This window comes from Canis aureus, chromosome 2, assembly GCF_053574225.1.
Source record: "Canis aureus isolate CA01 chromosome 2, VMU_Caureus_v.1.0, whole genome shotgun sequence".
Classification (NCBI taxonomy): domain Eukaryota; kingdom Metazoa; phylum Chordata; class Mammalia; order Carnivora; family Canidae; genus Canis; species Canis aureus.
Window position 1 is genome coordinate 31,733,650 of NC_135612.1, and position 72,089 is coordinate 31,805,738.

At 37.3% G+C, this 72,089-nt stretch overlaps 3 protein-coding genes, 1 long non-coding RNA gene and 3 pseudogenes across 5 annotated transcripts; 3 read left to right on the forward strand and 4 right to left on the reverse strand.

Moving 5' to 3' along the window:
• Positions 1 to 1,822: 1,822 nt before the first annotated feature.
• Positions 1,823 to 2,825, reverse strand: LOC144289780 (olfactory receptor 6C2-like). The gene is given in 2 exon segments (XM_077858138.1): positions 1,823 to 2,516; positions 2,518 to 2,825. Coding segments are annotated over 2 exon segments (1,002 nt in total).
• A 13,582-nt stretch (positions 2,826 to 16,407) lies between these two features.
• Positions 16,408 to 18,165, reverse strand: LOC144290327 (olfactory receptor 6C2-like; annotated as a pseudogene).
• Positions 18,166 to 19,389: 1,224 nt separating this feature from the next.
• On the reverse strand, positions 19,390 to 21,965 carry LOC144295676 (uncharacterized). The gene is made up of 2 exons (XR_013362749.1): positions 21,799 to 21,965; positions 19,390 to 19,629 (listed from the first exon to the last, which is right to left on the reverse strand). It is a non-coding gene; the product is annotated as an uncharacterized LOC144295676 (long non-coding RNA).
• Positions 21,966 to 32,170: 10,205 nt separating this feature from the next.
• LOC144290335 (olfactory receptor 6C2-like) lies at positions 32,171 to 32,998 on the reverse strand. The gene has a single exon (XM_077859468.1). The coding sequence runs from the start codon at positions 32,996 to 32,998 to the stop codon at positions 32,171 to 32,173; it is 828 nt and encodes a 275-aa protein (XP_077715594.1).
• A 4,046-nt stretch (positions 32,999 to 37,044) lies between these two features.
• Positions 37,045 to 44,921, forward strand: LOC144289781 (olfactory receptor 6C3-like; annotated as a pseudogene).
• An 8,892-nt stretch (positions 44,922 to 53,813) lies between these two features.
• Positions 53,814 to 55,463, forward strand: LOC144290343 (olfactory receptor 6C1-like). Of its 2 annotated transcripts, XM_077859489.1 has the most exons (2): positions 53,814 to 54,700; positions 55,448 to 55,463. In XM_077859489.1, the coding sequence occupies exons 1-2, from the start codon at positions 53,814 to 53,816 to the stop codon at positions 55,461 to 55,463; spliced, it is 903 nt and encodes a 300-aa protein (XP_077715615.1). The 2 variants fall into 2 exon arrangements, with proteins under 2 accessions (XP_077715615.1, XP_077715607.1); XM_077859481.1 differs by lacking the exon at positions 55,448 to 55,463 and having other exon boundaries at positions 53,814 to 54,752.
• Positions 55,464 to 59,998: 4,535 nt separating this feature from the next.
• LOC144290353 (olfactory receptor 6C3-like) lies at positions 59,999 to 60,936 on the forward strand (annotated as a pseudogene).
• Positions 60,937 to 72,089: the final 11,153 nt, after the last annotated feature.

The window sequence follows — 72,089 nt, forward strand, 5'->3', positions numbered from 1 at the left end:
AATCCGTGAGCATGGAATATTTTTCCATATCTTTGTGTCTTCCTCAATTTCTTTCAAAAGTGTTTTATCGTTTTTAGGGTATAGATCCTTTACCTCTTTGGTTAGGTTATTCCTAAGTATCTTATGCTTTTGGGTGCAATTGGCAAAGAAGAAGTCAAACTCTCTGTCTTTGCCAATGACATGATACTCTACATAGAAAACCCAAAGGACTCCACCGAAGATTGCTAGAACTCATACAGGAATTTGGCAGTGTGGCAGGATACAAAATCAATGCCCAGAAGTCAGTGGCATTTCTATACACTAACAACGAGACTGAAGAAAGAGAAATTAAGAAAACATTTCTTATATATGACACTAAAAGCATATTTATTAATAAAGAATCGAAAAAATAGACTTCATCAAAATTAAACATTTAGCAGTTTTGAAAGTCCCCCTTTAAAAAATTTTTATAGAAGATTTTGTAAAAGAAAACAAATAAAAAATAAAAAGATTTTGTTTATTTATCCATGAGACACACACACACACACACACACACACACACACACAGAGGCAAAGACACAGGCAGAGCAAGAAGCAGGCTCCATGCAGGGAGCCCGACGTGGGACGTGATCCCGGGCCTCCAGGACGAAGCCATGGGCCGACGGCAGGCGCCAAACCACTGAGCCACCCAGGCATCCTCTAGAGTCTCCTTTAGAAAATGAATAACAGCCAACAATCAAGCCACTGACTGGGAGAAAATGTTTACAAATCGTACATCTGATAAATGACCTGTATCACAATATATACAATTCAATTAAGAAGATAAGCAACCGAATTAAAAAATGGGCAAATGATTTGAATAGAAATTTTATTAAAGAAGATGTACAAATGGATAATAAGCATCTGAAACTCAATATCATTTGTCTTGAGGTAAATGCAAATTAAACTTACAATCAGGGCGCACCAGGGTGGCTCAGTGGTTGAGCATCTGCCTTCCGCTCGGGGCATGATCCCAGGGCCCTGGGATTGGGTCCTGCATCCGGCTCCCTGCAGGGAGCCTGCTTCTCCCTCTGCCTGTGTCTCTGGCTTTCTCTCTGTGTCTCTCATGAATAAATAAAATCTTAAAAAAAACTTACAATCAGGTGCTTCTACATATCTCTAAAAATAGCCATAATAAACAAAAGTCAAAATCAAGCATTTGTGATTGTGTGAAGAATTTGGACCCTTCATACCTTGCTATGAAGGAATTACTGGTGGAAATATGAAATGGCAGAAATTTGGAAAACAGCTTGGTCGATACCAGATAACTCAACAATTCCACTTGTAGGTACAAAGAAATGAAAACGTTTGTCTCATAGTGACATGGAAACAATTTGAATCTCCATCAATTAGTAAGTGAATAAGCACACATGTGGTATATCCATATAATGGAAAACTATTTACTCGAAAAAGGAATAGTGAGAAGCGCTACAACAGGGATGAACCTTAGAAACATTATGGTAAATGAAGGAAGATAGATAACAAAATACTACGTAATATATGTTTCCATTTATATAAAGTGTCCAGAAAAGGCAATTTTATAGACAGAAAACAGATTAGTGGTAGCACCAGGGATTAGAAGTGATGATTGACTGACAGTTGTCATCAGGGAACTGTTTGGATTGATGGAAGTGTGCTGAAACTGGATCATGGTGGTGGTTGTGAAACTCTATTACTTTTCTAGAATTTATTCAGTAGTAGACTTAAAATTGAAGACTTCTATAGTGGTTAAATTCTATCTCAATAAGACTGTTAAAAGTGGGTATGTGGAGTTTTTTGTTTTTTTTTTTTTCATGTTGATCTTTTAAATCACTAGTCCTTTAATTCTTTGAGATAGATGCAGCCCTTTTGATTCTTTGAAAGCTTGTACCACTTGCTTGTTCCTCAGAGTATAAATAAAGGGGTTCATCACTGGGGCAACTGAGGTGGTAAGCACTGACACCACCTTATTAATAGCAACCCCTTCTTTTGCATGAGGTTTGATATAGATAAAGATGCAGCTTCCATAAGTAATAGAAACCACAATTATATGGGAAGAACAAGTAGTAAAAGCCTTTTTCCTTTGCTGGACAGAAGGAAATCTGAGAATTGTCCTGATGATGTATGTGTAGGACAAAATTACACACACCAAGGTGAAAATGAGTGTCAACACAGCCAGGACCAAGACAAATCGCTCGATAAACTCTGTGTCTGAGCAGGTAATCTTCAGGATGGGAGCAGCATCACAGCCAAAGTGATCTATGACATTGGAGTCACAAAACTCGAGCTTGAAGCCCATGATATAGGGTGGGAGGACGATGAGCAGAACTAACATATACCATCCAATAAGGAACTTGATGCAGACCCTGTTGTTCATGATGGTCATGTAATGCAGGGGTTTGCAGATGACCACATAGCGGTTATAGGACATGGCTGTGAGGAGGCAAATTTCAGTCACACCCAAGACAATAACAAAAAATAATTGAGTGGCACAAGGATTATAGCTAACTGTATTGTTAATCAAGGGTATACACATATATCAGAATACAGACAGTGGTAATAGAGACTTCTAGATATGAGAAATTCCGGAGAAAGAAGTACATAGGAGTTTTCAGACAAGAATCTACAAATGTGAGGGTGATGATGGTTAAGTTTCCAATTACACTCAGCAGATAGGTGATGAACAAAAAGACAAAAAGCAGAATCTGTAGATTTGAGTCATCTGTCAGTCCTACCAGGATAAACGTTGTTAGCACTGTATACTTTTTTGTCACCGACCTCTGACTTTTGCATATTCTGTTGGTAAAAATGAGACAGAAATTGGACATGAGTAGAGTTCAAATAGTTTGAAAATGTGGGTAGAGTGAGGATGCCAGGCAAACCAATATTATTTCATTTGACAGTAGGATTGCTTTGGTGGCTTGTGCTACTCTGAGATTCAGACAGGAGTGTGACCAGAATGCTGGTATTAAACATTCTTACCATTATATCAATGATGTCTCTGGCATAAGGACTTCTAGATTAGAAAAACAACCAACTCCCCAACCTCCTGCAAAAAATAAGCAAGCAAGCAAACAAACAAAACCCCTGGGAATGAACCTCTTTCAGATGAAATCAGCTATGTAGAAAACAAAAACAGTCACAGAAACACTATCACAAATCATATAATGGTAGCAGAAGAACAGCATATCTACATTGGTTTGGGTATGGACTCTGAAGCTTGATTTTCTGGGTTCAAATTATGATTCATTCAGCATATGACTTTAGGCAAATTCTTAATCTCTGCACTTTGGGGTGCTTAGGTGGCTCAGTTGGTTAAGTGTCTGACTCTTGATTTTGGCTCAGGTAATGATCTCAGTGTTGTGAGATCGAGCCCCACATCAGCTCAGGGCTGGGTATGGAGTTTGCTTAGGATTCTCTCTCTGCCCCTCCCTTGGTGCCTCACATACTCTCTTTCCCTGTCTTTCTCTCGCTTTCAAAAAATAAATTAATAAATAAACATTAATCTTTGTGCTTCAATTTCTTCATATGTACACCGTGGAGAATAATTGAACTTATTTCATAGGTTTGTTAAAAGGAACTAATGAGCTAATACATTTAAACCACTTGGAAAATTGGCATGTAATAAGCACAGTATAAGGGATTCTATTGTTTTTATTATTATATACAAGGTTTTAGAATTATTGGTGATAAGCCTTCTGGTCATGAATACTACAAAACTTTTTTCAGTGGAATGTAAATAGAGTTGGTTATAATGATAGATGTGAAGTTCCTAAAGCTCCTCTTCAAGCTTCTCTATTAGTCTGTCTTTCCTGAGCTCCTTAGGCAAATATGATCATTTAAAATAACTACTGCCTTGATAAACTTTTCACTTTCAAAACTGGAAAACAAAACAAAACAAAGCATCATCTACATAACAATGAGGGTGCTATTTTATTAGCTATCATTTTCTATTTCAAACACTTTAATGACTTCTGTCTGAACTTGGAATGAAGCTCAAATTCTCTACTATGGCCTGCAAATTCCCACATGCTGTATGCATTGCCCTGCATATTTCTCCCATCTCAGCTTTTTCTACTTTATATCTCATTAAGCAAGTCCCATTTTTAGTGGCCTTTTTCAGTTCTGCCAACTTCATGTGTCTGTTTTCCATATATTTTTTTTTAGGTCTCACTGACACTATACCCTCTTCAAGAGGAAGTCTTAGTGCTCTCTAAACAAACATGTGAATTTGGGGCTTTTAGTAATGCACCACTTTACTCTTTGTAATTACCTATTTTCTTTTTAACTTGTTAATCTCTGTCCCCTTACTAGACTACAAGGCCATGAAGGTCATGTTTGTTTTGTTCACTATGCTCAATGGCGTGTCCAGGAATGTGTTTGGTACTCAGCAGGAGTTTAATAAATGTTCTTCGGTAAATAAGTAGGACCAAGCATTTTATACATGAAAATAATTTGCTGATTATACTTTAGCTGAAACATCATTCATCCATTTCTAGTTATTGCTTATCTTTGATAATAGGTCTCAAAACCCATGAAAACTGTTTTTGACATCAGATATGATGTCTGACAGAAGACCTTATCTTGACATAAGGTAAAAAGATCATTTTTACCAGTACATCCCCTGAACTGACTCCTGGCCTGTTTACTTATGCCAAAGATTATATCAGACAATATTTTTTGCATTATTTTGGATTAGTATGCAGAATCATTTTGTGGAAATGAGAGGCTAAAGGATTGAATTCCATAGGGTCCATTCTAGCTCCTGACACCCATACCTCTAATTCTCCACTAGGAGGTTGATTGAGGCTGCTGGAAACTTAATTCCTGGATAAACACAATACAGTTGCCAGGGTTATTTTCTAAATGGTAGTGGTGAAAGGTTAGGATTTGAGAATCAGTCAGATTAGGGTGCAAACAAAGGTTCTGAAGTACTCCACTTCCTTCAGTTTCATCATACATAAAAAATGCAGATATTTACACCTTTTTCTTCATTGAGTTGTGGTAAGGATTAAGTAAGATTAAACACAAAGTTCTTAGCATAGCTTTAGGGATATTATTAATATTAAATAAACGCTGAATTTTTTTTGCTCTTTCTTCTTTTTACCTTAACAGGAGTTGTTTCTCACATGGTGCTTGATGTTTTTTCCTCTTTGGTTAGATGAACTTTGGATCCCTTTCTACTCTTTTCCTCTGCAACCTTCTTAATATCTCTCCAAGACTCCCATAAAGTCTTGGAGAGATTTGTACCAGCTTGATATTATGAAGATTTCTGGAATCTCATGAGTAGTGTTTCCTTGGCAAGTCTACTAATTAATAGGGTTCTTACTGGCAGTAATATACTGTATGTTCTCTTCTTTCCAAGTCCATTTAGTATTTGTCATTTACTCTTTGCGATTTATAGAATAGCATGCTGATGATATTTCTAATTTATCCACCTCTTTTTTATTTGAACTTACTCCCCAACTGCACATAACCTTCAAATTCTCTTCTGGGCTGGTCTTGACTGACTGACTTTTCAAAAACTTGTGCCATTTCAGAATAACTGTATTCAAAGTACCCTATATCCATCTTTTCCACTTCTATTTGTGTTCTCCTGTGTCCCCTCCCTCCCTCCCTCCCTCCCTCCCTCCCTCCCTCCCTTCCTTCCTTCCTTCCTTCCTTCCTTCCTTCCTTCCTTCCTTCCTTCCTTCCTTCCTTCCTTCTTCTTTTTAGAGTGGGAGAGAGAGAAGGAAAGGAGGGAGAGGGACAGAGAATACCAAACAGGCTCCACGCTCAGTGTGGAGCTAGGTGTGGGGCTTGATCTCACAACCCCAAGATCATGACCTGCGTGGAAATCAAGAGTTGGACGCTTAACTGACTGAGCCACCCAGGTGCCCTACTCTTTCCTTCTCTTTAAAAAATTTTTTTCAGTATAGCTGACACACAATGTTACATTAGTTTTAGAAGTACAACACGGTAATTCAACTTCTCTATATATTCTGCTATGCTCACCACTAGTGTAGCTAACATCTGTTACCATACAGCATGATTGTTGACTATATTCCTTGTGCTGTGTATTTTGTTCCCATGATTTATTCATTCCATAACTGGAAGCCTTATCTCCCACTCCCCTTCACTTATTTTGCCTATCCTTCCACACTTTTTCCCTTTCTTTCTCTCTCTCTCTCTCTCTTTTTAAAAAGAATTTATTTATTTATTCATGAGAGACACAGAGAAAGAGGCAGAGACACAGGCAGAGGGAGAGCAGGCTTCATGCAGGCAGCCTGATGTGGGACTCGATCTCAGTCTGGGATCATGCCCTGAGTGGAAGGCAGACGCTCAACCACTCAGCTACTAAGGCATCCCCTTACTTCTTTCTTAAAAAAAGATAAATAAAACTTTAGATTGATGGATACCAGTCCCCTTTATATATTATTACCTGTGGATTATGAACAGCTTAAATGCAGCTGATATTGTTGGCATTTTGTTCAATCCCCTAATTTTGAGGTTGAGAAGTTGTTAAGTTATTATTATATTAATATATATGATATATATAATATAACATAGATTATTGCTGGCTGGCTTATTAATGACAGGAAAATGAATTTGTGTCCTGAATCCCAATTATATATATCTATTTAATTATATGGATGTGAGAAGAAAATTTCAGGAGTCTATTTTTCTGGTCTCCAGATTTTCAAACTCTAATGTGTTCTCCAGCTTCTTCAGTAAGTAGTCCACTTTTTTTTCTGTCCCAGGGTCTCTACCATTCTTTTGGAAAACCTAGTAAGTAAACAATTTGCTATATGAAAGGTTAAATACTTAAGTAAATGTGGTTATAACCTTCTTGTTACTGTAGAATTAGAAAATGGATCAATGCTAAGCTTTCTAAAGCTGGCAATAATTTTGAACTATCAATTCTAGAGATATTTTTAATTGAAAAAGACTTCTGATGATGAAATTCAATCACATAAGAGATGCTTCTGGGTATGGAAATCCATTTTTCTCTCTTCAAATTAATTTTCAAATCTTGCTAGGATAACAGCTAACATTTCTAGAACATTTATTAAGTGACAGATATTGTGCTAAATGTTTTATGTGGTTTATCGCAATTAATCTTCACAGCAACTCTCTGAGTTATGTCGTATTATAATCTACATTTTATAGATGAGGAGCTTGAGGCTCATAAGTTCTAGGTATCACCTAAGGTACCATCTGGGGTATTATCCGATCCACCTAGGGTAAAGTAGGGATATGGAAACAAGTGGTTTGACTTCAGAGACTTAGCTTCTAAATATTTCAAAATAATGCCTTTTAATTTGTTTACTTTACTCAAGTATAAGCTTATCATGATTGGACAAATGGAGAGGACATGGATAATTGACTTCTCCTTGCTTTTGTGCTCCCTGACCCCCACCTTTTTTTTGGAAGAGATAATCTTTTATATGATGCCACCTCTGCTTCCCTAACCACAGTTAACTATTTCAGTTAGTTAACTATTTGTACCAGAATTAGAGGCAATAGTAGGAAGACAATTGCTCTTCAACAATCTAAAATTAATCACATTATAGCTAACCAAACATTTCCCATCTGTATTCATTGTCTCTAGGGCTCCTGATTTCTCTCTTTATTTAAATGGAACAGGATGCTCCCAGAAGACTCCAATTAGTTTTTTGCAAGAATGGTTTTCACCTGGTTGTTGGAAAATATTTCTGAGAAATTGCCTTGAAGTGTATTTCCCTTGAGTCTAAGGAAACATGGTTTTTCCCTTCCCAGTGAGGGATGGACCATGTGCTTTTGCATTGTATAGCTCTCTCCTGGTTTTCAGATAATATTACAGGGAAGTACAACAGTCTCTGGCTCTTGCTATCTGCTACAAGGCACCATCCCAAGGAAAACAGAGTCACTCAGATCCTGATCACAGGATACCAAATGTTAAAGGTGATAGGTCAAGTCTCTGGACCCCAGCTGTCTTTCTATCCTATCTACCTAATTCCATCTCTTACTTTTGATATAGGTTTCAAATGCCTTCAATTGATATCTGACTGAGTACTTATTACCCCGGGCTATGCTTTGGGCCCTAAAATTTTTCTTAGTTTTTTTCTAAGATTTTTCTAAAATTTTTCTTAGTTTTCAGTATTTAATATTTCTTCATATCCCAATGTCACCATTGAACAATAGCATATAATAGCATATAAATGTCTTAATGTGTTGATTGACCACTAACTTAATGTGTTTACACACATGGGGACCGACGTGTTGTAAAACATAAAGCACATGAAAGAAGGTTATATTCTCAGCCTGGAGATTAAAACTTTGTGTTATAGAATATTGGAGGAGACATTTTTATTGTATTGGATTGAGATAAAGGGCTTCCTCAGTATCTTTCATAGGTGACTTGACTGTATCCTCTATAAATCATCTGTTTCTGTTATTAACCTATGTACCTCCCATGAATGGTATTCAAAGATCTTACAGAAAGTCATGTCACTTACCATAGAACAAGGTAATATCTCAAAATTACTATTGATTCTTCTAGAGTATTGTCAATGTTACTTAGCACCCAAATTTTATTCTATTAGTTCCCAGATGGTGAATATATGTTAAAACCAACTTAATTATATTTACCTCTCTTATGGTCTTTCATGGCTTCTGAGCATACTTTAACCAACGTCCTTAGTATGACTCAAAGCTTGACAGGAATAATGGCTAGAAAGTATTAAGTGTAGGGCTTATCACATTTTTTCTGTATACCCCCACACTAGCTCTCACAAAAATTCTTTAAGTTCTCCTCAGGAACTCATACCCATTAATTCCCAGTCACCTTTTCTCTTAAGAAATTTAAAGGACAAAAATTCCAAATATACAGTTTCATTCTCTCAATAGGAAAAATCTTCATGTATTCTGGTTAAGTGAGTTCTTAACATATAAGAGCTCTCTGCACTCTGGGAAATCACTATTCTAGCTTTTTTGAACAGGGAGACAAGGACTCCCACTAAATTTTACATTTACAAAAATAGCAATAGTTATATCCATTTAGGATGCAACAGCTGTGGAGGGATCAATTAAGTGAACGAAGAAAAGATTCCCTTGAGAGTCCAGGTTCAAAAGTCACTAGTTAATCTACAGTGTAATGAACTAGAATGAATTCTTTTCAATAAAAGCTTTAAGTATCTATCAGAAGGAAGAGTGTCTTTGGAGACAGGAAGATGTAACAATAGGTTACGTGCAAAATAATGAGTCAGATGAACCGTCAGAAGGTTAGATTAGAAGGTTAGATTCTCTCCATATGCCTAGGGATATTTCAGCTGAACTCAAGAAAGAAGCTGCTCAGAATTTGCTGAGGGAATCTGGATTTGGATGAAGTCCTATCACTCTGTGTCATAGTGGAAACAGTTCCCTCCCTCTATCCTAAGCAGCTTTCTCTTCCCGTGACCATTCTTTGTTAAGACATCACAAACAATCAGGGAAATTTGTGTTCAGTTTTCTCATTTTTGACTTAAGTTTCAAGATCAGTTGCTGTCCATGTTGGTCAAAGGGCACAAACTTGGAGTTATGTGGGATGAATAAGTCTCGATCTAATGCACATTATATGAACTATAGTTAGTGATACTGTATTGACTCTCAGAAATTTGCTGAGTGCTCTCCGTGTGCATGCACACACATACACACACACCTACTCACACATACAGAATTAATGGTGAGAAGATAGGTTAATTAGCTTGACTGTTGTAATAGTTTCATTATGTGTATGTATACCAAATTATCATATACACCTTAAATATATAAAATTAAATTTAAAAAGGTCAGCTGCTGTCCAACCCAAAACAAAAATTGATGCAAATAGTATAGGATTATTACTTTATATATATGATTTTGTTTATATATTTAATCAATAGTTTTTATAGAATATTTTTCTCCATTCAGTACACTATTATATATTTGATTGAGGTAAGATAAATGTAGGAGTATCTAATGTTACATAACATAGTTACATAAAATATAGTTTATATTTTAGCTAGGTAAATAATATTAATTGAGCTCTTCTTTGCCCTAGTTCTGTGCCAAATACTCTTATTGTATTGTCTTTTATAATCTTTATGACATTAGTATGTGGATTATATGACTATCTACATTTTATGGTTAAAAATTGAGAAGTTGAAAATTAAGAAGCTAAATAATTTTCCCAAGGCCATGTATTTGCTAAGAGAGTTTAGACTTGAACTCATGTTTGCCTTATGACAAAGTCCAAGCTTTCTAAGTGCACTATATTATCTCTCTACTTCAAAGAACAAGGGCTTAAAGATAATCTGATTAATGATGGGCAAGAAGGGGGTCATAGTGATTAACATTTTTCCCCATAACTCTAGCAGAAACTTACCTCAAAATAGATGTATACTTTTTGAGGAATTGAATGTATTTCAATGATTAACCCAGAAGGATCAAACTGTTTCTAAATAACTTAATTGCATCATAGAACACAAGAATATTTATAGAAATATTTATAGAAACACAAAAATTTTGAAGACCCAACAAGGCAAAAATCACCATGTGTAGAATCCAATAAAAGTTATCAGACATGCAGAGAAGCAAAATGTGTGTGTGTGTATTTTTTATATGCACATATATTCTTATTTTATATATATATAATAATTTTACACACATAAAGCATGAGGAAATAAATTAATTGAAAGTGACCCAACCAGACACCAATGTTAGAATTGCCAAGCAAGAACTTTAAAACAGCTATTATAACTTCACTCTATACATCCAAAAAATTAAGTAGAAACAAGGAAAGTATAAAGACTCAAATCAAACTTAGAGATGAAAACTACAGCATGTGAAATAAAAAATAGACTGGATAGGTTTAAACACAGATTATACTTGCAGAAGAAAATATTGGCAAACTTGAAGGCATACTAATAGAAACTATCCAAAATGAAAGAGAGAAAAAATAATTTTTAGAAAGTAGCATCAGTGAGCTGTGTGACCACTTTGAGTAGCCTAAAACACATGTAATTGGAGCCCTTTGGGGATTGGGTTAAGGGCAGAAAACAATTTTTAAAGAAATAATGGCTGAAAAATTTCCAGATTTTATGAAAACTATAAAACCTTAACCAAGAATGTCAGTGAACACTAAACAGAAGAAGCATAAAGAAAACTCCCCCAAGACACATCATAATCAGATTTGGATCCACAGATACAAAATGAAGCAACTCAGTATTGATAAGTATGTGGGTAAATATACATGACATTTTTTGGTAATTTAAAGATCTCTTTAAAGATAATTGCCCATTTTATTATGCTAAGTGAAATAGGTAAATCAGAGAAGGATAATTAAATGGTTTCACCTATATGTGGAGTCTAATAGCACAGAGGATCATAGGGGAAGGGAGGGAAAACTAAATGGGAAGTCATCAAAGAGGGAGACAAGCCATGAGAGACTCTTAACTATAGGAAACAAATTGATGGTTGCTGGAGAGGAAGTGGGTGGGGAGATGTGGTAATTGGATGGTGGGCATTAAGGAGGGCACGTGATGTGATGAGCACTGGGTGTTATATGCAACTGATGGATTACTGAACTTTACATCTGAAACTAATGATGTATTATATGTTGGCTAATTGAATTTAAATTAAAGAAAAAAGAAGGAGAAAGATAATTGTCCATATAAATGAAAATACATTTTTGCGTTTATGTAATATGTACAATAGACTGTGTTACAACAATAGCACATTCATTTTGAGTTTATCTTTGTGTCTTGTGTAAAAGAATGGTCCAGATTCATTCTTCTGCACATGGCTGTCCAATTTTCTCAGCACCATTTATTGAAGAGACTGTCCTTTTTCCAGTGGATAGTCCTTCCTGCTTTGTTGAATATTAGTTGACCATAGAGTTGAAGGCGCATTTCCGGGTTCTTTATTCTATTCCACTGATCTGTGTGTCTGTTGTTGCGCCAGTACCACACTGCCTTGATGACCACAGCTTTGTAGTATAACCTAAAATCCGGCATTGTGATGCCCCCAGCTCTGGTTTTCTTTTTCAATATTCCCCTGGCTATATAGGGCCTTTTGTGATTCCACACTAATCTTAAAATGATTTGTTCCAATTCTCTGAAGAAAGTCCATGGTATTTTGATAGGGATTGCATTGAACGTGTAAATTGCCCTGGGTAGCATAAATATTTTCACAATATTAACTCCAAATGGATAAAAGACCTAAATGTGAGACAAGAATCTTTCAAATCCTAGAGGAGAACAGAGACAAAATCCCTTTTGAATTTGGCCACAGCAACTTCTTGCAAGATACATCTATGAAGGCAAAGGAAACAAAAGCAAAAATGAACTATTGGGATTTGATCAAGATAAAAACCTTCTGCACAGCAAAAGAAACAGTCAACAAAACTAAAAGACAACCTACAGAATGGGAGATTTGCAAATGACGTATCAGATAAAGGGCTAGTATCCAGGATCTATAAAGAGCATATTAAACTCAACAGCAAAGAAACAAACAATCCAATCATGAGATGGGCAAAAGACATGAACAGAAATCTCACAGAGGAAGACATAGACATGGCCAACAAGCACATGAGGAAATGCTCTGCATCACTTGCCATCACGGAAATATAAATCAAAACCACAATGAGATACCACCTCACACCAGTGAGAATGGGGAAAATTAACAAGGCAGGAAACAACAAATGTTGGAGAGGATGTGGAGAAAGGGGAACCCTCTTGCACTGCTGGTGAGAATGTGAATTGGTACAGCCTCTCTGAAAAACTATTTGGAGGTTCCTCAAAGAGTTTAAAATAGACCTGCCCTATGACCCAGCAATTGTACTGCTGGGGATTTACCCCAAAGGTACAGATGCAGTGAAATGCCGGGACACCTGCACCACGATGTTTATAGCAGCAATGTCCACAATAGCCAAACTGTGGAAGGAGCCTCGGTGTCCATCGAAAGATGAATGGATAAAGAAGATGTGGTCTACGTATACAATGGGATATTACTCAGCCATTAGAAATGATGAACACCCACCATTTCCTTCTATGTGGATGGAACTAGAGAGTATTATGCTAAGTGAAGTAAGCCAATTGGAGAAGGACAATCATTATATGGTTTCACTCATGTGGGAAATATAAAAAATAGTGAAAGGGATTATAGGGGAAAGGAGAGAAAATGAGTGGGAAAAAATCAGAGAGGGTGACAATCCATGAGAGACTCCTAACTCTGGGAAACAAACAGCATAGTGGAAGGAGAGGTGGGCGGGGGGATGTGGTGACTGGGTGATGGGCACTGAGCGGGGCTCTTGAGACGTCGAGCACTGGGTGTTATGCTATATGTTGGCAAATCGAACTCCAATAAAAAATTTACAAAAAATATGTAGCAAAAAATGTGTGACAACAGAAGGGGCAAAATGAAAGTATACCATTATAAGATTCTTACACTACATCTGTAATGGTGTTAACATTATTTGAATGTAAACTGTTATAAGTTAAAGATCTATTAACCCTAAAGATGTTTTGACCCTAGAGTAACCATGTAACAAAACAAAAACCTGGAATGCATAATGATAAGTTAAAGAAGCCAGTCTGAAAAGACTACGTACTACATGACTCCAACCAAATGACATTCTGGAAAAGGCAAAACTTTGGAGACATAAAAACAATCGGTCATTACCAGGGATGAGCAAGTAATTTTGGGGCAGTGAAAATAGTGATCAGCACTAACGCAGGAAAACATAAGAATCATGTCAATTGAACATGAAGCATTAGACTAGTTTTTATTTTCAGATGACATGATCATCAATATAGAAAGTCAATGGGAAACACAAAATTGATGCTAAAACTGTATCTTTGGGGTAAATCCCCAGCAGTGCAATTGCTGGGTTGTAGGGCAGATCTATTTTTAACTCTTTGAGGAACCTCCACACAGTTACCATTTGCTTCGACGTGGATGCAACTGGAGGGTATTATGCTGAGTGAAATAAGTGAATCGGAGGACAAACATTATATGGTCTCATTCATTTGGGGAATATAAAAAATAGTGAAAGGGAATAAAAGGGAAAGGAGAAAAATGAGTGGGAAATATCAGAAAGGGAGACAGAACATGAAAGACTCCTAACTCTGGGAAACGAACTAGGGGTGGTGGAAGGGGAGGTGGGCGGGGAGTGGGGGTGACTGGGTGACGGGCACTGAGGGGGGCACTTGACGGGATGAGCACTGGTTGTTATTCTGTATGTTGGCAAATTTAACACCAATAAAAAATAAATTTATAAAAATAATAAAAAATAAAATAAAACTAATAAGTGAGCTTAGGACAGTGACGAGATACCAGGTCAATTTATAAATATTAATTGAGTTTCTATATACTAATAATGAATAATTGGAATATAAAAATAAAGAATACAGTTTACATAAAAACATGAATTACTTAGGGATAAATCTGACAGAAGTTGTGTGGTTTTTGAATGCTTAAAACTATAAATCAGGGCAGCCCTGGTGGTGCAGTGGTTTAGCTCCTGCCTTCAGCCCAGGGTGTGATCCTGGAGATCCCAGATCCAGTCCCATGTCAGGCTCCCTGCATGGAGCCTGTTTCTCCCTCTGCCTGTGTCTCTCCCTCTCTCTCTGTGTGTCTTTCATGAATAAATAAGTAAAATTTAAAAAAATTATAAATCATTGTAGGAGGATTACGGAAGGCCTAAAATGGAGAGAGAACGTATTCATGGATCAGTAGACTTAATAGTGTTAAGATTGCAATCACAATCAAAATTCTAACGGGCTTTCTTTTTCAAGAGAGAATTTAACTAGCTGGCATTTAAAATTTGTGTGTAAAAGCAAAGGACCTAGATAGACAAAACAATGTTGAAGAAAGAAATTTGGAGGGCTTATGATTCTCCATGTTAATTGTCTATTTGTGTCAGGAGCAGTATATTTCCAGTTATCTAGATTTAAACTCTCCAAGTGTTTCTTTTCACTTTATATTAATCAGTCAGTAAGTAACACTAATTATTTCTAATTTTTATATCTGCATTAAACATTTTGCTTAGGTAGAAAGATTTGAAAAAAAAAAAAAAGATTTGCCCAGGAGTTTTGAAGTATATTCTCATTAATTGGTTTAATCTAGTTTTTTTAAAAAAATTATTTATTTATTTATGATAGTCACACAGAGAGAGAGAGAGAGAGGCAGAGACACAGGCAGAGGGAGAAGCAGGCTCCATGCACCGGGAGCCCGACATGGGATTCGATCCCGGGTCTCCAGGATCGCGCCCTGGGCCAAAGGCAGGCGCCGAACGCCAGCGCAGCCCAGGGATCCCTAGTTTTTTGTTTTTAAAGAAATACTGTCTGCTTACATTTTGTGTGTGTGTCTGAGTTCTCTTATTTGTAATGCAAGAATGATAATGGTAGTTTGTTCATAATAATGAATAATAACAATATATTGATGATAGTGAGATACAACATATACTGGTTTTGATTCTATTATTACTATCCGTGTTTCTTAGAATAGTGCCTGGGACATAGTAAATAGCATAAATGCAATTAACTATTTCACTTGATTACAGGGAATTCTCTCTTGTATTGAAAGCACAAATGATCTGTGCCACTTATGTGGCATTTCAGTATCTTTTGCCTCATGCAATTTCTTGTATTGTTAACTTTTCATGGCTGTATATTTTATATACTGTTTTGTTGTGGCAGATTCACTTTGTTGTATTTTGTACACTGCATAGAAAAATGTTGGACCTACATTCAAATATTTATTAAACTATATACAAAACATGCGTTGAAGCCCAGAGAATTTCTAGAGCTCCATCTCAGGAGAAATGACGACTTGAACAAGAGACATTAACTTTCTGGGGAGCTTTTTTAAAAAAAACTTTTTTTAGGTTTTTTAATATCAAAAGTAACAACATTTTTTTTCTCTCTTCAGAGCAGCCTCTTTGGGATCAATTGTACTGACAATACATTCTCTGGGGGTCATGATTCTGAGAGACTAATAAAGATCCTTCATTGCCATCTTCAATAACAAAAGTTCAAGAGATGTTTAAGAGAAGTCATTCCAGGGATACTGGTGAGGGTAGTGAGGAAAGTGCAATGGGAGGTCAAACACAGGTCACCAGCAGGTTAAAGAAAAGAATGAGAGAAGCGAAACAGTGGGTTGAATGACGTCCTTGCAGTGAGGAGCCTGCAGGAGAGATCTTTAAATTTTCTTTATGCTAAAAAAATAAAAAATAAAAATAAAATTTTCTTTATGCTGAGTGAAATAAGTCAATCGGAGAAGGACAAACATTATATGTTCTCATTCATTTGGGGAACATAAATAATAGTGAAAGGGTATAGGGGAAGGGAGAAGAGGTGTGTGGGAAATATCAGAATGGGAGACAGAACATGAAGACTCCAAGCTTGAATCAAGCAGTGGACATTGCTGCTATAAATATTGGGGTGCAGGTGTCCTGCCATTTCACTGCATCTGTATCTTTGGGGTAAATCCCCAGCAGTGCAATTGCTAGGTCATAGGGCCACTCTATTTTTAACTCTTTTTCACACAGTTTTCCAGAGTGGTTGTACCAGTTCACATTCCCACCAACAGCTTTTTTTTTCACACTATACCTGGATTGTATCTTCAGTAGTCAGACTGTGCTAAGCAACCAAATGCCCCTTCTCAAATTAGCAATATTTTTGATGTTTTAGTCAAGGCTCCTAATCTCTAACATTCTTCTTTTTTAGAAATTGAGGTAAATTGGTATATATCATTATATGTTTCAGGTATACAGCATTAAGATTGACATCTGTATACATTACAAAGGGATTACCATCACAAATCTAGTTACCATCCACCACCATACACTTGGCCTCTTTCACCTATTTTGCCCATCCCTCACTAACATTCTTCTTAAATTAAGGGATAATGTAAGTCTGGATATTGAAGAAGTTATCTAAGTAGGACTCAGTTGTGCTGCCCCTAAATTCAGTCTTGTTCTCCTTGAGTCTATGTTTAAACACCATCAAGCAATGACAGTAGAACACATTCAGTACTCGGAAAACTATTCTTTCAATTCTGTAGTTATATCATATTTCATGATATAGTACACTCAAAAAATTTCCGGAATGGGCAGTGGAAACGTTTTTGTGGAAATATTCGTTAACCATTTATTTGGCAAATTCATGGATGGGTTATTCAGATTTAAAATTAACCTAGCCTCAAAAAAATCAATAGTCTCTTACTTCTTTGTGAGAAATACAATCCATTTTACTGTGTCTTTTTTTTAATTTTTTTTTTTACTGTGTCTTTGAAGGCATCTTTCACTTGTTTGTTTCAAAGCGTATAAATGAATGGGTTAAACGAAGGAGCAACTGAAGTAGTGAGCACAGACACTACTTTATTAATAGCTACTCCTTCCTTTGCTGAAGGTTTGATGTAGATGAAGATGCAGCTGCCATAAGTGATGGAAACCACAATCATATGGGAAGAGCAGGTGGAAAAGGCCTTTTTCCTTTATTGGGCAGAAGGGAATCTTATAATGGTCTTAATGATGTAGGTATAGGAGAAGACTACACACACTAAGGTAATAATGAGTGTCAGGACGGCAAAACTCAGAACAATTCTCTCTATTAAGACTGTGTCTGAGCAGGTTATCTGTAAAATTGGAGATGCATCACAGCCAAAATGATCAATCACATTTGAGTCACAGAATTCCAGCTGGAGGCCCAGGCCAAGAGGCGGGAGGATGATTAACAGGCCAGCAAACCAACAGCAGAGAACGAGGGTAGTGCAGACTCTGTTGTTCATGATAGTTGTATAATGCAGGGGCTTGCAAATGGCCACATAGCGGTCATAGGACATGGCGGCAAGGAGAAAAAATTCTGTTGCTCCAAAGAAGACAACAAAGAATAACTGGGTGGCACAAGCATTATAGGAAACAGTATTATCTCCAGTGGTCATAGTATACAGGAATCTGGGAATACAGACAGTGGTGAATGAGACTTCTAAGAAAGAGAAATTTCAGAGGAAAAAATACATGGGAGTTTTAAGATTGGAGTCCACCAGTGTGAGGGTGATAATGATGAGGTTTCCAGTTACACTCAACATGCAGGTGAGAAACAAAAATACAAAGAGCAGAACTTGTATTTTTGGGTCATCTGTCAATCCTAGCAGGATGAATGTTGTTACTACTGTATGATTTCTCATCACTGCCTTGCACCAGGATTTTGCCCGGAGAAAGAAGTGTCATAAGAAGCTAGTACTGGAACCTGAAGGAGGACATTCTGGCAAGCCTGCTTACATGCACTTTCTTCTTTTAGTTAATTTAATTTGTTAGCATAGAGACTTCTATGGGAAAGGTTTAGTATGGATCTTGTGCTTTTAACTAGAAAGCATATTTCCAAAGATGTCAAATAAACACAAAACAAAACATAAATCATATGTCTGATTTACAGTTTCTCAGCAATATTGCCTTTTGTACAGATTTTATTTGTCTTTATCCTGGAGGCAGTTATGTCAGTTTTCAGCTCCCCCCATCCTTATTTTCTTTAGTTTTGTTCACACTATACTGAAATGCTCTATTTTCAAAACCAAGAAGGATCTGTTATTTTGTATTTTTTGTGTTTTAAAATTAAAACTTATTTTTTTTAGCAATCTTAGCATCACAGCAAAATTGAGGGGAAGGTACAGAAATATTCCATATGCTTCCTGCCTTTACAAATGCATAGCCTCTCCTGTTACTAACACCCCCCACCAGAGTGGTACCTTTGTTACAAATGATGAACTTATATGGACACGTCAAAGTATATAATTTACATTATGGTTCACTCATGTTGTACATTGTAAGGATTTGGACAGATATTTAGTATCTTATATTGATCATAATTTGTCGTATGCAGATTAACACTAGAGCATTCATTTATAGTTAGTTCTGCTCTCTGTACTTTGAATGATTTCTAAATAGGGAGATAAAACTTTAAAATACAAAGATGTAGTTTTGTTTTTCACCCCATGTTTAGGCAAATGAAAGTATTTTTAAGCCAGGCTCGGACTGCTTAGGCAGGGGTTTCCTGAAGTGGTATAATGAAATTTTTTTTCTGGAACTTAAATATAAACCCAATTTATCTGTACTTTATATATCCTGTTGTGATGTTTTGGGTCCTGGGATGGAGTCCAGAGGGGATGATCTGTCCAATTTGTTCTTTGCCAGCCTGATTGGCCTGACCAACTCAGTGTTCTTCACAGCACTCAGCCTTCAGAATCTGTCTTAGGGTTTATCTTAGTGACCTCTTTGAACAATTTGTGTTCTTGCCTGCTTCAATTCAACTTTCCTCACTAGTAAATCAGCTCCCTAACCCTACAGCTTATGTTCTCTGAGTTTTGATGTATGTAACTTGCCCAAACAACATCCAGAAACAAATGGACACAATATGAGCCAATCTTTGTAGCCATAGTATAAAGTACCTTACCTTTCTCAGTGACATTTGTCACTGTCCATTTCTGCACCTCCAAGGAGTGTTAAGCCTCCCTATACCCCAATGTACATTTCTTCCCCCCAGAAATCTCTTTAGATAGGTGCTCAGGAAATTCCCTCCCCTCCTTCATGTCAAAACTTAGCCTCATTGAGGTTTGTGTTTCAAGCAGCTGCTTGAAGGTATCCAGGTATCCATCCTGTAAAAAAAAATCGGTAAGTGCAACCTCTCTGGGAATATCAAAGTTAACAATAACTTGATATATTGTCCAATAATATGTCTTAGGATTTTATTGGGGGTAAATGATTGTTAATGAGCAAATTTAGGCATACTCAGTGTTTGTAGGGAAATCCTATACACTTCTACGAGAGTGAAAACTACTTTTTTATGTTTCAAAAAATTGTCCTAGTTGTATCCAGTGTATGTTTTCTGAATAGAGAATCAAAATTATGTTAGGTTACTCTTGCATTGCTCAAGTAAATAATCTACATTTATTCATTAAAATAAATATCTAATAAGCCTCTGTTATTTAAAGAACATAGTATCAGAGAGTGGAGCTCCAATCATTTGCAGGTTGAGCTCCCTCAAGCTTTCTGGCTGCCCGTAGAAGATAGTATTTCATTTTGGTGCATACTCAGTGACATGGTAACACAAGATAACAGTGAAAATATAGCTGTGGATTTCAGATGACAACTATTCCATGCTTGTTACTTGGTAATTGATCTTAGCTATTAGATAGCTATTTATGTTAATAGCTATTTAAATTTTTTTATGTTCACCCAGTTTCTCTAGTTATTTTTTTATTTTTACTAATGTTGGCCATGACATCTGTCCTCATAAGTTGAGTTAGCAGGTTTATTGCTCAGGGTTCACAGACATGATTTTGAAATACAGACAAGCCCTCCCCCCTTAGCTCCTGGGAGAAATGACTCACTGGAGAGATAGTATCTTGTCATGTACTTGCCAGGGGAAGACTCTGATACGCCAAACTGAATGATGAGTCAGGTTTATTTCTGCATTCTTAATTTTCTTCCCCCTCTCCCTTCCACTGTAGGAGAGTTTAAATCCTTGTACTAGTTATTGGTATTGTAACTCTAGTTCTTCCTCTCCTATGAAGTTCTTAGGATCTAAAATTACTTCCTCTTGTCTTATCAAAACATTAATTCTTCTATATTAGTAGGAAAGACTGATGAACTCAGTCATATTAGCATTTGATCATGAATTTAATGTTTAAAATACTTAATATATATTGGATCAGAGTTTATTAAAATACAAAGATCCTTCTTCTTCCTCCATGCTACCTTAGCTACTTGTCCCAATATTTAAGAGGCTTACTGACATTTAATTTTCAAATTTGATGTTCTCTTAATGCTACCTGGCCTTTATTTTCATCATTTCTCCTTCCACTTAAGACTTTTCATGGAGGCATTGAAACTACTTTTGGTATTTGAAGCAATGGAGTTTTGCATCCCAAATACGCAATAAAAAATAGCCTGGTTCTGGGATAGGTTTCTGGTTTTACTATGGTTTATTACTGAATTTTTTTTGTAGTCAACACACAATGTTGTATTAGTTCCAGTTATACGGCATAGTGATTCAACACTTCCATACATTAGACAATGTTCCATGCGTGTTTTGTCTTCGGACATTACCACTCAAGATGCCTAAAGAGCCAAGGTCTGTGGTCACATGACCTCATGGGGAGGAGGCTCTCAGGCTAATTTTTACAGTGTTTATGCAGAGTACAGCTGATTTGAGATGAAGGACACCCCTCAGGAGACCTGATTTCTCCCAGCATGAGACAGAATCAGCTTCTGAGGCTGTAGGAAATCAATGCCATGAGGAGGGATGGCCTACAATGTGCTATCTTTGGTTCTGTTCCACCAGCCATGGTGTAACTTCTGTAGACATATCATGAAAGCCAGAATTCAAGTGGGAAGAATAAAATGCTAACAAAGGGCCCTAGAAGGATGTTGATTTAAGGATCTGAGTCTTCACAGTGACCAAAATAATCTTCCTTGTGAAGCAGCATAGGAATCGGAATGCAGTGGCCTTCTTGGCTCAATAGGTTACGTGTCTGACTGCAGCTCGCATCATGATCCCAAGATCATGTCAGGCTCCCTGTTCTTCAGTTCAGGGTCTGAATAACCCTCTTCCTCTGCCATTCCTATACTCCTTTGTCTCTCTCTGTGAGGATTCCTCATCAGTAATGTCATCCTCAATATTCTCCACTGCCCAATTGCTTTCAAATTTCCTGAGGCCACCTTGACAATATTTTTTTGTTCTTCCTCATTAATATTTTTTATGAACCGTCTCATTATGAATGTATCGGAGGGTGAATCATAGGAGTGGGTGGAGAGTCACTCACTGAGTTTCGGTGGACAAAATCTGGCACCACAGACTTGGCAACATCATCGCAGCAGCAACAATTGAGGTTGTCCTTTGTCAAAGACGCTAGGTAGAGAGCTGACAACTCACTCAATATCAACTATGAACTGCTCAGCTCAAAGAGTGACAGTTGAGAAGAAAGGCAGAGGTATATTTCTTGTCACCATGGCAATGTGTGACATCATAGTGCTTTCAAAATGAATGCAGCTGCACAGCAATCACCTGCTGTCTCGACAGGGGTGTATCTTTTGATTTGTAGAGTCAGGCATTCTTCCTTACATCTCAGCTTGAATTCACTGCTGTTCAGGATGGCTTGATAGTTATGTGGCTAAATTTAGGGGACCAGCTGACATGAGGAATTCTATTCCACCATCTTCCATCCATCTGAAATATGTTTTTTAACGGGCCTAATCCAAACTGATTCAGGATGGTAGTCCATAAAGCCTTTTTGCAAGGTATTCAAGTTTGTTTTGCAAATAAAGTCAGTTTTATTTAGGATCGCCCAAACTAGAGACAATTAAGCTGTCCCTATTTATTTTTTCTTATTTCTTATTTATTTATTTATTTATTTATTTATTTATTTATTATTTATTTTTTATTGGAGTTCTATTTGCCAACATATAGCATAACACCCAGTGCTCATCCGGCCAAGTGCCCCCCGCAGTGCCCATCACCCAGTCACCCCAACCCCCTTCCCACCTCCCTTTCCACTACCCATTGTTTATTTCCCAAAATTAGGTGTCTCTCATGTTTTGTCACCCTCACTGATATTTTCACTCATTTCTCTCCTTTTCCCTATGACCCTTTTCACTATTTCTTATATTCCCCATATGAGTGAAACCATGTATTGTTTGTCCTTCTCCAAGTGACTTACTTCACTCAGCATAATACCCTCCAGTTCCATCCACATCAAAGCAAATGGTGGGTATTCGTCCTTTCTACTGGCTGAGTAATATTCCATTGTCTATATAGACTACATCTTCTTTATCCACTCATCTGTCAATGGACACCAAGGCTCCTTCCACAGTTTGGCTATTGTGTACTTTGCTGCTATAAACATTGGGGTGCAGGTGTAAGAGCCTTCCTTTACACCTATCAACAATTTAACCAATTTGCATGCCCACCTCCATTCCAGTAACAGTTTGCTCTGTGTAGTTAAGGATTTATTTCCTGGTTTGCCTTTTTTTAGGTTACTTTTCTTTAGGCAGTAAAGAGTTACTTCTTTTTCCCTCCCATGTTACATCTTCTTTTTTCTTTTTTTCTCCAGTCAAGAAACATTTATTTAGATAAGAAAGGAGTCCCTAGGGCTTGGGCTTGGGAGGCTGGCCTTGGTTTTAGGCCTGGGACCCAGCAGTCCCAATAGGCTAGGAGGGGCACGTCCTCTTGCTGCAGGTGATGAAGCTCTGGTTCTCGTTGGACCAGTAGAGAACCACAAAGCCCTCTGGCGGAAGGATAGAACCTCTGTTCTCTTCCACGTGGCCCGTCATCAGATAGCTGGTTCCTCTCTTTTCTTTTTTTTTAAGATTTTATTTATTTATGAGAGAGAGAGAGAGAGAGAGAGAGAGAGAGAGGCAGAGACACAGGCAGAGGGAAAAGCAGGCTCCATGCAGGAAGCCCGACGTGGGGCTCGATCCTAGGTCTCTAGGACCATGCCCTGGGCAGAAGTTGGTGCTAAACCTTTCAACCACCAGGGCTGCCCATCTGGTTCCTTTCTTATGGGGAGGCATTGCTGGTAGGGAATGTAAAACTTCAGGGGGGTGTCTGTGAGTGGATAGGGCAAGTCCAGGCTTCTGGTTTTGTAAGCACCAATAAGACTGACAGAGACCTTGAGGGCTTCCCCTGAGCCCCAAACCATGGACTTCACTGTTGCAGTCACCACCAGGTTGCTGGTACAGAAGTTGGTCTGCAAGGTGCCTATCCATTGGCAGGGGACACTGGGTGCATTGGGGCCCTCCAGAGTTGCCTGGCTTCAGATGAAGCCTTTGGTGTCTTTGTAAATGTCTGGACTTGGGGTTTGGGTTGAGGAGTGGGATGCCCTACTGAGCATCCTCCCCAAGGCCCTGGACCTGCCCATCTTTGGTGGTGCCCAGTGGCAGGCTCTTGAAGGAGACAGAGAAGATGTTGGATGGCTGTGACACTGAGGTCAGAGATGAACTGGACCAGGAGAACTGACAGGGAACTGACAATTCCCTTCAGAAGAGATGGGACCCAGGAGTGAATGGGTGTTATTGTCTAATGGGTACAGAATTTAAGTTTGGGAAGATGAAAAACTTCTGGAGAAAAATATTGCTTTGGCTGATGTCAAAAACATTATTCTATGCACTTTTATTTAGGACTTTTTTTGGCTTCAGGTCTCACATTTAGGTCTTTGATCCATTTTGAATTTATTTTTGTCATAGTGTTAGCAAGTGGTCCAGTTTCATTCTTTTACATGTAGCTGATCCAGTTCTCTCAACACCATTTCTTGAAGAGACTGCCTTTTCCCCCATTGGATATTCTTGCTTCCTTTGTCATAAATTAATTGACTTATATTTTGGGTTTATTTCAGAGCTCTTTATTCTGTTCTATTGATCTGTGTGTCTATTTTTGTGCCAGTATCATATTGTTTTGATTGCTACAGCTTTGTAGCATAGCTAACTTTGTTTTTCTTTATAAGATTGCTTTGACTATTTGAGGTCTTTTGTGGTTCCATACAAATTTTAATTTTGTTTGTACTATTAAAAAATTCTGTTGGTATTTTGATAGGGATTGCATTGAATCTGTACATTGCTTTGGGTAATATGACATTTAAACAATATTAATTCTCCCAGTCCATGAAAATGGAATATTTTTTTCCATTTGTTTGTGCCATCTTCAATGTCTTTCATCAATGTTTTAGAGTTTCAGGATAAACTTCTTTAGTTAAGTTTATTCTGAGGTATTTTATTATTTTGGTGCAACTGTAAATGAAGTTTTCTTAATTCTCTTTTTGCTACTTCATTATTAGTGCATAGAAACACTACCTCTCTCTGGGTATTAATTTTGTGTCTTGCCACCTTACTGGAATCATTTATTACTCATAGTAGTTTTTTGGTGGAGGCTTTAGGATTTTTTTGTGTGTATCATGTTGTTTATGATGAGTGACAGTTTAGCTTCTTCACCAATGTGGATGCCTCTTATATCTTTTTCTTGTCTGCTTGTTGTGGATAGGATTTCCAGTACTACATTGAATAAAAGTGGTCAGAGTGGACATCCTTGTATGAGATGTATCCTTGGATGACATTGTGCCATTTGAGACAACATGGATGGAACTAGAGGGTATTATGCTAAGTGAAAAGTCAGACCGCGAAAAACAAATGCCATATGATTTCACTCATAAGTGGAATCTAAAACAAGCAAATGAATAAACAAAAAGAGCAGCGTCAGACCTATAAATACAGAGAACAGACTGATGGTTGCCAGATGATGGGCAGATGGTGAAGGGGAGTGGGAGATACAGGCTTTCATTAACAGAATGAATGTCATGAGAATGAAAGGTACAGCATAAAGAATATAGTCAATGATATTGTAAAAGTGTTATATGGTGACAGATGGTAGGTGTACTTGTGATGAGTATAGTATAATGTATAAACTTGTCAAATTACTATGTTGTACACCTAAAACTAAAGTACTATTGTGTGTCAAACTATACTGAAAAAAAAATTTTTTTCGGAAGCTCTGGAGGTAGATGTTGGTGATGGTGGTGACGTGCATGTTCCTAATGCCAATGAACTGGATACTTAAAAATAGTAAAAATGGCAAATTTTACCTTTTGTCTATTTTGCCACAATAGAAAAGTAAATGTTAAAAAACAAAATGATCAAACACGCCACAAAATATTTTATTTGGACTTTAAACTCTCAATTATAATTTTGGTTACCTGAATAAGAAAATACTTCAATATTTACCCAAGTTGTTATCATTTTTGGTACTCTTTTTCACAATTAGAAATATGCATATATAAAGTTATAACATATTTACACAATAGGGAAACTTTGCACAAATGTGAACTATTCTCTAATAGTTAAAAATGCGTAAACTTACACTTACACAAGATTATACAAATCTAAGGGCAAAGATATAAATGCTTATGCATGTATAAACATATTATAATTTTGTATTTGCATAAATATTCTTTTTTAATAATAAACTTATTTTTATTGGTGTTCAATTTGCCAACATAGAGAATAACACCCAGTGCTCATCCCATCAAGTGCCCCCCTCAGTGCCCATCACCCATTCACCCCCACCCCCCCACTCTCCTCCCCTTCCACCACCCCTAGTTCGTTTCCCACAGTTTTGGGAATTTATATTCTGCCTCCCTTTCTGATATTTCCAACCCATTTCTTCTCCCTTCCCTTCTATTCCCTTTCACTATTATTTATATTCCCCAAATGAATGAGAACATATAATTTTTGTTTTTCTCCGATTGACTCATTTCACTCAGCATAATACCCTCCAGTTCCATCCACGTTGAAGCAAATGGTGGGTATTTGTCATTTCTAATGGCTGAATAATATTCCATTGTATACATAAAATATTTTTGGAAGCCACCTAACCACCTAACAAACTCCTAACACCCATTGCCTTTTAAAAAAAATGTCTTTTATTGGAGTTCAATTTGCCAACATATAGCATAACACCCAGTGCTCATCCCATCAAGTGCCCCCCTCAGTGCCTGTCACCCAGTCACCCCAACCCCACGCTGACCTCCCTTTCCACCACCCCTTGTTCGTTTCCCAGAGTTAGGAGTCTTTCATGTTCTGTCACCCTCGCTGATATTTCCCAATAATTTCTCTCCATTCCCCTTAATTCCCTTTCACTATTTTTATTTTATTTATTTATTTATTTCTAATAAATTTATTTTTTATTGGTGTTCAATTTGTCAAAATACACAATAACACCCAGTGCTCATCCCGTCAAGTGCCCACCTCAGTGTCCGCCACACAGTCACCCCAATCTCCCGCCCACCTCCCGTTCCACCACCCCTATTCATTTCCCAGAGTTAAGAGTCTTTCATGTTCTGTCTCCCTTTCTGATATTTTCCACTTATTTTTTCTCCTTTCCCCTTTTTTTCCCTTTCACTATTCTTTATATTCCCCAAATGAATGAGACCATATAATGTTTGTTCTTCTCCGATTGACTTATTTCACTCAGCATAGTACCCTCCAGTTCCATTCACATCGAACAAATGGTGGGTAATTGTCGTTTCCAATGGCTGAGTAATATTCCATTGTATACATAAACCACATCTTCTTTATCCATTCGTCTTTCCATGGACACCAAGGCTCCTCACACATTTAGGCTATTGTGGACATTGCTGCTATAATCATTGGGTGCAGGTGTCCCAGCGTTTCATTGCATATGTATCTTTGGGGTAAATCCCCAGCAGTGCAATGGCTGGATCATAGAGCAGATCTATTTCTAACTCTTTGAGGAACCTCCACACAGTTTTCCAGAGTGGCTGTACCAGTTCACATTCCCACCAACAGTGCAAGAGGGTTCCTCTTTCTCCACATCCTCTCCAACATTTGTGGTTTCCTTCCTTGTTAATTTTCCCCATTCTCACTGGTGTGAGGTGGGATCTCATTGTGGTTTTGATTTGCATTTCCCCGATGGCCAGTGATGCAGAATATTTTCTCATGTGCTTATTGGCCATGTCTATGTCTTCCTCTGTGACATTTCTGTTCATGTCTTTTGCCCATTTCATGATTGGATTGTTTGTTTCTTTGGTGTTGAGTTTAATAAGTTCTTTATAGATCTTGGAAACTAGCCCTTTATCTGGTATGTCATTTGCAAATATCTTCTCCCATTCTGTAGGTTGTCTTTTAGTTTTGTTGACAGTTTCTTTTGCTGTGCAGAAGCTTCTTATCTTGATGAAGTCCCAATAGTTCATTTTTGCTTTTGTTTCTCTTGCCTTCATGGATGTATCTTGCAAGAAGTTATTGTGGCTTAGTTCAAAAAGGGTGTTGCCTGTGTTCTCCTCTAGGATTTTGATGGAATCTTGTCTCACATTTAGATCTTTCATCCATTTTGAGTTTGTCTTTGTGTATGGTGTAAGAGAATGGTCCAATTGCATTCTTCTGCATGTGGATGTCCAATTTTCCCAGCACCATTTATTGAAGAGACTTTCTTCCAGTGGATAGTCTTTCCTCCTTTGTCGAATATTAGTTGACCATAAAGTTGAGGGTCCACTTCTGGATTCTCTTTTCTGTTCCATTGATCTATGTGTCTGTTTTTGTGTCAGCCCACAGTGTCTTGATGACCACATCTTTGTAGTACAACCTGAAATCTGGCATTGTGATGCCCCCAGCTGTGGTTTTCTTTGCTACTCTTCCCCTGGCCATTCAGGGTCTTTTCTGATTCCACACAAATCTTTTTTTTTTTAATTTTTTTATTTATTTATGATAGTCACACACACACAGAGAGAGAGAGAGAGATAGAGAGAGAGAGACAGAGACACAGGCAGGGAGAAAGAGGCTCCATGAACCGGGAGCCCGATGTGGGACTTGATCCGGGTCTCCAGGATCGTGCCCTGGGCCAAAGGCAGGCGCCAAACCGCTGCGCCTCCCAGGGATCCCTGATTCCCCGCAAATCTTAAGATTATTTGTTCCAATGCTGTGAAGAAAGTCCATGGTATTTTGATAGGGATTGCATTAAATGTGTATATTGCCCTGGGTAACAGTGACATTTTCACAGTATTAATTCTTCCAATCCATAAGCATGGAATATTTTTCCATCTCTTTGTGTCTTCCTCAATTTCTTTCAGAAGTGTTCTGTAGTTTTTAGCATAGAGATCCTTTACCTCTTTGGTTATGTTTACTCCTAGGTATCTTATGCTTTGGGTGCAATCGTAAATGGGATTGACTCCTTAATTTCTCTTTCTTCAGTCTCATTGTTAGTGTATAGAAATGCCACTGAATTCTGGGCATTGATTTTGTATCCTGCCACACAGCTGAATTGGGGTATGAGTTCTAGCAATCTTGGGGTGGAGTCCTTTGGGTTTTCTATTTACAGTGTCATATCATCTGCGTAGAGGTAGACTTTGACTTCTTTGCCAATTTAAATGCCTTTTTTTTGTATGATTGCTGAGGCTAGGACTTCTAGTATTATCTTGAATAGCCGTAGTGAGGGTGGACATCCCTGTCTTGTTCCTGATCTTAGGGGAAAGGCTCCCAGTGTTTCCCCATTGAGAATGATATTTTCTGTGGGCTTTTCGTAGATGCCTTTTTAGATGCTGAGGAATGTTCCCTCCATCCCTACACTCTGAAGAGTTTTGATCAGGAATGGATGATGTATTTTGTCAAATGTTTTCTCTGCATCTATTGAGAGGATCCTATGGTTCTTGTTTTTTCTCTTGCTATGATTAGTCACATTGATTGCTTTATGAGTGTTGAACCAGCCTTGCATCCCGGGGATAAATCCCACTTGGTCATGGTGAATAATCTTCTTAATGTATTATTGGATCCTTTTGGCTAGTATCTTATTGAGAATTTTTGTATGTGTGTTCATCATGGATATTGGTCTATAATTCTTTTTGGTGGGGTCTTTGTCTGGTTTTGGAATTAAGGTGATGTTGGCCTCATAGAACGAGTTTGGAAGTATTCCATCTCTTTCTATCTTTCTGAAAAGCTTTAGTAGACTATGTATGGTATCGTGTTTAAATGTTTGATAGAACACCCCTGGGAAGCCATCTGGCCTTGGACTTTTGTGTCTTGGGAGGTTTTTGATGACTGCTTCAATTTCCTCCCCACTTATCAGCTTGTTCAGGTTTTCTATTTCTTCCTGTTCCAGTTTTGGTAGTTTGTGGTTTTCCAGAAATGGGTCCATTTCTTTTAGATTGCCTAACTTATTGGCATAAAGCTGCTCATAATCAGTTTTAATATCATTTGTATTTCCTTGGTATTGGTGGTGCTCTCTCCTTTCTCATTCATGATTTTATTAATTTGAGTCTTTTCTCTCTTCTTTTTAATAAGGCTGACTAATGGTTTATCTATCTTATTAATTCTTTCAAGGAACCAACTCCTGGTTTTGTTAATCTGTTCCACAGTTCTGGTCTCTATTTCATGGAGTTCTTTTTTTAAGATTTATTTATTTATTTATTTGTTTATTTATTTATTTATTTATTTTTCTAATTGATACAACCATTCTATCTATATTTTTCTTATAAAGTATAGTTTTCATCTCTATAAGTTTGATTTGGATCTTTTTAATATTTTTCTCTTTTTACTTAATATGTTCAATCTTTCTTCACTCTTCATCAATATACAAAGTATAGTCATTACCGTTTTAACCATTTTATTTTAATTATATTATCTTTTACATTTGAGTTCTATTTGTATAGCTTGGTCTCATGATAAGTTGCATTTTCCTGCTTATTTGCATGCCTGGTGAATTTTAATTGTGTCAGGCTTTATGAATTTGCCTTCTTGAATGCTGTATGTATTTTTATCCCTATGAAGATTCTTTAGCTTTATTCTGGTATCACTTGAATTGCTTGGAAACAGTTTTGTCCTTTCAGATGGACAAAAGTTTTGTCCTTTCAGATGTCCTTTCAGTTTTGTCCTTGTTCATATGTGTTCGATTGGACTAGAGTAGCATTTAGCCTAGTCATTTCCTTCCCCAAACTGAGGCAAATCTTTCTGAATAATACCCAGTAAATTATGACATTTTCTTTTTCTTTTTTTAAAGATTTTATTTATTTATTCATTACAGAGAGAGAGAGAGAGAGAGAAGCAGGCTCTGTGCAGGGAGCCTGACGTGGGACTTGATCCCGGATCTCCTGACCAGTATTCAGCTGAATGCTCATGATGGAGCCATCTGTAGATCACCAGATATCTTTTTGTATGCCTATTCCACCTCTTGGTATTCTTTCTCATGAACTTTAGAGTGGTATCTCTTGGTACTTTCTGGAGTACCACCTACATCTTCTTAACTCTGCCAGACTGATTGACTTTGCATGGGTCTGCCCATCACTATCTTCAGAAAGTAAGCTGAAGTAATCACCTCTCAGGTATCACTTCCCTTTTTTGCCTGATGTCAGTTTTCTGGAAAATGTTGGCTTAAATTTATAGTGGTTTGAATTGGAAGAGAATATATGCCCCCAGTTACTCCATTTTATCTTGAGCTTATATTTTTGTGCTCTTTTCCTTAATATAAAACACTCTGTAAAGTTCTAGATTTTTGAAAATCTAGAATGATTAATAATCATAACTTGCTTCTTTGCTTATTCTAAATATTCGTGTAAACATTTATTTTCCTTAGTTATGGTTAAATTTTATTTTCTCTTATAACTCTTTTTATTTGGGGACATTGTATGTTTTGTCCCTCACCTTACAAAATGAGTAGTACTGTTTGCTACCTAATAGATGTTTATTATTATTATTACTATTACTATTATTATTATTAATTATTTGGGGTAGATATTGATGGCAGGAATAGCAGGGAAGGTAGGAGATGAAATGCTATCCAAGATCTTGCAGTCTAGCTTAGACAAGTCAAACACCCATTAAATGCTAATTTGTAGAAATATCCATAATATTTTGCTGTCCTCATATTAGTAGATGGGTTTTGTCATCTCTTGAGTGTGTACTGCCATTATGGCTTGCTTTTATCAAGTAGCTACTATCATTGAATATTTTAGTGGGATATGAGAGCTATAACTTTGGTTATTTTGAAGTATCTGGAGAACTTGGAGAAAGAGAAGTGATTGTCTCACAATTTTAAATTTCCATCTCAAGGTATGGAAAAAGGTTAGAAAACTCTGACTTCCTTAAAATAAATCATATATCTCCTATAACTACAGGATTGAAACTTTTTGAAACCAACTCAAGTCTAATCATGTGGTTGCAAATTGAATTCATAATCTCCAGGGGTTACTTGAGGACACATGTGAGTAGATTTTACTGAAAGCCTCAGAAAAGCAGACATTTATTATCCATCTTAAGAGTTTGATCTCCTCTTGCTTGAAAAATATATAAGTTTTGAAGTAATTTTCTTGCAGGTTAATGGTGAACTTGGTCAAGACTCACCCCACCTTCTCTCATTGCTTGATGCCTAATAACAGGCTCAAGTTCAAACAGACTCCAGGGTGTTGGATACACATTATGATATAGAAGGAAGTAACATGCACACTAAAAGAATTTCATGACAGCTAATTTATATCAACTAAAACCTATGGAACATCTATGGGAATAGATCATAAGAGTGATGTAATCATGGTAAAATGAGAAGTAACAATGGATGTTTTTAATATAAAAATATTTTTAGTTTTCTAATCCTTTGAAAGAAATGCCATCTTTTTAATTGAGTCCTTAAAGGCTTGTTTGACTTGCTTATTCCGTAGTGTATAAATGAAAGGGTTCATCAAAGGGATGATTGAGGTATTGAGCAATGAAGATGAAGATGCAACTTCCATAGGTGATGGAAATTACAATCATATGGGAAGAACAAGTGAAGAAAGCCTTTTTCCTTTGCTGAGCTGAAGGGAGTCTTAAAATGGTCTTGACAATATATGTGTATGACACAAATACACAGACTAATGTGACTATGAGGGTCAACACAGCCATGATTAAAACAAATTGCTCTACAAATTGAGCGTCTGAGCATACAATATTCAGGAGAGGAGATGCATCACAACCAAAATGGTCAATGAGATTGGAGTTACAGAAATCTAGCTGAACTCCCAGGATAAGTGGTGGGAGTATGACAATTAACCCAATCAGCCAACAGCAAAGGACAAGAATTGTGCATCCTCTTTCATTCATGATGATAGTGTAGTGCAAGGGCTTGCAGATGGCAACATAGCAGTCATAGCACATGGCGGTTAGAAGAAAAAATTCTGTTGCTCCAATGAGGATAACAAAAAATAATTGGATGACACAAGCATTATAGGTAACACTTTTGTCCCCAGCTGTCAGGCTGTATAAGAATCGAGGAACACAGACAGTTGTAAATATTATTTCTAAGATGGAAAAATTCCGAAGGAAAAAGTACATGGATTTTTTGAGGTGAGAGTCTACAAGAGTGAGGAGGATAATGATTAGATTTCCAGCAACAGTGAAAATGTAGGTTAAAAACAGAAATAATGAAAGAAAAACCTGTAGTCGTGGATCATCTGTTAATCCTAGTAGGATGAATGTTATTGCAGAATGATTTTTCATTACTGACTTCAGATATATAATGAGTCTGTATTATTAAGTTACAAACCTTGAATCTGAGGAATAGAATATAAAAGTAATATATCAATAAGCTATTTAGAGAAAAGTAGTCCAGCAAGCTAGTAGAAGTGTATTTTAGAACTTTTATTTGATTGTCAGTAATCTGGTGTAGAAGTGATTGCATCATGCTTCATTTCCCTGGACTCTGCTTTACCTTGGTCTTCAGAATATGGTTTATAGAAAACATCCCTCTGAAATTTAATTTCCACTCCAGTTATAGGACCAATTTAAAAGTATACAGAAAATACCACAAGGATTTCACAGTCTCCTGAGATTAGGGCCAGCCATCTTGGTATCTTTAGTCCTCAGTGTAGAGTAGGAAATTCATAAATGTTAATAAATAGAAAAATATGTATACAATTTTTATTTCCCACCTGTCAGGACAGCATATCAGCAAGTCATTCTCATAGGCTATAATAGTATAATACCACCAGTGTCTTAGTTGTATTATTTCCATGCTTTGCAACACTCCTTCCTTTAAATAATTACTTAACCCCCCCCCCAAATCCTGGAAAAGTCTCTACTGTGTGGGTGAACTGGGAACAGTATTACAGAGTTACCATGAAATTTCTTGAGTCTCATACTTCTCCAGAATTTCTTCTTTGCTCTCTTTTTATAATAGACTGAAATATTCGAGTCTTTGTCCTTCCCCTGTATCAGTTTGATCAGTCTCTCTTTTGTTTCCTCTCCTGAATTCCACTTTCAACATCCATCTGTTCTCTAGCATCCCACCCATCCCAAGCCTTCCCAGAATAATGACAAGTGAGATGTTCTGATGTCCTTCCCAGAGAACAGAGTCTTGTCCTTAGGCTTCCATGATCCATATTGGGATTGTGTAGCTTACACATAGATGTTTCAGCTTCCAAATGCCTTCTAAGTCTACTTGCCATCTGCAATAATAACATAAAATCTAGATCCTTCAAGGTGATCAGACATAAGGGAATACCACTTGGGTGAGGAGTTGACTTCTTTGCCTTTGTTCCATTTTCTGAAGACTTGGGAATGCCAAGGGAATTGCTATCCCTATCGTTGGTCCTCAGCACTCTGGCCCAAGGATAGACTCAGCCCGTACTTATTTCCCCAAAGGACAGTTATTATTAGGCATTAATCCTTAAGAAGGCTTAAATATGACACAGAGAATAAAGAAATCTGGTTATTAGGTGTGGATATTCTTAAAAACTGAAAAATAGCCATCTTTTTGAGTTTCCCTACAAAACTGTCTCCCTGTGATGCTTCTTTTGAAGATCCTGTCAAAGAAATGATTGTCACCACCTTCCAGGAAGCCACTGAGTACTTTCTCATTTCTCACATTCCCTACCTATTCATGTACCCTTCCCAGCAATTGTGGCAATACTAAGAAGTGTCAGAGCTGGAATTACTGACCCAGGTCAAACCGGATTAAAATTAAAGTGTTTCCAGGAAATCGATAATTTTAAGATTTTGGGCAATTGCTTATCTTTAGACCATTCTAATAATCACAAGTTAATTAAAATGTTAGATTTTTTTTAATGTTTCCTAGCCAAAAAGTATGTCTGGGGCATCTGGGTTTCTTCAATAAATGACTAGAATGAAATCTCATGAGTCACCAATTATATTGTAATATAAATGTTCTTTTAGTGTGCTGCTCTAAGATATTCCTCACAAAATGTCTTAAGCGTTGTTTCCCTTTGTGCTTAGAGAAGGCATCATTTTTTTTTCCCATTGAGAAGCGTTGCCACAGTGTGACAGGCATTATAGATGCACCATAATAGAAGGCTGCTGCCCTAGACTTATGTGATAAAGAGTGTCAGCAAATAAATAATGCATGCTGATTCAAGATTGCTTTCTTGGACTAAGACATAAAAATTTCCTAAGAGCCACACATATTTTTCGTGTTGGCCAATACACTGACACCCCAATTAATATCACTGGATGGCGCACCATTACGTATCATAAAAATATATAATCTTGTGCCCTAAATTCAGAAGAAATGGCTGAAATAAAATTTGTAAATACCTTCACATCATTGGATGACTACTTTAAGAAGAAGGACTAGCACAAAGAAATTATATTAAATATTGAAGTTTTAGGCCATGTCTATTTTACTTTCTGCTATCAAGGATAATTTTAAATTATAGAGACTTGTTATTTATTATTTTTCCCTTTACTTATTCAAAATTATTTATTTATTTTAGACAGAGAGTGAGCAAGCAGGGGGAGGAACGGAGGGAGAAGGAGAGGGAGAATTCTCAAGCAGACTTCCCGCTGAGCATAGAGCTCTACTGAGGCTTGATCCTAGGACCCCAAGACCATGACCTGAGCTGAAATCAAGTCAGATGCTTGACCAACTGGACTACCCATTGCCCCATTATTTTTTCCTTAAATGTTTCTTTCAAACATTACTTGTTTGAATCCTCTATAATAAAATATGAGCCTAGTAAATGAATATTTACTTGTTTTATTATATTTTATAAAAATAATATATTGAAAATAACATTTGATGCTTTTCTCATTTAACCTCACTTTATCCATTCAATTATTTTCAAGCACTGATGTATTTTCCTCATGTTATTAAATATTCTTCAAAATTAAATTTTACTTGCTTGTCATATCTCAACATATAAGGAACAAAATGATAAAATTAATAGTTTTTTTGGCAGCTTCCACATGACCTTTATTAGAAAGACTCAATTTTACACTAAGGAGCCCGATGTGGGACTCCAACCTGGGACTCCATGATCACGCCCTGAGCCCAAGTCAGACGCTCAACCACTGAGCCACCCAGGCGTCACACATTTTCTAAACCTTATAATATTTTAAATTAATAACAAATGTACTTATTTTTACATTTTTGTGCTATTTGATTGAATATATCAGTAAAAAAAACAGTGAATATCAGAGTCTCCAAATCCTACAATGTAGTTTAATCTAATTAGCGTGACACTAATTATTATTATTATGGATTCTTTTTTGGTACTGAAGCAGCTCAAGATGGACTGGAAATGTTCAAGGATAAGTTAAATAATCATTCAACAGGGTGTTTTAGATGCATCTTTGAAGTTATTTGTAGCCCTCATATTCTAACATCTTATGAAAAAGGGAGAAATAATTGCTGATATCCTTGTTTTGGCCCTTCTCATTATAGCACAACAGTGACTACACTCTCCAGCTGTGTTTGTAGCTAGTCTTATTCTTAATTCTGATATTTTCCAAGAGCACTGCTTAAAAATGATGTTCAGATTCATTATTATGTTATATAGAACAAAATGGAAACTCAGCAATTACTTTTCAAATCCTCTCTGAAAATTTAAGCATGTCTTGTACTCAGATTTTTTAGTAGAAATATATAAACTCACTGCCTTTTTTCAGGGACAGCTTTTATACACCTTCCATGAGTCCAGCTCCCAAACATTTAGGCACAAAAATGACAAACACTTCATATTTACTTTCTGGTGGTTCCTCATCACTTTTTGGGAAATTTAATCTAAAGTTGTTTCTTGAATCTGAGAAACACTGGGTGCTAGTGGTTATAATTTTGAGTTAACTTTGGTATACTTTGAAACTCCACATGCTCTTCTGGGTAGGAGTGACTGCAAATGCAAGGTAATATGCAAGGGCATAGAGAATAGCATCCTTTGCTCTTATCATCACCAAGTCTAACATGGGTCAATGAGAGTTCCTATCTTTCATTGAGCTATCAAATAATATTTTCCTGAATTCTTTAACTGAAAGGATGGACAAACATGGCAAGCAAATGCTAGCAACTCTCCTTGACTATGGAAATCAAAATGGTTTGACCTCTCTGTGCAAAGAAATGATTTGCTCTATAAATTTTCATTAATAGAAATGGCATGGCCTTATTGGTGCACAGGGAACAATTAAGTGAACAGTGAAAATGTCCTTAGTAACTATATTAGAACCACTAGTGAATCTACAGTAAATTTAACTTTGGCAAACAAAACAAAATAGAGAAAAACAAAGAAAAAAATTTAACCAGCACCTGTGGGGCAATGTCCCCAGGTAAAAAATGCAATCATAATAGTATTAGTGGCAGGGAAAAAAAGTCTGATGATAAAATGGCAATCAGATTCTCACTATGTTCTTTTTATATTGTTGAAATGCTGGGGGTCATCTGATGATTTCTGTTGTAGGGCATACTCGTATGATCTACTTGTTTGTCTTCCCCATCTATCTGATTATTAGTTCTTAAATGCTTTCTTTTAATCATTAGGAGAATGAAAGTTTTTTTTCCTACTCATTTTCTCTCCTTTCCCCTTTATTCCCTTTCACTATTTTTTATATTTTTATATTTTTATATTCCCCAAATGAATGAGACCATATAATGTTTGTCCTCTGATTGACTTACTTCACTCAGCATAATGCCCTTCAGGTCGGTCCACGTCGAAGCAAATGGTGGGTATTTGTCGTTTCTAATGGCTGAGTAATATTCCATTGTATACATAGACCACATCTTCTTTATCCATTCATCTTTCGATGGACACCGAGGCACATTCTGCAGTTTGGCTACTGTGGACATTGCTGCTATAAACATCAGGGTGCAGGTGTCCCAGCGTGTCACTGCATCTGTATCTTTGGGGTAAATCCCAAGCAGGGCAATTGCTGGGTCGTGGGGCAGATCTATTTTTAACTCTTTAAAGAACCTCCACACAGTTTTCCAGAGTGGCTGCACCAGTTCACATTCCCACCAACAGTGCAGGAGGGTTCCCCTTTCTCCACATCCTCTCCAACATTTGTTGTTTCCTGTCTTGTTAATTTTCCCCATTCCCACTGGTGTGAGGTGGTATCTCATTGTGATTTTGCTTTGTGTTTCTCTGATGGCCAGTGATGCAGAGCATTTTCTCATGTGCTTGTTGGCCAAGGCTAGGTCTTCCTCTGTGAAATTTCTGCTCATGTCTTTTGCCTATTTCATGGATGGATTGTTTGTTTCTTTGCTGTTGAGTTTCATAAGTTCTTTATAGATCTTGGATAGTAGCCCTTTAACAGATGGGTGATTTGCAAATATCTTCTCCCATTCTGTAAGTTGTCTTTGAGTTTTGTTGACTGTGACTGTTTTTTTTTTTTTTTTTTTGCTGTCCAGAAGCTTTTTGTCTTGATGAAGTCCCAATAGTTCATTTAGCTTTTGTTTCTCTTGCCTTCATGGATGTATCTTTCAGGAAGTTGCTGTGGCCAAGTTCAAAAACTGTGTTGCCTGTGTTCGCCTCTGGGATTTTGATGGAAACTTGTCTCACATTTAGATCTTTCATCCATTTTGAGTTTGTCTTTGTGTATGGTGTAATAGAATGGTCCAATTGCATTCTTCTGCATATGGATGTCCAATTGTCCCAGCACCATTTATTGAAGAGACTTTTTTCCAGTGGAGAGTCTTTCCACCTTTGTCGAATATTAGTTGACCATAAAGTTGGAGGTCCACTTCTGGATTCTCTATTATGTTCCTTTCATCTATGTGTCTGTTTTTGTGCCAGTACCACACTGTCTTGATGACCACAGATTTGTAGTACAACCTGAAATCTGGCATTGTATTACCTCCAGCTATGGTTTTCTTTTTTAATATCCCCCTGGCTATTCAGGGTCTTTTCTGATTCCACACAAATCTTAAGATAATTTGTTCTAACTCTCTGAAGAAAGTCCATGGTATTTTGATAGGGATTGCATTGAATGTGTAAATTGCCCTGGGTAGCATGGATATTTTCACAATATTAATTCTTCACATCCATGAGCATGGAATATTTTTACATCTCTTTGTGTCTTCCTCCATTTCTTTCAGAAGTGTTCTATAGTTTTTAGGGTAGAGATCCTTTACCTCTTTGATTAGGTTTATTCCTAGGTATCTGATGTTTTTTGTTCCAATTGTAAATGAGATTGACTCCTTCAGTTCTCTTTCTTCAATCTCATTGTTAGTGTATAGAAATGCCACTGACTTCTGGGCATTGATTTTTATTCTGCCAAACTGCCAAATTGCTGTATGAGTCTAGCAATCTTGGGGTGGAGTCTTTTGAGTTTTCTATGTACAGTATCATTCATCTGTGCAGAGGGAGACTTTGACTTCTTTGCCAATTTGAATGCCATTTATTTTTTTTTGTTGTTGCCTGATTGCTGAAGCTAGGAATACTAGGACTATGTTGAATGGCAGTGGTGAGAGTGGACATCCCTGTCTTGTTCCTGATCTTAGGGGAAAGGCTCCCAGTGTTTCCCCATTGAGAATATTTGCTGTGGGCTTTTCATAGATGGCTTTCAAGATGCTGAGGAATGTTCCTTGTATCCCTACACTCTGAAGAGTTTTGATCAGAAATGGATGCTGTATTTTGTCAAATGCTTTTTCTGCATCTATTGAGAGGATCCAATCGTTCTTGTTTTTCCTCTTGCTGATATGATAAACCACATTGATTGCTTTATGTGTGTTGAACCAGCCTTCCATCCAGTGGATAAATCCCACTTGGTCATGGTGAATAATATTCTTAATGTATTGTTGTATCCTATTGGCTAGTATATGGTTGAGAATTTTTGCATCCATGTTCATCAGGGATATTGGTGTATAAAACTCCTTTTGGTGGGGTCTATGTCTGGTTTTGGTATTACGGTGATGCTGGCCTCATAGAACGAGTTTGGAATTATTCCATCTCTTTCTATCTTTCTGAAAACCTTTAGTAGAAGGGGTATGGTTTCTTCTTTAAACGTTTGATAGAATTCCCCAGGGAAGCCATCTGGCCCCGGACTTTTGTGTCTTGGGAGGTTTTTGATGACTGCCTCAATTTCCTCCCTGGTTATCAGCCTGTTCAGGTTTTCTATTTCTTCCTGTTCCAGTTTTGGTAGTTTGTGGTTTTCCAGAAATGCATCCGTTTCTTCTAGATTGCCTAATTTACTGGTGTAAAGCTGCTCATTCTCAGTTTTTAAGATCTTTTGTATTTCCTTGGTGTTGGTGGTGATCTCTCCTTTCTCATTCATGATTATATTTTACCAATTTGAGTCTTTTCTCTCTTCTTTTTTAATAAGGCTGACTAATGGTTTATCTATCTTATTAATTCTTCCAAAGAACCAACTCCTGGTGTTGTTGATCTGTTCTACAGTTCTTCTGGTCTCCATTTCAATGAGTTCTGCCTGAGTCTTTATTAACTCTCTTCTTCTGTTGGATGTAGGATCTATTTGTTGTTTTTTCTCCAGCTCCTTGAGGTGCAAGGTTAGCTTTTGTATTTGAGTTCTTTTCAGTTTTTGGATGGTTGCTTGTATTGCGATATATTTTCTCCTCAGGACTGCTTTTGCTGCATCCCAAAGATTTTGAACGGTTGTATCTTCATTCTCATTAGTTTCCATGAATCTTTTTCATTCTTCTCTAATGTCCTGGTTGACCCTTTCATCTTTTAGCAGGATGGTCCTTAACCTCCACGTGTTTGAAATCCTTCCAAACTTCTTCTTGTGACTTAGTTCTAATTTCAAGGCCTTATGGTCTGAAACTATACAGGGACGATCCCAATCTTTTGGTATCAGTTAAGACTTGATTTGTGACCCAGTAAGTGGTCTATTCTGGCAAAAGTTCCATGTGCACTTGAGAAGAATGTGTATTCAGTTGTGTTTAGATGTAAAGTTCTGTAAATATTTGTAAAATCCATTTGGTCCAGTATATCATTTAAAGCTCTTGTTTCTTTGGAGATGTTGTGCTTAGAAGATCTGTTGATTGTAGAATGTGCTACATTCAAGTCACCAAGTATAAGTGTATTATTATCTAAGTATGTCTTAACTTTGGTTATTAATTGATATACTTGGCAGCTCACACCTTAGAGGCATAAATACTCATGATTGTTAGGTCCTCTTGTTGGATAGATACTTTAAGTATGATGTAGTGTCTCTCTTCATCTCTTACTACAGTCTTTGGGATAAACTTTAGTTTATCTGATATAAGGATGGCTACCGCTGCTTTCTTTTGAGGACAATTTGAATGGTATATGGTTCTCCAACCTTTTATTTTCAGCCTGTAGGTGTCCTTAGGTGTAAAATGAGTCTCTTGTAGACAGCAAATAGATGGGTCTTGCTTTTTTATCCAGTCTGAAACCCTGAGCCTTTTGATGGGGTCATTAAGTCCATTCACGTTCAGAGTTACTATTGAAAGATGAATTTAGTGTCATCATGATACCTATTCAGTCCCTGCTTTTGTGGACTGTTTTCTTGGAATTCATCTTTCTTTTACAGAGTCCCCCTTAATATTTCTTGGAGAGCCGGTTTGCTGGTCCCATATTCTTTCAGTTTTTGCCAGTCTTGGAAGATCTTTATCTCTCCTTCTATTCTGAAAGAGAGTCTTACTGAATAAAGTATTCTTGGCTGCAGATTCTTCTCATTTAGGACTCTAGATAGATCCTGCCAGCCCATTCTGGCCTGCCAGTTCTTGTGGAGTGGTCTGCTGTTATCCTAATGCTTCTCCCTATAAAAGTTAGAGATTTCTTGTCTGTTGCTTCTTTAAGGATCTTCTCTTTATCTTTGGAATTTGCACGCTTCACTATTAAATGTCGAGGTGTTGAACGGTTTTTATTGATTTTAGGGGGCAGGTCTCTCTATTTCCTGGATCTGAATGCCTGTTTCCCTTCCCAGGTTAGGAAAGTTTTCATCCATGATTTGTTCAAATACATATTCTGGACCTCTGTTGCTTTTAGCGCCCTGGGAAACCCCAATTATACGTAGGTTTTTCTTCCTCAGGCTGTCACTTATTTCTCTTAATCTATCCTCATCATCTTTTAATTGTTTGTCTCTTTTTTCCTCAATTTCCCTCTTTGCCATCAACTCGGCTGCCATGTCACTCACTTGTTCTTCCACCTCGTTAACCCTCGTCGTTAGGACTTCTAGTTTGGATTGCATCTCTTTCAATTGACTTTTAATTTCTGCCTGATTAGATCTAAATTCTGCAGTCATGAAGTCTCTTGAGTCCTTTATGCTTTTTTCTAGACCCACCAGTAGCTTTATAATAGTGCTTCTGAATTGGCTTTCTGACATTGAATTGTAATCCAGATTTTGTAGCTCTGTGGGAGAGAGGACTTTTTCTGATTCTTTTCTTTTGAGGTGAGGTTTTCCTTCTAGTCATTTTGCTCAGTGCAGAGTGGCCAAAAACAAGTTGTATTGGGAAAAGGAAAAAAGAGAGGAGAGAAAGAAGGAGAGAAAGGAGAAAAAGAAAAAAGAAAAAAGGAGGAAAAAAAGAGAAGAAATAGAGAAAGAAAAAGAAAGGGAAAAAAGGTGGGGAAAGCAAACAGAAATCAAAAAGCAAAAAAAAAAAAAAAAAAAACACGGGGGAGTATCTTCTGATTCTGTATACTTTAAGTCCCTTGACTTCCCCTGGAACTTGTCCATCTGGTTGGTCTTCTGGGGGAGGAGTCTGCTGTGCTGACTTTCAAGTGTTAGCACTTGGGGGGGCTGCTCTGCCTCCTGCCTGGTGCAGGGCTCAGTGGGGGGTTGTTTACCCCCTGAGGCCCCAGGAGGAACAACCCCAGTGGCCGTGGCCTGCTCTGCAGCCCTAGAGTCAGCTCCCGCAGTAACTAGGGAGCTCTCGGTCTGCAGGGCCTGGAGGCCCCGGGGCGGGGCCGCTGATCTGCTCAGCTCAGGGCAGGAGTGTCCTTGCGGTCCTGTTCGCTCCCGTCCTCTGCCTGTCCCGGGGAGGCACTTGGGGAGCTGCTCTGCCCCCTCCCTGGTGCAGGGCTCAGTGGGGGTTGTTTACCCCGTGAGGCCCCAGGAGGAACAACCCCAGTGGCTATTGCAGCTCTGGAAACCTGGATTCAGCTCCCGCAGGAACTCCGGAGCTCTCGGCGTGCAGGGCCTGGAGGCTCCGGGGCGGGGCCGCTGATCTGCTCAGCTCGGGGCAGGAGCGTCCTTGCAGTCCTGGGCCCTCCCGGCCTCTGCCTGTCCCGGGGTGAGGCCGGATCCTGGGCTGTGTCCCGGCCCCTGTGCTCCGGGGCCTGCGCTGTTGGATTCGCGCTCCCGGCCCCGCAGCCCCCTCCGCGGAGCCGCCACCCGAGCCCCTCCGAGCTGCTCCCACCCCGCAGCCCCCTCCGCGGAGCCGCCACCCGAGCCCCTCCGAGCTGCTCCGGGACCCGCGGTGCGCGCTGCAGCCCTTAGGGAGCTCGGCGCACTCTCCGGGGCGTGCAGTTGCTCTGTTACTGTCCCAGGGAGCCCGAGGGCATCCCCGCCCTCCTGGGTCCTGCTCCAACTCCCTGCGAGCCCCTTTCCGCCCGGGAAGGTCGGTGCAGTTCCTGCTTCTCCGGGACGGGGCTCTCCTGTCCTGGGGACAATCGCCCGGGCCTTAGCCCGGCTCCTCGCGGGGCCCCTCCCCCTTGGAGGCCTTTCGTTTCTTTATTTCTTTCCCCACCCCGTCTTCCTACCTTGATAGAAGCGTGAACTCTTCTCACTGTAGCATTCCAGCTGTTCTCTCTTTTTTTTTTTATTTTTTTATTTTTTATTTTTTTTTTTTGTTCTCTCTTTAAGTCTCAGGCCAAATTCATAGATTTTCAGGATAATTTTAAGGTTATCTAGGTAATTTGGTGGGGACAGGTTATTTGGGGACCCTACTCTTCTGCCATCTTGCCCCTCCTCCAAGGTGCGTATTTTTCATAATTTTTCTACAAAAATACAACGAAGTACATAAATTGGATAAAGCAAGAAGTACTGATTTTACCATTTTTCAATGATGTGAGTAATTGCATGAAAATTTCTAAACATCAACTGCAATATTTCAGATAAGACAACCAATAAATAAGACAGAACATGCAAATACATATTATAATCAAATGCAAACAAGACAGACAAAAGAAATTAAGATGAGCATGGATTATAGAATATATTTTACAATTGTATCAATGGTGGTGATATTGATAATCATGAATTATACATTCCATCTCCTCCCTTTAATACTCTTGCCACCTAAATATCTTTAAAAGAAGAAAAGGAGAGAGAGAAAGAAATAAATCACACAGTGATCACCAAGTTTGTCCTGCTAGGCCTTTCTGATGATCCTGACCTTCAGATTGTGATTTTCCTCTTCTTATTCGTCACATACTTACTAAGTGTCACTGGAAACCTGACTATCATCACCCTAACCTTGGTGGACTCTCATCTACAGACGCCAATGTATTTCTTCCTCCGAAACTTCTCTTTCTTAGAAATCTTATTTACAACTGTATGTATTCCTAGATTTCTGGGGGCAATTATCACCAGGGATAAGACTATTTCCTATAACGATTCTGCAGTCCAGCTGTTTTTCTTTATTTTAATGGGGGTGATGGAATTTTACATTCTCACTGCCATGTCTTATGACGGCTATGTTGCCATCTGCAAGCCCCTTCATTACACCACCATCATGATCAGGAAGGTCTGAACTCTACTTGTGCTCTGTGCATGGCTCGGTGGGTTCTTGACCATTTTCCCACCCCTTATGCTTCTACTCCAGCTGAATTACTGTGCTTCCAATGTCATTGACCACTTTGCATGTGACTATTTTCCCCTTTTACAACTGTCTTGTTCAGATACGTGGCTCCTAGAGGTAATTGGTTTCTACTTTGATTTAGTTGCCTTGCTATTCACTTTGGCCTTGGTGATTTTATCTTATCTGTATATAATCAGAACTATTTTGAGAATCCCATCTGCCAGTCAGAGAAAAAAGGCTTTCTCCACATGTTCTTCTCATATGATTGTCATTTCCATTTCTTATGGGAGCTGTATATTTATGTATGCTAATCCCTCTGCAAAAGAAACGGCATCATTGACCAAAGGAGTAGCTATTCTCAATACTTCTGTTGCCCCCATGCTGAACCCTTTTATTTACACTCTGAGAAACCAGCAAGTAAAACAAGCTTTCAAAGATATGGTCCATAAAGTAGTATTTTCTTCAAGTAAATGAAACATTTCTTCTGGCAAAAAAAAAGACACTCTAAAGAGTAACTAGGTAAAATCTTGACATTCCTAAATATCTAAGTTGGTATGCTTCTTCTTCTAGTCTCTTATATGCCACTTTGTAATTATTTAATAGGTGCCCACCCATTTTTTCTACTTCCATACCCGTGTTTCTCCAATACATGTTTATTGACATATTGTAAAGTATGGAAAGCTTTATTTCTCCTACAAAGTTTTATGGAAATGAAATGTATTTCTATAAGGCATACTGTATAGCACAATGTAAAAAATAGTGTTAATTTTGTTAATAAACGTCTCTAAAGTCCCTTATAGTTTCAAAATTCATGTGTGATTCTTGTGAATTTTCCAGATGTTTTTGGTGATCTCTTAACATTTAAAAAATCTATACTCCCTATACTATTGTATATTAAATTCAGTCCTTAGAAATCCTAAGTCATTGTGAATTACACTTTAAGTACAGAGCATAATATATTTTCCGAAATTCAGTGCATATTACGAGGTAAATATCGATCATGATATTGAGTACTATTTATAGAATTTCTATTTCTCTCTCATTTTTGAAAAAATATTGATATCTGTTAAAGATTTGAAGCAAATGCAATAAAACTAAAACACCTGTCACTTTTCTAATTTTTGAGCCCCTGTATGACAGTTATTTTGAGTAATTTGTCAGATGTATCTATATTTCTCTAGAGTCTGCTAATGAAGATTTTGTTTCTTTGGACCATTTTCCTCTGCTTCTTGACATTCCTTGTATCTTTATGTTGATATGTATGCATTTGAAAAAACAACCTTGTCTCACAGTCTTGTAAAACTGGATTTGTGCAGAGGAAGACCATCACCTCTGAGTCCAGCTTCAGTCCACAAAATTCTGGGGAACTCTTGAACCTTTTGCAAGAATATATCTTCTCAGACTTCCATGTGAATATTCTCAATTACAAGATTTTGCCTTCTTTTGGTTTCTCTGATGGAGTTTGTAATCTCTTGCTTGTTCTTTGTCTGTGTTAACTCATGTCCTTGAAGTAACAGCTCACCATCCAGATTTTTTTTTCTCATCAGCCCACAGTCACCTAGAGTTTGTCAGTTGCCCTAAGTGAACAAACAAATGTGTTTCTCTTCCCTATTCCTTCTGCAATGCTCTTTCTTACTCTATGTAGATATGACTTTGTGAACTGTACTATTTTGCTTCTCTTTAAAGCATTTCTTTTCACATTTCCTTCAAACCTGGGATACTGACAACACATACACTTAATTTCTGTTTTGTCTAAAGAATTCTTTACTTCTTCTGTTTTTTTTTTTTTTTTGGATTTTCAACCCTCTGTTTATCTTTCCCTTCTGTATTTGCATTCTGTCTACTTTCTTCACTAGAGCCCTTATCATATTAATCATAATTGTTTCAAATGTCCAGTCTCATCATTTTCACACCTCTGCCATGTCTGGTTCTCTGCCTCTTCAAAAAGAGTGTTTTTTTCCCTTTTTTATGCCCATACAGTTTTCTTGACACCCACATGTGATGCTCTGGTAAAAAGAACCACAGCAAGTATGCCTTTGGAAATGTGGTAGTCAGGCATGGGGGGAGGTGAAGCATTCTCTAGTCCTAAGGTCAGCGCTCAGTTTCTTAGTGAGCTTGGGCCTCTGGGAGGTGAACTTCATTAATTGTTTCTCAGTTTTTTCTCCCCACTTAAGCAGAACAGGAAGGTTAGTGTGAGCTGGAGTCAGGTATTTTCCTTCTCCCATATGGAAGGCTAGAAGATTCTGGAGTTGGGTATTTCCTTGTCCAAGGTCAGCTCAGCTCTGATAGTGTCCCAACAGGTTAGGCTCTGGTCATCTAGGTTCCTGTGAGGGCTGGATCTCTTAAGAATACAGCATTCTCATGTATTTCAAAATGGTCCCTTTTTCTCTCCCCTGACAGAAACATGAGGTGATTTTTCTCTGACACTCCACCTCTGAATCCCATTGAGCTCTTAGAAGCAAATATCATGATGTGGACTCCCTGAGTTTCCCCACTTAGCCTCACAAACCATAAATTTTACTTCAGGTTTTCTTCCTCTGGCACCAGACCCTAGGGCATTTTCTACTTATGAGCCTCTGCTCTCTTAAGCCTTCACTTTTTGTACTTAGTTGTCTGATTTTCAATCATGAGGGCAGTGATTTTTCTGCTCAAAGGATCCAAAAAGGGGGATCCCTGGGTGGCGCAGCAGTTTAGCACCTGCCTTTGGCCCAGGGCACGATCCTGGAGACCCGGGATCGAATCCCACATTGGGCTCCCGGTGCATGGAGCCTGCTTCTCCCTCTGCCTGTGTCTCTGCCTCTCTCTCTCTCTCACTGTTTGCCTATCATTAATAAGTAAAATAAAATTAAAAAAAATTAAAAAAAAAAGGATCCAAAAAGAGTTGATTTTCAGGCTGTTTATCTTTTTTTTTTTATTGGTAGACCCAAGTGGTGACTTGTGACTTCTTACATGCAGAGCTGGAAACCAAAGGTGTCACACGTATCATAACACATTATTTTTCTGTTTTACCTCACATTTCTTTTTTTTCCTTTTTTTATAAATTATTTTTTATTGGTGTTCAATTTGCCAACATATAGAATAACACCCAGTGCTCATCCCATCAAGTGCCCCCTTCAGTGCCCATCACATTTCTATATGTCCTTTGCATGGGTATTCATCTGTCTCAAGAAACTCCTTCTTATGGAGACAGAGGGCTTCACTATTATGTTTTCTTTAATTATTTTTTAAAAATGGCAAATTCACTGATAATACTTATTAGAAAAGAAGAAAGGCCTTTAACAATTTTCCAATCTTGCAACATGACTAAATAGCAACATTTGAATTTGAACCTATCTGTTTTGGATCTAAGACTGTATTTTAAAAAATTCCTTATGATATACTACATCCCACTGATATTCTTATATATTATAGGTACTTACATATTAAACTAAAAGTATCTATTAAGCCCCAAAGTAACAACATTTCGTATACTTGAAACTTTAATAGAAATTAAAGATACCTGTTAAAATAGCTCTTTTCATAGATACACTGACTATACTGATTAGCTGTGATATGAACAATTAGATCAATATCATACAATTTTATTAAATACTATGGTTGAATCAGAATAACTTAGAATATTTAACAAGCAAAGAGTCACTATTTTTGGACAACTTTTGATGAACATGTGATCCAAGAGAAAAATTAGAAAATGTTGAATGTAAACTTTTGCATGAATTCATATCCAAAAAATGGCTAAAAGAATAATGAGATCAGTAGTATATATGACTTGATATAATTGTGTAATATTCCTCATTAGAAAATGGCTTGGTGTAGTAAAAAAAGTTCTGAGCTGAGAGTCAGGTATTTTATTTATATCTTTCAGAACATTGCCTGCTCTTTTTAAAAAAAGATTTCATTTATTTATTTAAAGAGAAAGAGAGGGATCCCTGGGTAGCGCAGTGGTTTGGCGCCTGCCTTTGGCCCAGGGCGCGATCCTGGAGACCCGGGATTGAATCCCACGTCGGGCTCCCGGTGCATGGAGCCTGCTTCTCCCTCTGCCTATGTCTCTGCCTCTCTCTCTCTCTCTCTGATGACTATCATAAAAGAAAAAAAAAAATAAAGAGAAAGAGAGAGTGACAGAGAGACAGAGAGAGCATGAGTAGGGCAGGCAGCAGAGGAAGAGGCTTAAGAATCCCAAGCAGAATCCACGCTGAGCACAGAGGCTGAGGCAGGCTTCCATCCCAGGACCATGAGATCATGACCTGAGCCAAAATTAAGAGTTGGACACTAATTGACTGAGCTGCCAAGGCACCCCAGAACTTTGCCAATTATTATGTGACATTTTTCATGTCCTTTTCTCTCCTTGGCTTGCCCTTGAGTTTTGATACTTGCATGACAGTGGGAATCATATCTATCTTTTTCCATTTTATCCTCAGTGCTTTGTATACTATTTAAAGATAGTAGGTCCTTGAAAGATATTTGTTGAAGGAAAAAATAGTGATTGAGTCAACAGACTTCTTTTCTTGTCATTTCTTAAATGAGATAGAAAGAAATTGGATTTGTAAAATCCTGCCAAGTTCCTAGATATACTTCCATTAATTATGAGGTTAAACCCAGCACATCTTTTAAATGGAAAGGGACCTTCTGATTAGTAGATGATTTTCAAGAATTAGCACCATTACCATTATGGGAGAATGACTTCAAGTGATTCTTGGAAAAGATTGAAAAGTTCAATAAGTATCTAATCTGTATTTTTTTGGTGACTTTCAATGGGAAATCCACGAGCACTGAACTCTATCTCATTCTTTTTAATATTCTGTATTCGGTGTTTTTGAATTATTTATTTGACAATTAATGGTTTATAAAATCATTTTTATGGAAACATTTTAGTATATGATAAAATTGAAATGTTTTCATATAAGATTAAGTTGTTCCAGTATTTTACTCAGCAAGAAAAGAAATGGGGCATCTATTTTTCAGAGAAATCTTGATTTAGGATAGTCAGGAGACCTCTCCCAAAGGCTTTGCACATTTAGTTATTTTTTCATTTAGACAGTCTGCAAAATATTCCATGTGCTTCTGGTTTATTTTTTATGCCCTTTCTATTTCTTTGGGTGATATCCCAAAAGTTTCCTGTTCCAATATTGATGCAAATTCATATAGTCCTTATGTACTTTCCTCCAGGCCCTCGTTGGCACGTTTTATTCACTGGAGTATTTGTCGTGAGACATGGGCTTATATGGTAGATAAAACATGTGCCTTATGCAGGGGAAAATTCATAGACTCCTTGTCCAGAAAGGCTTAAAGTAACTCCAGTTCAAACTTCTCTTCACTATCTTTGCTCCCATAGCTACCATGGAAAATGTGTAATAGGATATCAGCTATAGAAATAAAGTAATTCCAAATGTACTGAGAATGATTCTTAGGAATACTGAATCTCTTAACCTAAAACTGAAATAGTTGTCAATGTGCTTTTTGTATCATTTCAACCAGCTGATGCAGTGCATTTGTATGACAGAGGTAAGATTATAAAACCAAAACCAATGAAAAATTTCCTTTTCTTAGCACTGATTCATTAATTCTTAACTTTTCATTAGCTATTATAGAATAATTTAGGGTTGCTATTTCTTTCCACGTATACCTAGTGTTATGAAAAATGAACATGTTACATTTCCTGTTTTTCATAATAATTTATTCCTTTATTAATTTTCAGAAAATTATTTTCTCTGAGTTTGATCTCCTCCACAGTATATAGGTTTCCTAAGTAGCCCATGCTTCATTTCCTGGCAGAAAATTAGACTTTTCAGTTCTACCATTTAGTAGCTATATGATCTTGTTTATGTCATGTAACCTCTCTCATTGCCAGTTTCTTCAAATTAACATAGGGTCATCAAAAAAAGGTAGAGATAAGGGCATGATTTTTGTTATTTTGCAGTGGGGCTATATTCCTCAAATGTGATCATTTATTTTATTTTTGGGAATAATCAAGATAGTAGTTAGTAACTGCTGTCTAAAAATATATGCTATAATATTGTTGTATAGTTTAATTTTACTTATAATTATATTAGCCCTAAATAACTCCATGATATACTATTCTCATCTTAAAATAAAAAAAAAAACCAAATTAAAAGTCAGAGAGATTAAGAAACTTGTATAGGGACGCCTGAATGGCTCAGTGGTTGAGCATCGATCGAGTCCCACATCAACGTCCCTGCAGGGAGCCTGTTTCTCCCTCCCTGTGTCTCTGTCTCTCTGTGTATCTCTCATGAATAAATGGATAAAATCTTTTAAAAAACCCCAAAACTTGTATAAAGTCATAATACTATAATGTGGCTAAGTTATATTTTTTAAAAAGATTTTTTTTTATTTTAGAGAGAGAGGAAGAGAACAATGGGGAGGGGCAGAGGAAGAGGGAGAGACAATTTCAGACTCTGTATTGAGTGCAGAGTCTAAGTCAGGGCTTGATCTCACAAGCCTGAGATCACAACCTGAGCGGAAACCAAGAGCTCACATGCACTGTGCCACACAGGCACCCCTACGTTGCATTTTTAATCCATTTCTCTTTGAATTCAAAGCCCACAAGTTGCCCCAATAATACCACACATTATAAAATAAGTTCTGATGCCATGCATTTTATAAAAATCCCTTTCCTTTGTTTTAAGTTGAAAGTTACCTGCAAATATAGATATATAGTTAACAAACTGAGATAATCAGAATATAAGGAGAACATCTTTATGAAAACCTACAGATTATGATGTGATTTAAGTGATTACTGTTTTTCCTTCATTATTCCTATTCATACCAGTTGGTGCTCTGATCTGACTTGGAATTCAAATTCATTTTCTAATAGGAAAAAAAGCAAAGGTCATTTATTTTTTTTCAGAGGCCTCAGGTAAACTGCATTCTGAACTAATTTTAAGAATACTCTAAGGCATTGCTAAGGTAATAATCTGAAAAAATCTACATTGGTTCTTAGGAGATTTTTTTATATTCAATCACTATGAAGTTCTTACATGAGATTAAATGTCACCAAACAGTTTTTCATCATAAACAGAATGCGTCATTCCAGGGGGAAAAATAGTACTTGGTACAAACCAAATAATTAATGAAGATATCAAATTAAATCAGAATTTTGCTCTCTTTTCTGACAAATTAGCCTAACATGTAGACCTAACCTCAAGAAAAAGATTATCAAGTGAGAGAGAAAGATAGAGAATTGGAAAACTGTGTGTTAATGTTGTGGGTGCAAATTATCTTGAGGACATATGTGTTCACAACTATTTTTAGGACTTTTAACTTGAGATCTCAGCACACATAGCAAATGCAGAATGATAAAGTTAGTTTCCAATTATATTGCGGAATTTAGGGAGATTCTTAACATTACTCCAATTATTTTTTAAAAAATAAGGAAAAGCAATTTCTTAATCCTTAATAGATCTTCTTAAACTGTTGCACTTTAAATTGGATGATTCAGAGAATGAAATTGTTCTTTTCTCTACAAGGCCATCCACTCTTAAAATTTATATGAAATGGCAGAAGTGTCCTAAAAGGCATTTATTTAAATAAGTGTAATAACTAGTTGGTGCTTATTATTTCATTCACATATCAGCTATTTCATTTAACACAATAGCAAGTATTCATTCATGAAATAGATAAATTCACTTTCACTTAACCACACAGGTAATTCAACAATAAGATATCCAGGATGGGTTAGCCTTCACTGAAACAAAAAGGGGTAGGGGCCACATTAAACTTGCAACCATAGCTTACATGTTACTGAAAAAAAAGAAATGTGGGTGAGTAGTTAGGAGGGAAAGCCTAAAATTATATTTTAGAGTCTCAGATATATGTTTCATTTTTCTACTGAAAACATCACAGAAATTGTTGAGAGATCAGAGCCTACACACAGCTGTTAATTATAGAGGGTTATTTATTGAGAACAATGACTTTTATGATCGAAATATCCATCATACACTTGAATTGCCATAAGTTTCTTTACAAAATATGTCATTGTAATGTCTGATTTCTCTTGTAAGAGCTCTTCAGCCTGTTTCCTCCAGTCCCTTAGAAATAGCAAGAGAAATGTTTGTTTCTTGTGAATCTCACATGCTCCCCAGTAGTGTTAGAACTATCCATCTTAGCTGGAATTTGCCTAAACTTAATCGACAACAATATTTTTTGCTAAACAGTAAAGTGAGTGAAAAGAAGGCTCAGGCATGTAAGAGAAAAAAACTTAAATTTCACAGTGTTATAATGCATTATGTGCTACAAATCAGCAATTCTACATCTTAAAACTAAATATTCTATTGCAAAACTTCTCTCATGACTCTGAATTCAAAAATTTACTATTTAATGAGAATGCATAGAATAAAGGATCAGATAACAGACTGGTTTAATTTGTTGAAGGAACTTTTAGCTTCACTTTAAAATATATTGTTGTTATTATTATTATTATTCATGAAGAGAAAATAAATGGATTTCATGTGCTGTTTCATTGATTTCTCCAGGGTGTTGACAAAATAGAGCTTCTATAAGTGAATGCTGATATAAATAAAAGGAAAAATATAAAAATGTAATATAGGATAGAAAATAGAATACAAACAACATTTAGATGCAAAAAAACTTTGAAGGAAAAAACGTTCTGTAAAAAACAATGTTTATTTTAGATATTCATACAATTTTACTTCCTTAGCCCATGAAATATATAGATCCATTGTATTAAATCTCTGCTCTGGCTTTTCATATTCTGTACTCCCTAGTACCTGACGACATTATGTCAATGAATTCATTGTCTGTGGCTTGGGACGAGGAGTAGGTGGTTGAAAGGAGAATATGAGGCAGAGTGAAAACAGAAATCTGTCACATTGTTAAAGATTTAACTTCAATGACTTTCAAAATTTGGAGACCTCACCATTTGAGTGATCTTTTTCCTGACAGATCTGTCTTTTTTATATTACACTAGTGTAGTAAATGATAACACAAGAAATTAGGCAACAGAAATAAGGAAATAGGACATTTTTATTGTCGTTGGAAAAAGGACAAGTAGTTTCCCATTAAGAAGTGAACTCCTAGAAGAAGTGAATTTAGGGTACGTGATTTGGATAAAGTTTTTAAAAAAACTTTTTAGATTCAATTTCCATTCTGTGAAATAAGGATTTTATGGAGAAACATTCTCTGTAAAACAGTACCACATATGGTAAGAACTTACTTTAAAACATTTTACCTGCTTTTATTGAGTTGTCTTAAAGACATCCTAAATTAAATCAGTAGGGCATAATATGTTTATTTCTAGAGACAAATTCCAGAACAATCCATGGATTATCCTCTTTTCTACAATCTACTTGTTTTTTTCCCCCTCTAGATTACAAAAGAAAAGGAAAAAAAATGAGAAACCACACAGAAATAACAGATTTTATTCTCCTGGGATTGTCAGATGACCCACAGCTTCAGGAGGTGATCTTTGTCTTTCTGCTTATCACCTACATGCTCAGCATCACTGGGAACCTGACCATTATCACCCTCACCCTGCTGGATTCCCACCTCCAGACCCCCATGTATTTCTTCCTCAGAAACTTCTCCTTACTCGAGATTTCATTCACAACTGTGAGCATACCCAAGTTCCTGAGCACCCTGATTACAGGAGATAAAAACATTTCCTTTAATGATTGCATGGCTCAGTTCTTTTTTTTCATCTTATTGGGAGTCACTGAATTTTGCCTTCTGGCTGCCATGTCCTATGACCGATACATTGCCATCTGCAAACCTCTGCATTACATGACCATCATGAATCCCAGAGTCTGCATACTCCTTGTCTTTGCTTCTTGGTCGGCTTCATTCTTAATCATATTCCCATTACTCATGCTGTTCATACAGCTTGATTATTGTAAGTCCAATGTTATAGACCATTTTACCTGTGACTATTTCCCCTTACTACATCTTTCTTGTTCAGACACTAGATTCTTAGAGATAGTGGGTTTTTCCTGTGCTGTTTTTACATTAATGTTCACATTGGCATTAATAATTCTGTCCTACATATATATCCTCAGAACAATTTTGAGGATTCCTTCTACTAGTCAGAGGACAAAGGCCTTTTCCACCTGTTCTTCCCACATGATTGTCATCTCCATCTCCTATGGCAGCTGCATTTTCATGTATATTAACCCAGCAGCAAAAGACAGAGTGTCTCTGAGCAAGGGAGTTGCTGTGCTAAACACCTCGGTAGCCCCCATGCTGAACCCCTTTATTTACAGCCTAAGGAACCAGCAAGTCAAGCGAGCCTTCCTGGACAGGGCAAAGAAGATTGTATTTTTCTCAAGCAAATGAAAAAATAAAAGTGCTGTCATAAATTAGAGGCATAATGAAGAGCAAGTAAATAAAAACCATAGTTCTCAAAAGTCTAATACCCACATAGCCTCACTAGAGTTCTATTTCATTGCTTATATTTCTATTGCCAGCAGTTTGTTGAGGATATTTGAATATATATATATATATATATATATATATATATATATATATATATATTTTCCATTTAAATTCCACTCCCTTTTCATTGCATTTCCCTTCCTTTAAACTAGTCTTTCCACTCTATAACTATGAGACTGGCCTCATTTCCTTCTTTTAACTATTTTTAAATTTCAATTTTTCCACAATAATCTTAGAAAACAGAAATCTTAGAAATCTTAGGAAAAGAACAAGAATACAAGAGAAAATGTTTTATGATTTAATCAGGAAAACACTTTCTAGAACTTCAGAAAATATTGTCATGTTTAATATTATTTTTAATTTACTCTACAAGGACCATAAATAGGCTTGACAGTCTTATTGGGAGATTACAGGCACTATCTTCTCCATATTGTAGCACACTTAGTAACTATATAAAAACAGTACAACTGAAGGAATGATGTAATTATACATATTTTTTGAGAGATCAAGAAGCATCTCTCATTAACCAGTTTAAAATTTTCTGTGCCATATAATTTCTCAACTTAAAACACAAGTATGAAGACACAGTTACTTAGGGAAAGCTTGAAGTAGTCCTTATTTCTTCAACTCCATAATTACCACATATACCATACCAGTTCTTTAAAAAAGCCTGAAGAAATAAAACACATACAATAATGTACATAACACTGAGCTAGCTTTTAAAAGTGTTCAAATAAAATGTGCATTTTATCACAACTAGACATTGTGTATGACAAAGAAATAATTGAACGTTTTCTAAAGCATTTGGCATTCATTTTGTTTTATTTTACATTAGGCCTTTTGACAACTATGTAAGAATCAATTTATTTGATGTGTACTGACTTTTCATGAAGTTAATGATAACACTTTTTGTTAAGGTTTACATGTTGAGCTTTCTTTTTTTAAAGATTTTTAATTTATTTATTCATTCATAAGACAGAGAGAGAGAGAGAGAGAGAGAGGCAGAGACACAGGCAGAGGGAGAAGCAGGCTCCACACAGGGAGCCCAACATGGGACTCTATCCTGGGTCTCCAGGATCAGGCCCTGGGCTGAAGGCGGCGCTAAACCGCTGAGCCACCTGGGCTGCCCCATGTTGATCTTTCTAATGATAGGAATTCCTATGATGCAAAACCTTTTTTTTTCCACCCAAAAAGATACCTATAATTATTTGGGTTACACCTAGTAATATATGAGGTGCCAACATCATCTGTCAACTGATACACTTCTGATATTATAAATTCAAATAGAATAATAGCTCAGTTTGATGATGGTAATCAGTAAATGGGAGGTCAGCCAGACATTTTGTGGGAGGCTTACCTAGAGAAGATAATATACCACTGAAAATAACTAGCAATACACACTGGAATTATTCAAAAATATGATGTGAGTTCAGGATTTAGAGAAAATCTTTATTTTATTTTATTTTATTTTATTTTATTTTATTTTATTTATTTTTGCAAATTTTTTATTGGAGTCTTATTTGCCAACATGTAGTATAACACAAAAGTTCCTGTCAAGTTCCCCCCTCAGCGCCCGTCACCCTGTCATCCCATCCCCCCACCCACCTCACCTTCTACTACCCCTTGTTCTTTTCCCAGAGTTAGGAGTCGATTTAGAGAAAATCTTAATATATTTGGATCCCCTAACAATTTGATTTAATAAACTTTTAAAATTATGAACATGTTACAGCAAAACTTTATTTGTAACTGAAACCTGTCCTCCACTGTCTGAGGAGAGTGAAACCTGGTAGGCTGAACAATAGTTCATTGACCTAAAACATAGGCACTCATCAACCTCAGAATACATGGAGGTAATTGGCACATTATTAAAAAATCAGATGTCCTACTAGCTTGTGGATAAGAGGCTAACAGTTGTAATTAGTCTTCATCAAAATTAAATTATTAGGAGGCCTAGAGAAAAGCTAGAGAGCTATTAGGAACTAGGAATAAAACAGTAAAGGTAGAAAGAAAGTGAGAGAGTGATCAAGGAGGAAAGAGACAATTCAGCATCTAGAAGTTTGAGGAAAGATATGGAGAAGAAACATGTCTAATAAGATATTTCAAATGAAGTGCAGTGCTTTGTGAGATAGAACCTCATTTCTTTTCCTGTAAGTAAATCAATAAAGATTTTGTCGCTCACAAATACACAAGTGATAGACACCAGACAGACACTTAACTAACTTCTTTCTGTCCCAGACTCTTTCTTTACCTAAATAGCACTGACCTTAGAGGGTTTTGTATTGTTGGCTTGCTTGAAAAAAAATGAGGTAATATGTATATGGTTAGTGCCTAGTAATCAAGAAAAGCTCAGAATAAAATATGAAAAGATTCACTATTTGGATACAAAAATAAAGGCAAAGGAATAGAATTTTCCTAAGTAGAAAATTAGTTTTACTATCTCTACTGAAATAGTGAATAAATATTTTCAATGCTTATTTTAATGTGTATCAGTTATACATTCAACATAGTGTCTATGTATTGTCCCATGTGTGAGCTAGTGGTTTGTTCATCCTTTCCCACTTCTTTCTTTTGTCCCATTATCTAATATTCTCATTTTTCACTACTGCAAATAATCTGCATTTCTGGCATTAAATGCACACATGTTTTATGTCCACATTTATAACTGTGAGGAAAATAAAGATAATTTATTAAATGTAACATTATATTACATATTTATGTACATATAGATTCATATATACCTCCATACTATATTATTCTTCTAGTAATAAAAGTGACACCTCTCATTGACGGAACTGTGGAAATAAACTAGTTAAAAATATCCAATGCCAGACTTCCAGATATTTATTTTATTGATTCACAAAAATTCTCAATATGAGAAAATGTCATATGCACAAATATAAATACAGGTATAAACCTTCTCATCAGTCTTTAATAGGTTGTACATTTCAGAAGACAATCAAGTCATACTAGAAATCCACAGTAGTGTTTTCCACCATTTCATTCTGGTAAAGAATTCTTCCTAGATTGCCAACATTCAAAGGATAGAAGTATGCTAATTCTACTGAGACAAGTCCAGTTTCCGGGAGAAAAATGGATTCCTTGTATAATCACAGAAGACTGAAATTCTAAATCAAACTTTCATACACTCAATATCACATTGTTTGTATATTTGCCTATTTACCTCAATATTTTTGCTTCTTATACTTTTTAATCAATATTTGTAAAAATGATTCACCTTTATCTTTAATTATTCCTCTTCTTGGTACTCTATTTACTTAATGAATTCCCCTGGGCCAACAACAACAAAAAAGACACAGATAAAGTAAGTCCAGTTCCATTTGTGTAGCATACATAGAGAAGAACATTCCTTATCTTCTATTTTTCAAAGCAGCATTTGCAGGGAAATATAACAGCCCCTGAACCTAAGGAAAATACTACTCATATTTTGTAGATATATACTCATAGAATCACAGAATATTGATTTTAAATGTTTGCATGAATAGAAAGAAAAATGATTTAATATAGAAATATTTTGTATTATATGAAAAGTGGCAATGGAAAAATACTAGTCAATCCAGATGTAACTGAATTTATACATGGAGTTTGAATAAGAGATGAAAAGCAAGAATGAGTTGTATTATAAAAAAAGTCGAATTTTACAGTATCAGGAATGAAGGATATTGTGAGTCAAAGAGAAGTATAATAAAAGTTAAGTCAACACACTTGTTCTGAGAGCAAAATAAAAATCAAATATTTTGCTAACTTGATTTACCAGTTCTGAAATTATGTAAATTTAGGCAAATCAGATGATAAAATTTGAGACTAAATCATCAAGAAGAATCAGGAAGTAAGTAAATGTTTTATTCTTCAATATAATATATATATTCAGTTTATTCAAATATTTTTAAAAACCATGTTTATACATGTTTATGGACTTACAACCCCTTCAGTATTGAAAATTAAATAATTGTTTACTACCAAGAGACTATTAATGAAATCCTAAAGCAGGAACACAGAAATAAATCTTGGATTGTTCATTTTTTCTTTTTTTTTTTTAAATTTTATTATTTATTCATGATAGTCACAGAGAGAGAGAGAGAGAGAGAGAGGCAGAGACATAGGCAGAGGGAGAAGCAGGCTCCATGCACCGGTAGCCCAACGTGGGATTCGATCCCGGGTCTCCAGGATCGCGCCCTCGGCCAAAGGCAGGTGCTAAACCGCTGCGCCACCCAGGGATCCCTGTTCATTTTTTTCTAATTTGAAATTATATTCTATTATAGATAGGATTATTTTTTAAATTCCCTATGGGAAGGATATCTGCTTTCCAGTAAATGTTATTTTGGCCATCTACTTATTGATTTTCCATAGCAATATTGTAAAGAAAGAGAGAAAGAAAGAAAGGTATGCATTGTATGAATTAAAGTATTTTTAGGCAATTATTTAATTTAGTAATAGAAGATTACCTTCTTGTTCTTCTGCCTTTTTATCAGAAAAAGGAAAAAATTATGAGAGTGATAGCATCGATCAAATCTTTTAGAAAGTGATTCATGAGAGAATGCCAGTAAAACATTGCCATAAACATGCATGTTCCACAGTGAGATGATTACTGTGGTGTCTAATTGTTTAACCTTGTGAAAGTTGCCTAAAATATGTGGGCCTCAAAATACAGAATGTGTAGATGGGCCTAAACAACCCCTGTAAGATTTCAAATGCTTTATTTAGATTATTCATAATCCAGACTAGTTTTTATAACTGGGGGAAATAAAAAATCAATTAAAATATTTTCATTTTTTTATAAAAGGAGCTAAATATTGTAAAGAATAATTAGAGGCTTGATTTTAAAGAAACACTAGAAGAAATAGCTTCCACTTAAATGTCAGCACAAGATATATTTTTATCCATGGCCCATGATAGTGTATTTTCAGCAAAAAGAGATCAATATTTAACTTCAGATAATACTAAATGTGAGATCCAGTAGAAATTGGACAGTTGCTGAAGGAAAACATTTGTTTTTGGATTTCATAGATTACTCATCACTGTGGATATTTTTAAGATTCTATACTCTAACCTCAATACTGTTTTAACTTTTTATGTCCTATAGGGCACATACATTTTCCATTCTAAAGGGGGGGAAGAAAGGATCCTCAATGAAAAACCACACAGTACCCACAGAGTTCATTCTTCTAGGGCTATCAGATGACCAGAGTTTCAGATTGTGATTTTTCTCTTTTTAATTCTCACATACATATTCAGTGTCACTGGAAATTTGACCATCATCACTCTCACCTTGGTGGACTCCCATCTACAGACCCCTATGTATTTTTTCCTCAGGAACTTCTCTGTATTAGAAATATCCTTTACAACCGTCTGTATTCCTAGATTTCTGGGCACAATTATCACCAGAGACTAAACTATTTCATACAATAATTGTACAGCTCAGTTGTTTTTCTTCATCTTCATGGGCATAACTGAGTTTTATCTTCTAACTGCTATGTCCTATGATCGCTATGTAGCCATCTGTAAACCCTTGCATTACACGACTATCATGAACAAAAGAGTCTGCATTTTACTTGTCTTTTGTGCATGGCTGGCAGGATTCTTAAATATCTTCCCGCCAATTATTCTTTTCCTCCAGTTAGATTACTGTGGCTCCAATGTCATTGATCACTTTGCTTGTGACTATTTTCCCCCCTTGCAATTATCTTGCTCAGACACATGGCTCCTAGAAGTGATTGGTTTTTACTCTGCAATAGTGATTCTGCTTTTCACTCTGGCACAAATAATTCTATCCTACATGTTCATCATTAGAACAATTCTGAAACTGCCATCTGCCACTCAGAGAAAAAAGGCATTTTCTACATGCTCCTCGCACATGATTATCATTTCCATCTCTTATGGAAGCTGCATATTCATGTATGCCAACCCCTCTGCAAAAGAAAAGGCATCCTTGACCAAAGGAGTAGCTATTCTTAATACTTCTGTTGCTCCTATGATGAATCCATTTATATATACCCTGAGGAATCAGCAAGGAAAGCAAGCCTTTAAGGATACTATCCAAAAGGTTCTGTTTTTCTCCAGTAAATGAAAGTATTGCCATTAAAAGAATGAAGTTCTTGTAGATGCTATTATTCACACTTTCTCAAAACCCCGTTTCCTTTACTAGAGTTATCTATTTTACTCTTTTTTCTTCATTCCCATATTAAAATTTCCCAGTCATTGAACTCAATACATTTGATAAACTGAATATCGTTTCAGAACTTTCTGTACATTCATGTGTTTTATTCAAAAGTATTTAGATGAAGGAATACATTTGGATTCGTGGTTATGGTTTTGAATGGAAGTGGTTTGCCTTTGAAGAGACACTGAGCATTTAGTTTGATAGAAAGATTGTCAGGATAGATGCAGATTTCTGAACTTTTCATTCTTATCCAGTAATAGGCATGAATGTTGGTAGAAAAATTTAATTCTATTATATCCATGAAATCAAATAAACACAATCACCAGGAGATTGAGAATAAAATATAAATATCTACTCAAATATTTTAAAAGATTAGAAATTCATACATAATACAAATATTTATACTGTTTATAATAATGATGATACTAATGAGAAGAGAAGGAAAGTAGAAGGGATAGATGGTAACATAACACTTTTCAGCAATTCCTATATTCTATGTCTATTGTTTGTATTGACTCACTTAATCCTACCATCAACTTTATGAGATGTTTTTAATCACTAGTCTCTTTTAGTCAGAGGTATTTTTCTTTAGGTAGATCAAATACCTCCAAAAATTAAAAAATAGGTAGACATCAGACAACGTAAAATATATCAAATGTATAAAATGCACAAAACTATGATAAACCAGTGAAAGTTCATCTTTCTGGACAATTGAGCTTTATTTGTGGCATCTAGAACTGACTTTAGAGTTTGGGAAGTATGGAAGAGAACTAACATCTATTGATAGTATTCTACACATTCTATTTTATATTAAGCAAACCACAAATTTATTTTATTTATTTTACAAAACAAATTAGAAAGTGAGCCTTATTATCTCTAATTTATAGGTGAATGAACACAGTGAAATCAACATTGAGAGTTTTTTCTTTTTTAAATTTTATTTATTTATTCATGAAGGACACAGAGACACAGAGAGAGGCAGAGACACAGGCAGTGGGAGAAGCAGGCTCCATGCAGGGAGCCCGACGTGGGACTCGACCCCAGGATCGAGGTCCCCAGGATCACACCCTAGGCCGAAGGTGGCACCAAATGGCTGAGCCACCAGGGCCGCCCAGCGTTGAGAGTTTAACATATAGTGATGGCAGCTTTCAGAACTAGGATTCAGTACATTCATCATATACTCAGTTCGTTAACCTCAAAATCCAGACTTGTTCGGTTACTTTCATTTTCACATTGAGTTCCATTTGTAATAATTTATGAATAGAAGCTCATGTTCAATATTAGAATTGTTACATTAAAGGTCTTTTTAATGTGTGATGGACTCATTCAGATTTTTCTTACTTATGGAAGGCATTGGGGGTAGTGATGAAAAGGGAGGATTATTGCTCTAAAGTATCTCAAATTCTAGTGGGGAGGAAAAAACAACATGTAATTAAAATTTAGTTTGATAAATGCAGCAACTTAGGTGTGAGCAGCCTATAGGCCAGAGGATGTTATCATTGTCAAAAAAATGTCAGTTTCCTGTCTTTCCTCTTAGCACAATTATGGTCAGTTTCACAATAATCACTAAATGTTGGCTCTTTTAACCCTAAAGCCACATGCATTGTCTGCTTTGGCTTTCACTCTTATTTCATTTCTTGGTCATTCTCATATATGTTATACCAGAAAAAAGTAACATTATTTCCGCAGTGAAAAGGGTTTTTGGGAATAGGATTATTATACTCTCAAGACTCTCCAAAATGGCTCCCTCTACCCTCAAACTGTATTGTGAATCATACATTCATCATATACTCAGTTTAACCTGCTAACACTCCATATCTATTACACTCTCAGATCTATTTTAAAGAATTTATTTAGTTTTAAAAGATTTTATTTATTTACTCATGAGAGACACACACAGAGAGAGGCAGACACACAGGCAGAGGGAGAAGCAGGCTCCATGCAGGGAGCCCCATGTGGGACTCGATCCTAGGACTCCAGGGTCACGCCCTGGACTGAAGGCAGCACTAAACCACTGAGCCACCTGGGCTGCCCTATTTGAAAGAATTTATATCGACCACAGTCTAGATTTCCAAGACTTTTTCAGGCATTTATCACCTTACATCTAGGAAACACTGAAGTATGTTTGTCAAATTAAATCCATGCACAAACATGACAAACTAAGAGAAAAACCAATAACAATACTCAATACCTGTATGTGGCTATTAACAGCTTGCTATGAGGAGAATAAGAATCTCAAAAATATAATTTCTTCCTAATTCTTATGGGGAATGTTCATTCAGATGTTATTTCTTTTTTTAATTTTTTTTATTGGAGTTCAATTTGCCAACATATAGCATAACACCTAGTGCTCATCCCACCAAGTGCCCCCTTCAGTGCCCACCACCCAGTTACCCGAACCCCCCGCCCACCTCCCCTTCCACTACCCCTTGTTCTTTTTCCAGAGTTAAGTGTCTCTCATGACAGATGTTATTTCTAAAAAGTCTTTCAAAACAACTACATTGCAGGCATGTGCTAGACATTTGGATCAATAGAGTGTACCATATCCACCTTATAAGATTTCAAGCAACACATAAATAAGTAGACATTTAGATATAGAACTGATCTTATATAAAAACATATACCCAGGGCCATATAAATATAAAACATGGGGTTGCTCACATCATTTGTAGTAATGCAGTAAGAATTCCAAAAGAAAATAAGAAATATAATTAAATGGGTATTCTGGGCAGAGAATAATGATTGCAAATGACAGTCGTGAAAGCAAGAGACATGAGTAGTGAATCATGTGGAAAGAAACAAAGCAACAAGTAGCCATTGCTTCTCTTGTATGCTTTCCATGAAAAGCTAATTTTATTGACTCAATTTATCATGCACAGAAAAAAATTATGCTATGAAATAGATACTCACTTTCCTCATGTGAATACTACATATATTTATTTTCTTTGTTTAAATGGTAACAATATGGCTTACTAGGGCGTGCTGGCGCTGGGGCTTGCCCAGGTGCTTTTAAGGTGGAAAGCCCAGGTGTTTTTCCAATTCTCGAGCAAGGACACCAGGCAGTTGACGGTTACGTGGATGTTGTAACAAGTTCCTCACCTGGCCATGGCCACCGCCAGACACAGCACCTTCTCCATCTGGACTCTGACGGTGAGCCTCACTTCATCCCCTTTGGCCACCGTTGCTCTCACTGCGGGTCAGCCTGGAAGGGTCCTTGCCAGCTCGTTCAGGCCGGGACTGGAGACCTGTGGGGATGTGCTTGGCACAGATTCTGAAGCCAAAAAGGTGGCCTGCTTGCCTGCTTGCCAAAAAGGTGGCCAATAGTCTTGGCCTGCTTCCTGACTAATTTTTTATTCTTGTTGAGTTTGTTCAGCGTCTCAGGGTCCATGTGGAGAACACACACAATATTGGCCTCATCACTGCCAGTCCCCCAAAAGACTTAAGGAGAACTTGGGGCGCACAGTGGAATTAAGCCTGATGGTGCCTGAGAAGTGTTTGTCCTTCTGAGCATCAGAGTTCTTCAAGCTGCCCTGCTGCTCCACCGTCTCTGATAATTTCAGGCGCTGGCGCTGGTACCGGGCTGGACTTCCCACACCACCGGTACAGGGTGTCGCTGGAGACTTCGCTGCTTGTCAAACTTCATGCTGCGGTAACCAGAAAAGAGAGCAAATTTATGTGTTTTATTTGCTCCATCTATAAAATTGGATGTATATTACTATAATTTACAGCCAAATAGTATCACATGAGCTTCATGGTACAGTATGGTTATCAATATGACTAGAAATTTTCACAATATACTAGAATTTCATCTTTCTTGATAATGTTAACAGACTATGAGCATTTTTCTTGAGAAGAGAATATTTTGTTCATTATTGACTACCAAAGGGCTTCTTATTATAGTGCAGTAATTTACTAAATTATTTGTTAATGACAAAGGAATGGAGGTCTCAAAATGCCTATTTCTATCTAAACTATTAATATCTCCTGCCTTGAAATTATCATTGCTCTGCTCTGATATCTAGTTTGAATACATTGCTATGCCTGGGCTTTCTAGAACTCCTTGTTTTTCATAACCATAGACAGAAATTGCTACAATCCTCAACAATAGCAGCACCTCTTAAACTCCTTACTTCACAGACAGAAACTCTTTTCTTTCTGGTTCTACTCTCAGGATCTCCACTGTGGACATATATAGGACAAAATCCTATCTTTTAATCATTAAGGTACCAGATTGAACCCTACAATTAGACTCTCATAGGTATTAAACTTTATTTTTAGTGGAGTTCAATTTGTCAACATATAGCATAACACCCAGTGCTCATCATACCAAGTATCCCCCTCAGTGCCTGTCACCCAGTCACCCCTACACCCCACTCACCTCCCTTTCCACTACCCCTTGTTCGTTTCCCAGAGTTAGGAGGCTCTAATGTTCTGTCACCCTCACTGATATTTTCAATCATTTCCTCTCCTTTCCCCTTTATTCCCTTTCACTATTTTTTATATTCCCCAAATGAATGAGACCATATAATGTTTGTCCTTCTCTGATTGACTTATTTAACTCAGCATGATACCCTCCAGTTCCATCCACGTCAAAGCAAATGGTGAATGTTCATCCTTTCTGACGGCTGAGTAATATTCCATTGTATTTGGCCACATCTTTATCCATTCAACTTTCGATGGACAGCAAGGCTGCATCCACAGTTTGGCTATTGTGGAAATTGCTGCTAGAAGCATTGGGGTGCAGGTGTTCCGGCACTTCACTGCATCTGTATCTTTGGGGTAAATTGCCAGCAATGCAATTGCTGGGTCGTAGGGCAGGTCTATTTTTAGCTCTTTGAGGAACTTTCACACAGTTTTCCAGAGTGGCTGCACCAGTTCACATTCCCACCAACAGTGTAAGAGGGTTCCCTTTCCTCCACATCCTCTCCAACATTTGTGGTTTCCTGCCTTGTTAATTTTCCCCATTCTCACTGGTGTGAGGTGGTATCTCATTGTGGATTTGATTTGTATTTGCCTGATGGCAAGTGATGCAGAGCATTTTCTCATGTGCGTGTTGGCCATGTCTATGTCTTCCTCTGTGAGATTTCTGTTCATGTCTTTTGCCCATTTCATGATTGGGTTGTTTGTTTCTTTGGTGTTGAGTTTAAGAAGTTCTTTATAGATCTTGGAAACTAGCCCTTTATCTGATATGTCATTTGCAAATATCTTCTCCCAATCTGTAGGATGTCTTTTAGTTTGGTTGACGGTATCCTTTGCTGTGCAAAAGCTTCTTATCTTGATGAAGTCCCAATAGTTCATTTTTGCTTTTGTTTCTTTTGCCTTCGTGGATGTATCTTGCAAGAAGTTACTGTGGCTGAGTTCAAAAAGGGTATTGCCTGTGTTCTCCTCTAGGATTTTGATAGAATTGTGTATCACATTTAGATCTTTCATCCATTTGAGTTTATTTTTGTGTATGGTGCAAGAGAGTGGTCTAGTTTCATTCTTCTGCATGTGGAAGTCCAATTTTCCCAGCACTATTTATTGAAGAGACTGTCTTCATTCCAGTGGATAGTCTTTCCTCCTTTGTCGAATATTAGTTGACCATAAAGTTCAGGGTCCACTTCTGGATTCTCTATTATGTTCCATTGATCTATGTGTCTGTTTTTGTACCAGTACCACACTGTCTTGATGACCACAGCTTTGTAGTACAACCTGAAATCTGGAATTGTGATGCTCACAGCTATGGTTTTCTTTTTTAAAATTCCCCTGGCTATTCAGGGTCTTTTCTGATACCACACAAATCTTAAGATGATTTGTTCCAACTCTCTGAAGGAAGTCCATGGTATTTTGATAGGGGTTGCATTAATTGTGTAAATTGCCCTGGGTAACATTGACGTTTTCACAATATTAATTCTGCCAATCCATGAGCATGGACTATTTTTCCATCTCTTTCTGTCTTCCTCCATTTCTTTCAGAAGTGTTCTATAGTTTATAGGGTAGAGATCCTTTACCTCTTTGGTTAGGTTTATTCCTAGGTATCTTATGCTTTTGGGTGTAATTGTAAATGGGGTTGACTCCTTAATATCCATTTCTTCAGTCTCATTGTTAGTGTATAGAAATGCCACTGACTTCTGGGCATCTATTTTGTATCCTGCAACACTGCCAAATTGCTGTGTGAGTTCTAGCAATCTTGGGCTGGAGTCTTTTGGGTTTTCTATGTATAGAATCATGTCATCTGCGAAGAGGGAGAGTTTGACTTCTTCTTTGCCAATTTGAATGCATTTTATTTATTTCTGTTGCCTGATTGCTGAGGCTAGGACATCTAATACTATGTTGAATAGTGGTGGTGAGAGTGGACATCCCTGTCTTGTTCCTCATCTTAGGGGAAACGCTCCCAGTGTTTCCCCATTGAGAATGATATTTCCTGTGGGCTTTTTGTAGACGGCTTTTAAGATGTTGAGGAATGTTCCCTCTGTCCCTACACTCTGAAGAGTTTTGATCAGGAATGGATGCTGTATTTTGTCAAATGCTTTCTCTGCATCTATTGAGAGGATCTTATGGTTCTTGTGTTTTCTCTTCCTGATATGATCAATCACATTGATTGTTTTATGAGTGTTGAACCAGCCTGCATCGCTGGGAAAAAGCCCACTTGGTAATGGTGAATAATCTTCTTAATGTACTGTTGAATCCTATTGACTAGTATCTTGTTGAGAATTTTTGCATCCATGTTCATCAGGGATATTGGTCTGTAATTCTTCTTTTTTTGGTGGGGTCTTTGTCTGGTTTTGGAATGAAGGTGATGCTGGCCTCATAGAACGAATTTGGAAGTACTCCATCTCTTTCTATCTTTCCAAACAGCTTTAGTAGAATAGGTATGGTTTCTTCTTTAAATGTTTGATAGAATTCCCCTGGGAAGCCATCTGGCCCTGGACTTTTGTGTCTTGGGAGGTTTTTGATGACTGCTTCAACTTCCTCTCTGGTTATCGGCCTTTTCAGGTTTTCTATTTCATCCTGTTCCAGTTTTGGTAGTTTGTGGTTTTCCAGAAATGCATCCATTTCTTCCAGATTACATAATTTATTGGTGTATAGCTGTTCATAATACATTTTAAAATCATATGTATTTCCGTGGTATTGGTTGTGATCTCTCCTTTTTCATTCGTGATTTCTTAGAGTCTATTCTCTTCTACTTTTCTTTTTTTTAATTTATTTATTTATGATAGTCACAGAGAGAGAGAGAGAGAGAGAGAGAGAGAGAGAGGCAGAGACACAGGCAGAGGGAGAAGCAGGCTCCATGCACCGGGAGCGCGACGTGGGATTCAATCTCAGGTCTCCAGGATCGCGCCCTGGGCCAAAGGAGGAGCCAAACCGCTGCGCCACCCAGGGATCCCTCTTCTACTTTTCTTAATGCAGGCTAACGGTTTATCTATCCTTTTAATTCTTTCAAAGAACCAACTCGTGGTTTTGTTGATCTGTTCCACAGTTCTTCTGATCTCTATTTCATTGAGTTCTGCTCAAATCTTTATTAACTCTCTTCTTCTTTTGCGTGTAAGTTTTATTTGCTCTTCTTTCTCCAGTTCCTTTAGGTTCGAGGTTAGCTGTGGATATGATTGTTTTTCCAGTGTTTTGAGGGAGGCCTGTATTGCAATGTATTTCATCTTAGGACTGCTTTTGCTCTGTCTCAAAGATTTTGAATGTTTGTATCTTCATTCTCATTAGTTTCCATGAATCTTTTTAATTCTTCTCTAATTTCCTGTTTGACCCGTTCATCTTTTAGCAGGATGCTCTTTAACCTCCACATATTTGAGTTTCTTCCAATTTTTTTCTTTTGATTGAGTTCAAGTTTCAAAGCATTATGCGCTGAAAATATGTAGGGACGGATCTCAATCTTTTGTTGTTGGTGGAGACCTGATTTGTGACACAGTATGTGGTCTATTCTGGAGAAAGTTCCATGTGCACTTGAGAGGAATGTGTATTCAGTGCGTTTGGATGTAAAGTTCTGTAAATATCTGTGAAATCCATCTGGTCCATTGTGTCATTTAAAGCTCTTGTTTCTTTGGAGATGTTATGAATAGAAGATCTGTCATTTGCAAGAAGCCTGTGATGATGTCTCCCACTATTAGTATATTATTATCTAAGTATGTCATTACTTTGGTTATTAAGTGATTGATATACTTGGTGTCTCCCACCTGAGAAGCATAAATATTCATGATAGGTCCTCTTGTTGGATATAGATCTTTTAAGTATGATGTAGTGTCTCTCTTTATCTCTTACTACAGTCTTTGCAATAAACTTTAATTTCTCTGTTATGAGGATTGCTACCCCTGCTTACTTTTGGGGACCATTTGAATGATAAATGGTTCTGCAACCTTTCGTTTTCAGGCTGGAAGTGTCCTTATGTCTAAAATGAGTCTCTTTGAAACAGCAAATAGTTGGGTCTTTTTTTTTTATCCAGTCTGAAACCTTGCATCTTTTCATAGGATCATTAAGCCCATTCACATTCAGAGGTACTATTGAATGATACGCATTTAGTTTTGTAGTATTACCTATTCAGTCCCTGCTTTTATGGATTATTACTTTGGGCATCCTCTTTCTTTTACAGAGTCCCCCTTAATATTTCTTGCAGAGCTGGTTTGGTGGTCACAATTATTTCAGTTTCTGCCTATCTTGTAAGCTCTTTATCTCTCCTTGTATTCTGAATGAGAGCCTTGCTGGATAAAGTGTTCTTGGCTGCAGGTTCTTCTCTTTTAGGTCCTGAGTATATCCTGCCAGCCCTTTCTGGCCTGCCAGGTTTCTGTGGAGAGATCTGCTGTTATCTGATATTTCTCCCCAGGTAAGTTATGGATCTCTTGTCTCTCACTGCTTTAAGGATTTTCTCTTCATCTTTGGAACTTGCGAGTTTATTAAATGTTGAGGTGTTGATCGGTTTTTATTGATTTTAGTGGCCACCTCTCTTTCTTCTGGATCCGAATGCCTGTTTCCCTCCCCAAATTAGGGAAGTTCTCAGCTATAATTTGTTCAAATATGCTTTCCAGTCCTCTGTCCCTTTTGGCACCCTCTGGAACCCCAATTAAATGTAGATTTTTCCCTCTGAGGTTGTCATTTATTGCCTATTACCTTTCCTCATGATGTTTGGTTTTTCCTTTTTCCCTCAGCAACCTTCCTTGCCATCAGTTTGTTTTCTAGTCACTAACTCTTTCTTCTACCTCATTAACCCTCATCGTTAGGACCTCCAGTTTGGATTGCATCTCATTTAATTGATTTTTAATTTCAGCCTGATTAGATCTAAATTCTGCAGTCATGAAGTCTCTTGAATCCTTTATGCTGTTTTCCAGAGCCACCAGTAGCTTTATAGTTGTCGTTCAGAATTGGTTTTCTGACATCAAATTATAATCCAAATTCGGTATCTCTGTAGCAGTGAGTACTGTTTCTTTTTTCTTTTTTTTATAGAGTAGTGTTTCTGATTCTTTCTTTGTGTTTAGTTCTTCCTCCTAGTCATTTTGCTCTGTGCAGTGTGGCTGTATGAGTGGGCTGCGTCAAGAATATCAACCACGACCTAAGTAAATTTCACCCTAGATGATTCTGCTGAGGTCAGAGGCCAGAAATTGAAAACAAGAATCAGAATATATAAAAAATAGTGAAAGGGAATAAAGGGGAAAGGATAAAAATAAGTGGGAAATATCAAAGGGACAGAACATGAAAGACTCCTAACTCTGGGAAACGAACTAGGGGTGGTGGAAGGGGAGGTGGGCGGTGGGTGGGGGTGACTGGGTGGCGGGCACTGAGGTGGGCACTTGATGGGATGAGCACTGGGCGCTCATTATTCTGTATGTTGACAAATTGAACACCAATAAAAAAATAAATTTATTTTAAAAAAAAGGACCATTAGAGTGAAAAACGAATTTTAAAACAATGTAGTAAAAGTAAAAGACCAGGAATCCTAAAGCAGGAGAAAGAAAAAGAAAAAAAGAAAAAAAAAAGAGGGTGGTGATTGGGAAATGTTGATGGTGACGAATTTGTAATGGAGAGAGAATGTAGTCTACCTGAGGGTTTCTAGAGGGTGTTCCTCTTGTTTCTGAGTATATTAAATTCTGTATATTAGAAGATCCTCAGTCCCAAATTTATATAAACCAGAAATACTTGTAGAAGGTCCCACCACTGACCACCCAAACATAAATGAGATAGAAGAGGGGGACAGAATGGGAATGAGGAATCTCACATGATGAACCAGCACGGTGTTACCACTTGGTTCTAAGTGCATGCTGGTCATGTTTTAGAAGGTATTATCTTCCCTCATTGTAGAACAAAATGAGGCAGAGAAAAAAAACAAAAAGCACAAAACAATAAAACATATCTCGTATATCTCCCCAAATTATGTTGATTATGTTGAAGGGAATATAGAAGTGGAAAACATATCTAGGACCTGTCATTGTAGAAACATGAAAGTGAAAACAGAAGAAATTTAAAAATGAAGAGGTGGTGAAATATCGTAGTTAAGGTGGAAAAAAGAAAAAAATTGGAAATTTACAGTCTGATATAAAAACGAAGTGTATTGGAAAAAGGAAGAAAGATAATAGGAGGGTTACCCCCTGGTTGTATATAATGCATATCCCTCGACTTCCTCTGGAGCTTTCCAGCGCTGCTCCGTGAAGAACTAGCTCTTCCCCTGTCCTTCCAGCTGGTCTTCTGGGGGAGGGGCTGCTCTGCTGATTCTCAGGTGTGTGCACCTGGGGGAGCAGCCCCGACCCCCTGCCAGGTGCCGGGCTCAATGGGAGCTGTTGACCCCGTGAGGCCTCTGTCCCCTGGCAGGCCCAGCTCCATCCCAGGCACCAGGTGGCATCAGGAGGAACAACCACACTGGAAGTAGCCATGTCTCCAACTCTGGAGTCAGCTCCCCGAGTAACCACCAGTAGTTCCCATTATTCACTGCCCTAGATGCTCCTGGGGTGGGGGGCACTGACCTGCACAGCTTGGGGACGCCCGGGGGCAGGAGCGTCCTCCCTGTCCTGTGCCCTCCCTGCCCCTGCCTGTCCCTGGGGGAGCACAGGATACTGGGCTGTGTCCCCCCCGCGCCCTGGGCTGCA

Coding starts and splice junctions, on each gene's coding strand:
- LOC144290335 (XM_077859468.1), bottom strand. CDS start 32,998: ATGAAAAATCATTCTGCAATAACATTCATCCTACTAGGATTAACAGAT.
- LOC144290343 (XM_077859481.1), top strand. CDS start 53,814: ATGAGAAACCACACAGAAATAACAGATTTTATTCTCCTGGGATTGTCA.